This window comes from Nycticebus coucang, chromosome 16, assembly GCF_027406575.1.
Source record: "Nycticebus coucang isolate mNycCou1 chromosome 16, mNycCou1.pri, whole genome shotgun sequence".
Taxonomy (NCBI): Eukaryota; Metazoa; Chordata; class Mammalia; order Primates; family Lorisidae; genus Nycticebus; species Nycticebus coucang.
In genome coordinates this window covers 92,816,714-92,888,802 of record NC_069795.1, presented here as the reverse complement: position 1 = coordinate 92,888,802, position 72,089 = coordinate 92,816,714, and the positions used below count along the sequence as shown (strand labels likewise).

The 72,089-nt window shown below is 37.2% G+C and overlaps 1 long non-coding RNA gene and 1 pseudogene across 1 annotated transcript; one reads left to right on the top strand and one right to left on the bottom strand.

Moving 5' to 3' along the window:
- Positions 1 to 7,509: 7,509 nt before the first annotated feature.
- Positions 7,510 to 8,875, top strand: LOC128567702 (nuclear cap-binding protein subunit 2-like; annotated as a pseudogene).
- Positions 8,876 to 20,886: 12,011 nt separating this feature from the next.
- LOC128567705 (uncharacterized) lies at positions 20,887 to 58,560 on the bottom strand. Its single transcript, XR_008374915.1, has 4 exons — positions 58,438 to 58,560; positions 24,207 to 24,298; positions 22,964 to 23,119; positions 20,887 to 21,096 (listed from the first exon to the last, which is right to left on the bottom strand). It is a non-coding gene; the product is annotated as an uncharacterized LOC128567705 (long non-coding RNA).
- Positions 58,561 to 72,089: the final 13,529 nt, after the last annotated feature.

The following is a 72,089-nucleotide window of genomic DNA, read 5'->3' as shown; positions in this document are numbered from 1 at the left end:
TAGTCCCCAAAGACAAGAGAAGTATGAGGGGACAGGACACAACATTGAACTAAGAATCAGAACACCTGAGTTCTTTCCCAGTTTTGCTACTGATGTCGATATGATCTGCCTTTCCTTATCACGCCCCTGCTCCTTGATTTCTCATCTATGAAACTGAGACAGGAATGGGAACGGGGCCTGCCAGCCTCAGAGGATCGCCAGTGAGTTCATGCGCACGATCTAAATTGCTATGTTTTGTCTTCTATCTTTAGGGCTATTTTTAAGTTTTTGCCATAATCAAACCTTAAGTAAGAAAACTCTAAAAGTAAAAAAAGCATTGGTTGCTACTTTTAGCAACTTGTAACAGTTTTTATTCTGTTACTACATGAGAATAAATTTTAAAATAGGTTAATAATTTAAAAATAAATGTTAAAATGAATAAAATAAGTTTAAAGTAAGAAGAATACGCTTTTATTCTGCTACTATTTGAGCTAATAAATTTTAAAATATGTCCATGCTCAAAAGGGAGAGAACCTATGAAAGAAGGAGCACAAAAACACAAATGTAAAATTGTTTTTTTCTAGAAATGGGCTGAAATTTTTACTGTGAGAGGAGGAGAACAGGGAACACAATAGTTTCTTACCTTTGGACCCATGCAGAATTTATTGACTATTCTGGTCCTTTCCCCTCTAGTCACTACCTTTTTCATTGGACTACAGGGTATTTATTTTTGGAAAAGTAATGGAGTCTAGTCAATTAACTTCATTGATCTCCAAGAACTATTGAAACAATAAAACTTGCTGTGTAGTTATTTCTACATGCCAGAAGCCAATGGAAAAGGAGTTTGACATTCAGAACCTCATGAAGATGTTCTCCTCATCTTTGGCTATAGATCAAAATGATACTTTCAAGTAAGTAGTAATTTCTCATATTAGCCCATTGGTGACCTAAAAATTCAACCAGCCAGTGACTAAATTTGTTAGCATCAGGGATTTACCAATCAGGCTCTGGCTGTCTATACTATTGGTATTATTATGAATCTTTGGAAAATTAAATTCTTTCCTTTCCTTTTCTACTCTAAATTACTGAGTCATTGTTTTAGAAAATATTTTCATAAATTCTCACTTTTGGAGGACTCTGGGGGCATTTTTATATGAGTTCAGAGGAGCGTTCGATGGTTAACTAAGGACTAACCCATGGTTTATTTTTTCAGATTTTGAATTACAAAATTATTTAAATATTGTCTCTATAGTCAAAGTCCTACATTACTATGTAATGAAATTATAATACTTCTTAATAAAATTAGGAAGGTACATGCAAAAAAATATTTGTACACAAGGTGGTGATGTTAGCAATGAACTACTATGCTGTTATTCGGCTAAAAACCACAGTAAATAACAACCAAGTATTTTCCCTGAGTAATCCCCAAAGGGCACATTTGGTTGTTCATATAATGATAGCATACAAGGGCCCAGAGCCACATGGAAAACCTGTCAGCACATGTCATTTGAGTAGCAGGAAAACAAAAAAGGACAGATCAGAAAAAGGAAACTAACTCCTGATCGGTAAAGTTCCATTTACGAATATTAAGGATCCAAGAACTGTCTTTAATAATAAGTTTCTATCGACTCTTATTTGAATACATAAGTCCAAAAATTAAATCCTAACTGTACAATTGTCTTTGCAGCTCTAATAAAATATACACACTTTCTGGAAAGATTTCCTTCAGAAAGAGTTTGCTCCAACCCTCCCTTCCTTTCCAAATAGGTTTGCTGATCCCAATCCTGACTACTGCCTGGATCCACTGAGGGCAATGTCTTTTCCTCTATTCATGTTCCTGAGTGCAAGTTCAAATTTTTAGATTTATCTCAGTATACTTTATAACAATTAAAAAGTGAAGCTGGATGGGTGCTGTGGCACCTATAATCCTTGCACTCTGGGAGGTGGAGGCAGGAGGATCGCTGAAGGATGGGAATTCAAGACTAGGCTGAGCAAAGGGAGACTCCATCTCTATTAAAAACAGAAAAACTAGCCAGGCATTGTGGCAGGCATCTGTAGTCTTCACTACTCAGGAGGCTGAGGCAGAAGGATCGCTTGAGCCGGAAGTTTGAGGTTGCTGTGAGCTAGGCTGACACCACAGCACTCAACCCAAGGTGACAGAGTGAGACCCTGTCTCAAAAGAAAAAAAAGAGAGAGAGAAGAAGCTATGAATGTAACTCACAAACCTTATTTCTCCGGAAATATTGAATTTGTTAACCTTATTATTAATATTAAAATAGAATTTAACATATGCCAACACTAAACCGAGCCTTTATTTCTTGTGGATTTGGTACATTAATAATGACTTCTCAGTCATAAGCAATTAATTTTATTATATTTAGTCCCCCAAATTCATTTATTTATTAGAGTAAAATATATTTATTCTCAGAAAGTTTTTTTTAATTTTTGATCCTATGTCAGACCTTGACCAACATAATGATTTCCCTGTTCCACCCCATTTGGAAGATATCTGACACAATTTTTTATGTGTCTCTCATTCAATGACAAGAGATTAGTGATAGGGCTGAGTGCACTCTTTGGCCCTGCAACACAATTGATCACTGGTTATAGGAAGAGCAGTCTGTGCAATTTGAAAAACTGAGTTATTTTAGGATATAAAATGTTTATGGGAAGAGTGGACAGAGCTGATCAGTACTATGGATATTACAGATTTAGAAGGAGGGTGGAAAAAATTATTCTTCTGACTGATGGAAGTTGTGTGTGTAAACAGCTACATCCTTTACTCATTATATAGGAAGGAGACTAGAGAAAAAGTGCAAACACACTTTTCTTATAGGAGATATCTCATCACTCAGCTTGTGAGCAATGCTAGGAACAGAAATTCAAAAAGAGGGGAAGACCATCATCTTCTGCCACTGAGGAAAGGCGAAATGGGAAGATGCATTTTACAATGTAAAATGAAAAAACATCAACAAAGGATTGCATGGTTTGCAGCAGAAGAAAGGGGAAAGGTGAAAGGAGGGAAGCCATTTCTACTGTGAGTCATGCAAGGGGAAGCCTGGACTTCATCCTGGAGATTGCTTCAAGAAGTAGCACACTTAAAAAATGATAAGCAAAAGTAAACACAAACATTTTAATTATTTTATGTAACCTAAAATAGATAATAAAATCATCAGGCGAGTTCATATTTATGTTTTCCTCTTTTAAAACTGTAGAATAATTACAAGTAATCCACCAACCTCTTTCTCATCCCAGATAAGTAAGAGCTGGGGAGTATGTGGTGGCAGAAAACTTGCATTGGAAAGGGTATTAAAGTAAATGGTGGCATCAGCAGGAAGACAGAACTTGTTGGCTGCAAGGTAGAAAGCGTGTGTGTGTGAATCCAGAAAGTAGGCACATGTATTTTCAGTTTTAAGATTCTTCTCTCAAGATAAAAAGAAAATCAATTGTTGTTTGCAAGCTAGAAAGGGAAATATTCAAGATATTTCTGTTCTTGAATTATCTACAGATGAGTCAGAAACTGAAACCCAAAGAGAAGCAACGAATAACGACAACAGATGTTTGTGAACCTGCGCTCCTCTGGTCAGTGTTCCTACGTGTTGTTTTGCCTTGACGTGCTGTCAACTGCCTCTCACCTGGGAGTAGTGATATCTTATCAAAGCCCAAACAGTTCCTCCTCACAACAGACAGATAATAGAGCCTTTCAATTTATCATACTGGAAGTCTAAAAGAACCATGGGAACGATTGGTCAGGTGACAGCTTGATGGACACTTTGACAGCTCTTAAAGCATCATGGGAAATGGTTGTCACCTGATTTTCAGAGCAACTAGAGAGATAACCTTCAGAATGATGAGGAAAACAAAAATCTGAATATGTGTATAAGATCCAGTGGCTGCATTAGTGTTCACTGAAGTGATAATAGGGATGAATTTAGATGACTCCAAATATTATTATCAAACCTGAGAGGTTTTCCGAGTCCAAAGTGCCCATCATCTCTTCAGCTGTCTTTTACATTTTTATTCAGATGTCATTTGAGAAATATATACATTAATATAAGGCTTTGATTTTTTTTTTTTTTTTTGGATTTTTGGCCGGGGCTAGGTTTGAACCCGCCACCTCTGGCATATGGGACTGGCGCCCTACTCCTTGAGCCACAGGCGCCACCCATAAGGCTTTGATTTTAAGGAGGCACAAATGAACATTTTAAGTATTTAACTACATGCTAATTACATTAGCTGACCACTAATAATCTCCAGATTTCAGATTTGTTTTCCTTTTGACAAACACTTTGCATGCTGTGTCCTAAATAAAGTTTGCACATTGCAGTTTACCATAAAATCATAAAGATCAAATTTTATAGTCTGAGCTAACTCAGCCTCATGAATATCAGGGTAGTCTTAGTTTGAGAATCAAAATGAAAGAAACCAGTTTGAAGCTCTTTGGCCTGAAAACATTTGAATCTATACTTATTCACTCATTCATACAGCAATAAACATGAACTGAGCACTTACTAGACATTAGGGTCTCTGCAGAGTATTTAAAGAAGAGAAAGATAAAAGCCCAGCTTTCAACTTGTTCTCAGTCTGAAAGTAAGGAAATACAGTGTTTTAAATCATAGTTAGATAGCAAATGAAATCAAGAAATCACTCCAAATCACTGCCTTATAGTTGGTGAGAATTACACACAGTCGCTGACAAAGGTATCTCTTGAATATTTTTTCTTGTGTATTGTATATGCGGTTGACAATAATTTTATGGTCAGATCTGAAGAAATACTGTCTGAAAATCAGAATACCAAAGAAGAAAAACAAAAACTCAATGTTTATACATTTATTGACTGCCCCCTAAGTTTGAAGAACAATTTCAGAAACATTGAGGAGGTAAGAGACTTGAAATGAAGTTCCCAAAACTTAGTAGGACCCTAGACCTCACAAACCCTCTGTTCCTTACATATTTGAGCTACCTTTTTTCAGAGCAGACACACAAACACTTTTTATTTGTTAATGATACAAATAAATTTTACCTACACAAAACCAAAAATAATACAAGAATTTTTTTATACTCTTACTCCAAAATTCATCAGTTGTTGACAATCTGCCACATTTGTTTTTATCATACCTGTTCTCTTCCTCTCCCCATTTAGCTATCCATATGATATTTTTCTATAATTTTATTAGGGAGAAACAAGATTAGATTTGTGTCTTATTCATCTTTATATTCCTTCCCAAAGCCTAGCAACTGCTTTTTATAAGCATAATAAATATTTATGAATAAATGAATGATGAATAATATTCAACCTGAATCTAGTCTTTGATCTTCTATATTTGTGTTTATACATAAATATAAAATGTACTATATTATATTTCTAAACATGTAATATTTTATAGAACATTAATCCGCCTCCCAAACTATGTCTGATTAGTGTATCCAATAAAACAAGCAAATAACATAACAATTTTTTTTAAACACAGCAGAAATGTCAAGTGACTTGCCAAAGGGAGGAAAAGGTAAAAGTTTCAGATGATGTTGATTCTTTGTCTTTCTCTGGGACAAATAGATCAACTATAGATACTGGACAAAAAAGCGGGGATTTAAAACAGAAACTGTCTCTTTGGAAAATACTCTAGCACTGTTGTTAACATTGCTACCATTTGGCTGCCTGACACTTTTGAAATAACATTCTGATTTCACAAAACTTTTTTTAGTTGTTTAGAATTCATTCAGAAACAGAAAAGAATTAGGTTACCCTGATTGTGTTTTTTAGGGAAAGTCCCTCTTATAATTGTGTCCCACCCCTAAAAGGTGTGCCATACACTGTGACCCCCATCCCTTTCCCTGATTCCCTCTCCCTACTCCCTCATTCCCTTGTATTAGCTCAGCTACTGCCTTCATATCAGAATTGAGTACGTGGGATTCTTGCTTCTCCATCCATTCTTGTGGTACTTTACTAAAAAGAATGTGTTCCACCCTGAGCCAGGTTAATACAAAAGATGTAACATCTCCATCTTTTCTGTGGCTGAATAGTATTCCATGGTGTACATATACCACAGCTTGTTAATCCATTCCTGGGTTGGTAAGACACTTAGGCTGTTTCCACATTTTGGTGGTTGTAAATTGAGTCATAGCAGACAGTCTAGTGAAAATGTCCAACTGATAAAAGGATTATTTTTCTTCTGGGTAGATACCTAGTAATGGGATTGCAGGCTCAAATGGGAGGTCTAATTTGAGTTCTTTGAGGATTCTCCTTACTTCCTTCCAAAAAGGTTGTATTAGTTTGTAGTCCCACCAGCAGTGTGAAAGTGTTCTCTTCTCTTCACATCCATACCAGCATCTGCAGCTTTGAGACTTTGTGATGTGGGCCATTGTCACTGGAGTTAGGTGATATCTCAGGGCAGTTTTGATCTGCATTTCTCTGATGATAAGGGATGATGAACATTTTTTCATATGTTAGTTAGCCATTCATCTGTCTTCTTTACAGATGTTTCTATTCATGTCACTTGCCCAATGATATATGGAATTGTTTATTCCTATTTTGTTAATTTGAGTTCTCTGTAGCTCCTAGTTATCAAGCTTCTGTCTAATTCATAATATGCAAATATCTTTTCCCATTCTGAAGGTTGTCTATTTGCTTTGGTTGTTGTTTCCTTAGCTGTACAGAAGCTTTTCAATTTAAGTAAGACCCATTTGTTTATTTTTGTTGTTGTTGCCATTGCCACAGTAGTCTTCTTCAGAAAATCTTTCCCTAGGCCAATATCTTCAAGTGTTTTCCCCACACTTTCTTCGAGGATTTTTGTTGTTTCATGCCTTAGATTCAAATCTTTTGTCCATCTTGAATTAATTTTTGTAAGTGGTGAAAGATGTGGGTCAAGTTTCAGACTTTTGCATGTCTGAAAACTGGTTAGCCAGTTCTCTGAACACCATTTATTGAATAGGGATTCTTTTCGCCAGTGTATGTTCTTGTTTGGTTTCATCTCATGGTTTTCTGCTTCCATACAAAATGAAGAATTATTTTTTCCAAATCTTGAAAGTATGATGATGGTATTTTAATGGGAATTACATTGAACCTGTAGATTGCTTTGGGAAGTATAGACATTTTGACAATGTTGATTCTTCCCAGCCATAAGCATGGTATATCATAGTATATTCTTCCATTTGTTAATATCTTCGGCTATTTCTTTTCTTTAGGTTTTGTAATTTTCCTTGTAGAGGTCCTTCAACTCTTTTGTTAGGTATATTCCTAGGTATTTCTTTTTTTTTTTTTTTTGAAGCTACTATGAAGGGAATTGTGTCCTTGATTAGCTTCTCCTCTCGGCTGTTATTGGCATATAGAAATGCTACTTATTTGTGGACATTGATTTTATATCCTGAGATATGCTGTATTTTTTGACACTTCCAGGAGTCTTATAGTTGCATCTTTGGAATTCTCTAAGAATAAGATCAGGGGGGGTCGGGTGGCGAGAGGGGAAGGCCCTGGGCCAGAACACCGAGAAACGCTTTGCACTTGTGTCTTTGTGTCGCACCCCATTCTGCTTGTGTCCCCAAACGCCAAATGGGGCTCCAGTTCCTGCGGGGGAGGCAGCGAATGGATGCTGGAAGAATTTGTGCGTATCACTGAAGCCACTTTCTCTGGAGGAAAAGAAATCTGAGCCTTGCTTCCCGGTTCCCTTGCAGCCGCTCCCCGCACCGGGCCAATGCAGAGAGGTTTGAGCGGCAGTAATAGTGGTGACTACCATTTTCATGGGCTTTGCTTCAGCACAGTGATTGTGATGAGGGGAAGAGTGTCCTTTTCACTGCTATCGCATGCAGAGGGTGACAATGAAGAACAAGAAAAATTACTTAAGAAAAGCTGTACGTTGTATGTTGGAAATCTTTCCTTTTACACAACTGAAGAACAAATCTATGAACTCTTCAGCAAAAGCGGTGACATAAAGAAAATCATCATGGGTCTGGATAAAATGAAAAAAACAGCATGTGGATTCTGTTTTGTGGAATACTATTCACGAGCAGATGCAGAAAATGCCATGAGGTACATAAATGGAACTCGTCTGGATGATTAGATCATTCACACAGATAGAGACGCCGGCTTTAAGGAGGGCAGGCAGTACAGATGTGGGCGATCTGAGGGCCAGGTACGAGATGAGTATCGGCAAGACTATGATGCTGGAAGAGGCGGCTATGGAAAACTGGCACAAAACCAGTGAGTGGTGAGAGCTCTGAAAAACTCCTTTGGTTTGTTGAATTTGTTGAAGAACATTACCCAAGGTCTTCAAACCAGCTTAGTTTTACGAAGCTTTGAGCAGTATCTACTGAGCTGGAAGCAAGGACAGAATTCAAAAGAATGCCTTTAATTCTAGTATTAGAATACTGGCCATGTGTCAGGTTACCAGAATGATTTTCTGTGACCAGGTTGAAAACTGTGTTCCTTGGCAACAGATTTGATCTATAATGTTGATTAAAACACTATACTTCTTTTAGGAAGACTGGAGAAATTTAGAAATTTGTTTTACCATGTTTGAGTCTTAAATAGGTTCATGATCTATATTGGGGCCTGGAATTATTGTTTAAGTTTGAATGAGATCAAGTTTAATAAATGGAATTTTGCTATGTTGTATAGCTTTGCTCTAAATTAGGAATAATTAAGAGCAATAATAATAGAAATAATAATTATTAGAAATAATAATTTCACACTGAATTTGTTTTCTGTGAATTCTGATCTCTAAAGGAAAACTTAGTAGTCACGGAACCTTCCTAAATAGTTGGTGCAAAAGCTAGCCTTAGACAGTCCCAGAGACACCAAGCTTCCATGCTTTACATATCAGGAAAGTAGGTGCAGGGCTTGAAGAGTATTTACTAAATGCATTTTTTCAAAAAATGTAAATATTATGCCTAAAGCTAAAAATAAGTTTGTAATGTGGAGAACCTCAAATATTCTTAAGGTGGGGGGAGAAGACATTATCAATAGGAAATGGGATGAAATACCAGAGACACAAGTTACAACATTGCCTTGGCATGATGACAGTTGCTATCAGAGCCATCTGATTTATTCTTTTCACTTTCAGTGATCTTGGGAATGGAGTGGGTTTTAAAAAAGAGCTTAAAGACTGAGAGAATGCTTAACAAAACAATCAGAAGCTCCCTGCAGGAGATGTCTATTCTAGCCAATTCTTACACTGAAGTCTGTTTTCTTTCCAAATTGTGCTTACTGAGGTTCAAGCCTTGATAGTGAGCTGATAATCTCTATAGAAAGGGGAGTCTAGAGGATTTATTTTGCATTCACAAGGCAAGAGGTGATTTCTCTCTAATGTTGTGAGCTTATTGCTCATTTAAAAGTGTTAAGTCCAGTATAATTTTCCCTGATGTGGAAAAAAATGTGAGTTTTTTTTTTTTTTTTTTCATTTAGCAACAAAGTCTGAAGCACCTCAGTGTGAACACGTTTTGTGTTTGTAGGTTTTCTCACTGAATTCAAACTGGTCATCTGAATTGTTTTAAAGTGCTTAGAAAGAAATTATTTGTAAACATTTAATTTAATGACATATTGTTCATTTTTTAAACTTCTTTTTACACTGTAGTTTCAATGAATGTATTTTATATTCTTTTGTAGTAAATATAACTCAGATTTCTACAGGCCTGAAAACCACAAACAATGATTCTTCTTTGAATTGTGTCTTCTGTAACAGGTTTCAATAAAGTTGGACCAACTTAAAAAAAAAAAAAAAAAGAATAAGATCATATCATCCACAAAGAGCAAGAGTTTGACCTTCCCTGCCCCATTTACATGTTTATTTTCTTCTCTTGCCTTATTATATTGGTTAGAACTTCCAGCACTACGTCAGATAGTAGTGGTGATAGAGGACGGGTTGCCTGGTTCCAGTTCTAAGTGTAAATGCTTCAGTTTTACTCCATTCAGTATAATATTAGCTGCGGATTTGTTGTAGATGACTTCAATCAGATTAGGAAAGGTGCTAATAAAACACTTATAACCTTAAGTGTTCTAATTAGAAAAGGATGCTGAATTTTATCAAATGCTTTTTCTGCATCTATTGAGAGGATCCTTTGTTTTGGGGTGGGGGGGTTGTTTGTTTTTTGGGGGGTTTTTTTGCTTCTGTACATGGACTTGCGTATGTATGTTAAACCAGCCTTGCATCTCTGGGATGAAGCCTACTTGATTGTGATGAATGATTTCTTTAATGCGTAGCTGTAATCTATTGGCTAGGATTTTATTGAGAATTTTTGCATCTATATTCATAAGTGAAATTTGTCTGAAGTCCTCCTTTTTAGTTGGTTCTTTTCCTGGGGTGATGTTTGCTTCATAAAATGTGTTGGGGAAGATGCCTTCCTTCCAATTTTGTGGAATAATTTCTGCAGTATGGGCATAAGCCCTTCTTTGAAGGTTTGATAAAATTCTGGTGTGAAGCCATCTGTATAAGGGCATTATTTTTGTTGGAAGATTTTTTATTAATTCTTTATCGATTCTTCGAGCTCAGTTCTTGATCAAGAGTTCTATTTCTTCTTGGTTAAGTCTAGGAAGAGGGTGTGTTTCCAGATATTGATCCATTTCCTCCACATTGTCAAATTTCTGGGTATAGAGTTTCTTGTAGTACTCATAGATGACCTCTTGTATCTCTGTGGCATCTGTTGTTATTTCCCCTTTACCATTTCTGATTGAGGTTATTAGAGATTTTACTTTTATGTTTCTAGTTAATCTGGCCAAAGGTTTATCAATTTCATTTATTTTTTCAAAAAAACAATTTTTTTGGCTCAGCGCCTGTGGCTAAGGCGCCAGCCACATACACAAGAGGTGGTGGGTTTGAATCCAGCCCAGGCCTGCCAAACAACAATGACAACTATAACCAAAAAAAAAAAAAAATAGCCAAGCGTTATGGCAGGTGCCTGTAGTCCCAGCCACCTGGTAGGCTGAGGCAAGAGAATGGCTTAAGCCCAGGAGTTGGAGGTTGCTGTGAGCTGTGATCCCATGGCACTCTGCCCTGGGCAATAGCTTGAGGCTCTGTCTAAAAAAAATAAAAATAATTTTTTCTTTTATTAATTTCCTGAACAATTATTTTGTTTTTTATTTCATTCATCTCTGATTAATTTTGGTTATTTCTTTTCCCCTGCTGAGTTTGGGATAAGATTGTTCTTCTTTTTTTTTTTTTTTTTTTGGTTTTTGGCCGGGGCTGGGTTTGAACCCGCCACCTCCGGCATATGGGACCGGAGCCCTACCCCTTGAGCCACAGGCGCCGCCCAGATTGTTCTTCTTTTTCCAATTCCATAAGATGGTTCATGAGTTTGTTGATGCACTCTCTTTCTGTTTTTTGAATGTAGGCATCTAATGCAATAAATTTCCCTCTTAAGACTTTTTTTCCTGTATCTCACAGGTTTTGGTAGCTTGTATTTTCATTGTTGTTATGTTTGAGGAATTTAATGATTTCTCTTTTATCTCTTCATGAACTCAACTATCATTCAGCATAAGGTTGTTTAATTTCCAAGTCTTTGTGTAGGGGTGAACATTTTTGTTAGAGTTGAGTTCCACCTTTATTGCCTTATGGTCTGAAAAATACAAGGTATAATTCCTCTTCTTTTAATTTTGCTGAGGCTTGATTTGTATCTTAAGATGTGGTCAATTTTGGAGTATGTGGCATGGGCTGGTGAGAAAATAACGTATTTTCTTTGGCTTTGGTATGCTGTGTTCTGTATATGTCTATTAATCCCATTTTTTCTAGGGTCACATTTAAGTCCTTTGTATCATTGGTAGTTTCTGTTTAGAGGATCTGACTAGTTCTGTCAGAGGAGTTAAAGTCCTAGCTATTATTGTGTTATAGGATATCATATTGCTCAGACCCATCAAGGTCTGTTTTAAAAATTTGAGAGCATTTAAGTTGGGTGCATAAATATTTAAAATCAAAATATCTTCTTGTTGTATTGTTCTTTTGACCAGTATAAAGTGTCAATCTTTGTCTTTTTTAACTTTATTTGCTATAAATCTGCTTATATCTGAAAATAAGATTGCAACCCCTCCTTTCTTCTGATTTCCATTTGCTTAAAATACTGTCTTCCATCCCTTAACCCTGAGTCTTGATTTGTCCTTTAAGGGAGGGTGTATCCCCTTGAGACAGCATATGGGTAACTTTTATCCAGTCAGCCAGCCTGTGCTTTTTCAGTGCTGAATTCAGGCCATTGACGTTTATTAAGAGCATTGATAAGTGTGGTGTTCTAGTCATCTTATTTTGTGAAAGTTGATTGTGTAGTTTTATCCTTTGCACCATTGTGGAAGCTAAGTTTCGACCTTTAGTTTCTGGGTGTTTACTTTGCTCGTGGTCCATTGTGATGGTCAGTGTTGAGAATAGGCTTAAGTATTTCCTATAGAGCTGGTCTTGTTGTGGCAAATTTCCTCAGCATTTGTATATCCACAAATGATTTGATTTCTCTATAAATTTTTAAGTTTAGTTCAGCAGGATACAGAATTCTGGGCTGAAAATTGTTTTGTTTAAGAAGTTGAAAGTACATGACCATGCTCTTCTGGCTTGGAAAGTTTCAGTTGAAAAGTCTGCTGTCATCCTAATGAGTCTGCCTCTGTAGGTCAGTTGGCACTTATTCCTGACTGCTTGCAGAATTTTTCTTTCATCTTGACTTTGGACAGGTTCATTACAATGTGTCTTGGAGAAGCTCTGTTTGAGTTGAGATGACCTGGGGTTTGATATCCATCTGAAAGGGTATGTCAGGGTCTTTAGTAAAACTTGGTAAGTTTCATTTATGATAGTGTCTCATAGGGCTTCCATACCTTTGGGAAAATCTTCTTCCCCTTCAGGAATCCCTATTATTTGTATGTTTGAATGCTTCATGGAGTCTTATAGTTCTCTAAGTGACTATTCTGCTTTCTCCCTCTTCTTTTCTGCCTCTTTGACTAGGTGGGTTAATTTGAAAACTTTATCCTCTAGCTCTGAGGTCCTTTCTTCTCCCTGATCTAACCTACTTTTGATACTTTCTATTGCGTATTTACATTCCCCGATTTTCTCCTTCCTTTCCTTAAGCTCCACACATCCTTTCTATATTCTACATATCTCTTTTCTGACTTTTGTTCCTCATACATTCCTTTTATTGTCTTTATCATCCATATTTTAAATTCCCTTTCTGTCACATCCATTAATTCTTTATAGGTGGACTCTTCTGCAGTAGCTTCCTCATGGTCCCTTGGAGGAGTTGCTCTGTTTTGGTTTTTCATGTTGCTTAAATTTTTCTGTTGGTTCCTCCTCAAATGTTCTTTCTTCTTGTTCACCTCCTTATCCTCCTTTTTCTTTCTCACTTCCTCCTTTGCTTCAAATTACTTGTCTCAGAGCTTAGGTCTTGAAGTGGCCTCAGCCTAAGCAAAGCCAAACTCTTCCTTATGGCCAAAAAAAACAACTCATTGCTCTTGATTACAATATGTTGCAATATGTTTCTGGGACACCAGGTGGCACTGTGGTTTTGGGGGGAGACAGAGAGCACAGCCAGGAACCTCTTTGTTCCTTATTCCTAACTTAGTTGCCTTTGGTGATCTCGTGATTGTTGATTGTTTCTTCAGCATTCAGACCCTGCCAGGTTGGGATCTTAAAGCTCACAAGAATCCTTCAGGGGCAAGTCTCACAGTGTCCCCTGATTCCAGTTTCCATGGAGTGTGGGAGTCCCTCAGCCTGTCCCAAGAGGGGTGTTCTGATCCCAGCAGGTGAAAATTAAGACTGTCATGCTTTTGATCTCTGTTAAAACCTTCTCACAACCTTAATCTATGGCAAGTCCACTTCAACCAGCATTCAAATCTGGTTGCTGTATATTGTTCAAGTTCATACACTATTCCAAGTTTTCCACTCAACACACAGCTTTTCCCAATAACTGAAAACTCTGGAAAGGCTTCTTCCCATCCTGGGCCTCCATGGAGGACCAGCTGATCCCAATGAGTCATAATCACTTGCCTAATTCATCAGATTTTCACTGCTCTGGATTACACACTGAATACAGCTGACCACCTCTTTGCTGTGCTCTCCAAGCTACAACTCTGGGTAAGCTTCCCATGCCAGGTATGACTGGGTTCTCTCTTTTTCCCCAGTTGTTCTAGGACAACTCAGCTGAACAATCCTTCTGGTCTGCACCCACACCCTCAGCTTTCACAAATTTTGATGTTTGGGATTCATGTTCCAACATGATTTTTCAAAACTAATTGTGCCAAAGCCAAGCAAGAGAGGTCAATTGTATGCGCACCCTAAGTGTTTTCCAAGAAACTGAAAAAATCCAGTAAATACTTGAAATGACTATTAACAAAATATTGTACATGTAATTCTTCACAAGAAGACACATTATTGGGGAAAAATATGAACCTGAAGTTTGCAAATACAAAGCAAAATGCTTTTGAGCACCATTTGCACTGTTAAATACTTGGAGAGAGATAAAAATACATTGTGCTTATTTCAGATTGGGAGGGCAAGATGTGGGAGGAAGATTGATAATAACCAATACATGGACAAGGATAAGGTCAAAAAGGCTACAGAACAACTGAATTCAGAATCACTTCTGAGTCAGAGCTGTGGTTAAAAATGTTTTTCCTTTCCTTGCTGAAATAAACCCATGGAACATCAAGCCATAACAGGTCCCAGATGTAGCCCCTATTCACCTGATGTGAATTAAGTTTCATTGTTAACAACTAATGCATTCATTCAGGCCAAATAAATCAGACAAATACACGTATAAAGCCAATACCAAGTTTTGTAACATATTTCATAGTTAAGCCAAAATTTGTGGTCTGGAAACTTAGAATAAATAAATACTAGTGTCAAATTTTTAGTCATACTCAAATTTTCCCAGAAAGAAACTTTCAGACCAAAACTTCTGCAAAAAGAGAAAAGATTTATTAGTTAAATTATAAAACCACATGACCTTAAAAAATCATCAACTTTTTCATTATAGATTCCAATATATAAAGTCAGCTTGACTATTAAGCATCATTTTGAGAGGCATGAAAATCTTATTGGCTAATGTTTATAATTATGGACACTTTGAGCACTATGCTCACTTAGAGCATATAAATATTGGTGATTCTTTGGCTCAAGGCATGTATGTTCTGCTGTTTGGATTCTTCCCCTAAAGCAGTGTTTTTCAATCTTTTTTATCTCATGGCATACTTGAATCTATAGCTAAACTTCCATGGCACACTTAATTATGTTGATCAAAAAGAAGAGTAAAAAATATGTATGCTTGCTGTGCTTTGAACTTCTTATAAAAATAATATAATTAATGTTCTATACAATTTTTCGTAGTACACCTAAGGTCCTCTCCCAGCACACCAGTTGAAAAAATCACTCCCTAAGGTATAACAGGGTCTCTCATGTGAGAAACAAAGAGAATTTTGAGTCTGGGGACCCAAATTAGAGAACTAAAGTTTTTTATATTAGCTCCTTGTCCTGTCAAGGCATGTCCACTTTGCTTCAAGTGTGAAAAATTCTGGTTTTGGAGAGGGGTGGGGCCTTGGTGTGTGTCACATTTTATGGGGGCAAGACATGATTGCAAGAGGGACTTTACCTAACAATTGCAATAAGTGTAACCTGGCTTATTGTACCCTCAATGAATCCCCAAAAATAAAAAAATAAATAAATAAAAAATTCTGGTTTTATTTTTCTTTATTTTTCTGAGTAAATATCTCCAAATTTGGTAGATCTTGATATTCCAAACATAAAAATATTTTGTTAAGGTATCTCATTTTATATAAATGTTTCATCATTTAATTATTTTTACCATTAAAGAATATAGCTTGAACAGTTAGAAAATAGGTTTAAAGTTTCAAAATTCTCCGAACTCATCATATTCATTACCATTCTAGCAAACTAGAGGCTTTTCAAAGAATTGAATCAATAAGTATTTTTCTTTTTCTTTTTTTAAATTTTTTTGAGACAAAGCCTCAAGCTGGCACCCTGGGTAGAGTGCTGTGGCATCACAGCTCACAGCAACCTCCAACTCCTGGGCTTAAGCAATTCCCTTGCCTCAGCCTCCCATGTTGCTGGGACTACAGGTGCCCACTACAACACCCGGCTATTTTTTGGTCGTTGTTGTTTTTGTTGTTTGGCAGGCCCAGGCTAAGTTCAAACCCACCAGCTCTGGTATATGTGGTTGGCACCTTAGCTGCTTGAACTACAAGCGCCAAACCAGTATTTTTTTTTTTTTTTTTAAGAAAAAAAGGTGTATAATTTTCTTAATGCTAGAAAGTAAACATTAAAAACTTGTACCTAAGATTACCCTGTTGTTATGACTTTTACATTTCTTTACAGCTAAAAATGTTACTTTTGTTTTATTTCTCAATAAACATGTAAATTTAATTAGAGAAAAATAGAAGAACATTGTACTAATACTATCTTAAGCCTTTGCTATTAAATCATTCAAGGTGTTTATTTAAATTTATGAGACCATGTTTTGAATGCAAGAAGGAGATTCTAGCTTTTTATCAAACTACTTCTCAGAGTTCTGATTTGTAATTATTCAAAGATTTACGATAAAATTTCTCAACTATACATATAATGAAAAATCACGGGATTATCAAAACTAGCATCTTACATGGCTCAACTTTCACTTCTACCTAATTCATTCTCATAAATTATTCTTTTGAAAAATGTGAAAGGCAGAAAAATGAAGTTAGATTCTTAGAATCCAAGTGGTGTTAGTATCCGTATGAGCACATTTCACTAGGCTGTAACTATATGAAATGAAGAAAATTCCTCAACCAAAAGATTATATTGTCTACATTATATCAAATAAACAGTTTGACTTCTTGCACTGAATATGCTTAATTGGCAGTTGTTTTGGAAATTTACAGGTGCAGCCATAGTGTTTTAACAATCAAGCAATGCTTCCCATTATTTGTTCTATATGGAACTTTAACCTTACCATTTTCCTTCTAGCCTTAGAAATTTCAACAGAAATAAACAAAATGAACATCATTCCATTCCACCACTGCAATTTTCTTTATCTGCCATATTTGAAATTGTTCTCTCATTTTCTTCTCTCAGCAAAAGAAGTTTTAATTCTTTGTTATTTCTTTCTCCTCAGCTTCTTAGGAATGTTAAAGTTTTCCAAGACTCAGTTTCTTCATCTGTACAGTGAAAATAATTATACCTGGCTTTTAGACTTGTTATGAAGATTAAAGATTACTGCAGGTAACTGCATAGTAGATTCTATGACACAATCTGCTCTCAGTAAGAGCTAATTCCCTCCTATTTGATAAGTACTGGAATTATTATTGATTGACTTCTATTAAAAGCCAGATTACTCAATATCTTAAATTAACATCTTTCCGTCAATTCCACTGAGTCGTAAACCAATGTGTCAGCAGGTATTAATCTTTCTGCTGGATTGAGTCATTAAAAAGGACTAGCCCCCAAATAATTTTAAATCATAGACTGAACACTTCCAATGTTCAGAAAATACAATCCTTCCAAAGACAAAAAAAAAAAGAAGAAGATCCTTTGCCCATCTCACTAAAAATTATCAATACAAAATTTTCCGTTATTTTCCCTATAACTTCTTGAAGCAATAGCAGAAGAACAAGAAATGTGTATTATCCAACACATTTATATAGCTTTCTGAAAACATCAAAAGATATTCAAGATCTTATTCACATTTTGTTACTATGAAATCAAGGAAGGAGCTGTCCCCAGATGGTAACAGCACAACACTTACTCTGCACCAGGTATTGTGCTTAAGTAATTGACATGGATTGTCCCATTCAATTGTCATAACCCTATTGGAATATGTATTTTTTATTTTTATTTTATCTTATTTTACAACTTGGTCATAGATTGAGTAAGCATCATGGTCAAGGGTACATAGTCAGTGAGTGTTGGGGATGAAAATCAAAATCAAAGTGATGTACATGATACCTTTATGTTCATAATCTTTAAAGGAAAAGGTAAAAAAAAGAATGCTATACGAAATTTTGGTTAGACAAGATGAGTAAGTTTAAGTGATCCATCATACAACATAGAAACTTTAGTTAATAATAATATATTATATACTTAAAAATTGGTAAAGGAGTAGATTTTAAGTTTTCTCACCACAAACAAATGACAAGTATGGGAAGTGACACATACGTTAATTAGCCTGATTTAGCCACAATATATTCCACAATATATGTATATAACTGAACACCACATTATATGTGATGTACATGTATATACATTTTTGTTAATTAAAAATAAATTTAAAAACTAAATCTGAATAATTAAAGCATTTACTGAGAAAAGGTGTTCTCTTTTTTTGTGCTCAATAATTCCCAAATTTATTTATTTATTTTATTTTATTTTTTTATTGTTAAATCATAGCTGTGTACATTAGTGCAATCAAGGGGTACAATATGCTGGTTTCATATAAAATCTGAAATATTCTCATCAAACTGTTCAATGTAGCCTTCATGGCATTTTCTTAGTTATTGTACGTAGACATTTGTATTCTGCATTTAGTAAGTTTCCCCTGTACCCATTCTAAGATGCACCGTAGGTGTGGACCCACCCGTCCCCCCTAACCTCCCGCCTCCCTTCCCCTTCCTTGGCCCTTTCCCCATAGTCTTGTGCTATAGTTGGGTTATAGCCTTCATGTGAAAGCTATAAATTAGCTTCATAGTAGGGCTGAGTACATTGGATACTTTTTCTTCCATTCCTGAGATACTTTGCTAAGAAGAATATGTTCCAGCTCTATCCATGTAAACATGAAAGAGGTAAAGCCTCCATCTTTCTTTAAGCCTGCATAATATTCCATGGTATACATGTACCACAATTTACCTGTCCATTCATGGGTCAATTCCATGACTTAGCGATTATGAATTGGGCTGCAATAAACATTCTGGTACAGATGTCTTTGTTATATTGTGATTTTTGGTTTTATGGGTATATATACCTAGTAGAGGAAAGTCTTTACATTCTTCAAAATTATTGAACAATTCAAAGAGTTTTTGTCTATTTGGTGATATCTAACAATATTTAACATATTAGAAATGAAAACTGAGAAAATTTTAAAATATTTAACAATTAATTTTAAAATTACAATAAAGCCCCTTTCTATGTTAACATAACTAATATAGTTTTTTAAAAATAACTATAGTTATTTCATTTAAAAATGGCATTACTTACATTGTTTTTATACTAGAAGATTTATTTATTTATAGTTGTCTAAAGCCCATTTCACAATGTAACAAACAAGCCTCTGACATACATACACAGGGTGGACAAAAAGTTCATGTGCAACTTAAAATGGTTTAACATACAAAAGATGTAAAGTCTCCATCTTTTTTTTTATTGTTTGGGATTTATTGAGGGTACAAAGAATTAGGTAATACTAATTGCATTTGTTGGGTAAAGCCCATCTTATAATTGTGTCCCACCCCGAACAGGTGTGCCATATACTGGGACTTCCCCGTTCCCCTCTCCACTCTCCCCGATACCTCACCCCCCATCCCCCACCTTATAATAGCTCATCAACTGCCTTCATATTAGAATTGAATACATGGGATTCTTCTCCATTCTTGTGACGCTTTACTAAGAAGAATGTGTTCCACCTCGATCCAGGTTAATACAAAAGATGTCAAGTCTCCAGCTTTTTTAATGGTTGAATAGTATTCCATGGTATACAGATACCATAGCTTGTTAATCCATTCCTGGGTTGGTGGGCATTTAGATGGTTTCCACATTTTGGCGATTGTAAATTGAATTGCAATAAACGATCTAGTGCAAATTTCCTTCTGATAAAAGGATTTTTTTTTCTTTTGGGTAGATGCTTAGTAATGGGATTGCAGGATCAAATGGGAGGTCTAATTTGAGTTCTTTGAAGATTCTCCATACTTTCTTCAAAAAGGTTGTACTAGTTTGCAGTCCCACCAGCAGTGTAAAAGTGTTCCCTTCTCTCCACAACCACTCCAGCATCTGCAGCTTTGAGACTTTGTGATGTGGGGTATTTTCACTAAGGTTAGGTGATATCTCGGGGTGGAGGGAGGGTTGATTTGCATTTCTCTGACAATCAGGCACAATGGGCATTTTTTCATATGTTTGTTAGCCATTCATCTGTCTTCGTCAGAGAAGGTTCTGTTCATGTCTCTTGCCTAGAGGTAGATAGGACATCGCTTACATTTTTTCAAAACTTTTTAGTCAGTGGCTTAATAGAAGACACCCATATGCTCATTTCTGCTTTGCAATCCACCTATTGATGTGTTATTTTGAAGCATAGCAAAAAAATCTGGCCTCATACAAATGTGTAGTTGGAAAGAGAGAAGTGTTTAAATAGATGTTTAGGTAATTATGGCTATTACTTTTTGATACTATAAACCCAAACTTGGCAAACTTGGTTTTTTAAAGGTTAGTTTCAATATGGAATTTCAGACACTATCAATGAAATTTGTGTATATCGTTAAATTAAATTCCATTGCTTTATTGGCACTTTGAGTAGATCTTTTATACACCCATGATTTTGAAGTATCATGTGTTACTTATTTGGAAAATGTCAGCTAGCTTCAAATATTCCAAATGCTGATGCATTTATTATGTGATATTTAAAAATCAGACTATATTGCTACTAGTTTTATCGCAGTCTGCTTGCAACTCAAGTAATTGCACCATTGCTTTTCTTGAAATAGCTATCTTACTTTATATACAGAAGTGCTTTATGTGTATTTCCCTTTTGTTGCAGTTTAAATGTTTAAGTTATAGTATACTTACATAACTAAAAGAGGACAATGGGAATGTTCCTAACACAAAGAAACAACACAATGCTTGAGGTGATGGATACCTCAATTATCCTGATTTGATCAATACACTTTGTATGCCTGTGTCAAAACGTCACATGAACCTTCTAAATACATACAACTATTTTGTACCCATATGATTAAAAATAAAAATTTAAAATAAAAATAACATGTATTCAAGAGTCAAGATATAATAAATCAAGGGGTTTTACTGTTTTCTCAAGAACATTCTAAAGCAAAACTGTGTATTCATTAATTGAGTATAAGTGTGTGAAAGTAAAGAATACAATAACTACTAGTATAGTTGGTGCCACAGCCATAAGTCACCAGTGGTTTTGCCCATTGTTGCTGGTGTAGCATCAGTGCAAAATGCCAACCTAGAAAAAAGAGCAAGTTACATATTAGTATTCAAATAAAAATAAATCTGACTTTCAGACTCCCTGAAAGGGTTTCAGGGGTCTGTAGTGCATTCTTTCATAACCACTGATTTAGGGTTTTAAATCTTCCTGCCAATCTAATATTTCCTAGGTAATTCTAGAAGAGAATTTAAAATTTGATAGAAAGTTGCATGTAGAAAAATGTTTTTATTCCTTTGATTCTTTTGCTATACTGTAAAAGTTAAGTAAAACTTGGTCTTTTATGCTATAAAATTCTGTTCCTTTTTAATCACTTGTCTGGATCATTATGATCCCATGTCTATGCTTTCAATTTACTGTACTGCTTTCAAAGGGTTTTTGAGCAATACGTCAGGTACAGAGAATAAATAATTAAGATCTTCACAGTCTGTAAAATAGTTACTGTGTATAAACTGCTCAACAGGTAAAACCATTCAAGTCACCAGGGCATCCTTCAGTCATCGACCTCTACATTAATTTACTAATTTCCCTGTGCCTCCCAAAGTGAGAACTCTATATTCAGATCCATTGTTTGTATATCTTAATTATGAATATATTATGATGTAATTAAAGGTACACGGATTGTGCATATTAGTTTTCTTCCATAACTAATTCAAGAATGAAATAACATATGTGGTTTTGAAGTCAACTGTCACAGATAAATGATAGAAGCTGGCCCAAACGGAGCCTGAGGTGAATCCCTTTAGTCCTGGGCCATGGTTAACTATTTAATTCTGAAAATATCTCTCTAAAATAAATTTTGAAATTTATCTTAACTAATCCTTTAGGATGTAAAGGTTAAAGACTTAATCCTATGATTTTGTAAATCCCTGGGGTCTAACAAATTACAAGTTTGTTTTACTCCATTATCTGAATCAGTTCATAAATATTCTTCAACAAGAGGCGTTGGTGCTTAGCAAGGCACCTTGTGGTCTGTGAACCCTTTATTTAGACTTAGTTTAGTCACGATTTTCTTTGTTACTTTCTTTGTTTTTCTTGTTGTAATCTGATAGTAAGAGGTAATAGAGGACTTTCACTGAATTTTCTTACTTCTTATCATAACATTTTAAATGACTTTATTTTGAGTAAAAATAAAACTGAAATATTTATCACAGGAGTGGTGTAGGTGGGGTGGGGTAGAGTAAAGGGGGAATCTTCTCCTTGAGGTTTTTGGCAACACCTGCCATTTCCCCACTGAGACTCCCTGTGGCTGCCCAAGCGCCTCCCCGCCCTGGTATGCCAAACCCTCTCAGCCCTCTTTGTCCCCTGTAAATGCTTCTCATGCTTCCAGCGCCTCCTCAATCAAGTGTGCTGATCCAGGTGTCAGTTGTCTCCCTCTTGTGTATTTACCGTCCAGGGGCATTTCTTGTGTTTCTTCAGCATTTTCTCTAGCTCATTCCCATAGAGCTCACAGTTCTTAATACGCACCCAAAGAAATCATTATGATCAAATATAAACCATCAGAAAAAAGTTAAAGTTACTTCATTAGACAAATGCTTTTCACAAATGGTTCGCACATGTTATGATTGTCTAAATCAACACAAAATTAAATATAGAAACAATGGAAAAAATTTTTAAAGTTTCCTAAGGAAATAATAAATAGTTTTATCCTCTAAGCAAGCACTAAATCATTTTGTGCATTGGGTTGTCTTTTTTTTTTTTTTCCAAAAGACTGGCTATGGACTAACCAATATTCATAATAAAGAAGAAAAGAAACCATGTCTGCTTGGCTTTCTCAAAACACCCCGTGGAATAACGCAAGTCTGTCAGGTTTGGAGACAAAAGTGAAGTTGCAACTCAGCTCATTCTAGTTCTGTGTGTTTGAGATCCACAAAAAGTATGTACTCACATCAGAGCAAGAATTGAAAACGTATGTATCAAGGCAGGCGCCAGTGGCTCACGCCTATAATCCTAGCACTCTGGGAGGCCAAGGTGGGTGGATTGGATGGACTGCTTGAGCTCAGGAGTTTCAGACCAACCTAAGAGGAGCGAGACCCCATTTCCACTTAAAAAAAAAAAAAAAGAAAAGAAAAACTAGCCAGGTAAGGTGGAGTGCCTGTAGTCCTAGCTACTCAGGAGGCAAAGGCAGGAGATCACTCAAGTTTGAGGTTGCTATGAGCTATGACGCCAGGGAACTCTACCAAGGGTGACAGAGAGAGACTCTGTTCCTGCCCTCCTCCCAAAAATCCATATCTGTTGAAATTTGGACCTCAATAAGGTTGCCATAAGTAGGATCGCATAAGGCTGCCACACTTTCTCAACTGTTTGAAAATTAGATTTCAATTTTCTCAACTGTTTCAATTCTGTTTGAAAATTAGATTTCAAACAGAAATAAGAATTATAAATATTCGAAAAAGATACAGTTTCCGTTTTTGTAGATGTTATAATTAGAAACTTAGTCCAGAAAAATGAAATTCAATATACCTTAAATACAGAAAATCAGCAGCCCACCTGTATGCTAGCAACAACTAGGTGCAAAATGCAAGTTTTAAAGTGTCCTATTCGTGAAAGAAACAAAAAAGTATACTTTTAAATCTCTAAATAGTCCTTTAAAAAACTTCATAAGAAAAGTATATAATTTACATGAATAAAACTAAAAAATATCATTAAAAGATATATTTAACATCTCTAACAAATTTACAGATTCATTATATTCATGATTAGGGAAACTAAGCACTATTATATAAAGACACTAAATTTTGCCAATGAACATATACAGGTAATGTTATTACAATAAATATCTTACACAAATTGGGGATGGAGATGTTTAAATGCAATTTGAAAAAGAAATGTACTCAAGGTAAACTAAATGTGCAGGTTTTTTAAGCATACTTAAGCTATAATAATTAAAAGGAAAATGCTCAAATAATAAAGTATATATTATGAATACAAATTAACATAAGATCAATAATGTATAAAGTAATTAATCATTGAGGAAAGGAAAGGGTTATTCAGCAAATAGGCATAGAAAATAAGGATTTGGAAAGATTGTTAATTTAGGTAGTCTCTACATGGACAAATAAAATATATGAAGAAAAGCTACCATAGGAACTCTGAAACTTTGCAGAGATAAATTTCTAAACATTGCTTACCTGCGTGGAGTGGTCATTAGATTTTAACTCCACGTTGTTTTTGGCAAGGTATGCATCTCTGTCTTCTTCATACTAACACTGAGCACTTTGTTCTGTGAGGATGCAATACACTTTTTTGATAGCTAGTTAGTTGGTAGAATCATTCATTCATTCATTCAAATATTCATTATTGAAAAATATTTGACCATATTCACTTTTTAAAGGTACAGTTTTTTTCTAAAAGGTATTTTGACCCATCTTTTTATCTGTAATAAAGTTGTTATCTGTTTTGCTTGGGCCATATATTATTGTACAGGTAACAACAATTCAGAATAAAAACAATGTTGTGCCTTTAGCTTTCAAATCATAACATTATTTCCATGAATGGGGCAGTTAGATAACATAGGATTTAAGATAATGGAAACCCAAAGAACAGAGCTTTTCTTCATGCTGTAATTCAAACACACTAGTTTGAACTTCATTTTCCAGTGTATTGATTTTGGTCATGGATAATTTGTAACTAAGGGTTCTATACTGGAATTGGTCTCATTTCAAGATGAGAGTAAGATTTATATGAGAATAGCAAGATGATGGTCAAAATAATCTTTCAAAAGTCAGAGATAACCTTATCTTAAGAGAAAAATTCTGTCCAGTGACCACGTGTTCTAAAATAGGGGTCTTGCTCCTGATCACACTTTTCTATCAAGGATATTGTAAAAACATGGTAAAATAGAAGCTATTACTTGAGTTCAAAGAAAATTGAAGGTATTTTATTTAAATGTTGCTCTTTCTCCCAGTCTGGTATTTGTTGCTGATTTTTTTTACATGACATAATTTCATGGCATTTTGTACCTAAAAGAAATCTTAATATGATTTGTATTATTGACCTGAAAGTTCAGAGGCAGCATTAGTCAAATAGTGAGCAATGTCTGAGTAAAATTTATTATTTATGACAAAGCTATCCCCATCACTTCTAGATGTCAGTCAATTGTGCTAAAAGTGCCCTCTTGCACACTTTATAAATTGTGTTTATTTTTCATGTCTGTTTCCTGTTCTTTTAGAAAACTTAAGTCTATGTAACCATCATTTCTTTTCTATTTGAGTAAAAACTCTATTTCTTTCTACCTTTTTCTAGATGATTACATAAGATTCTTTCCATTTTCATGAACCTATGACTGTTTAGTAAAGCTGAATCTAATATAATTCCTTATGGATGCTCATGTAATACTTGGAATTTCCAGAAGTATTGGTGGAGAAAGAGCTGATGCTATGTACTACCTGCTGCTCTCATGCAATCTACTTTGCTGAGTACTTTAGAGCCTGTAGTTCACTATTAAAACTGGTCATTTTTTGAATAGATTGATGGACAGACAGATAAGGATTAATAGATGGATAAATGGATGGATGCATAATGGATGGATTGACAGGTGGATGGATGGGTGAATAGTGAGGAATGTGGGTATATTTGTACAATGTGATCTTTACATGATAAGGCTAAAGGGTTATTTTCTTTCCAACAACTTTGTATGATGGACATCATCTGTCTTGCTGAGTGCTTTCATAGGAGCCTGTCCAATATTCTTCTTTTTTTAAAATGTTATTTATTTTTAATTTTATTTATTTATGTATGTATGTATTTAATAGAGATAGGATCTTACTATGTTGCTCAGGCTGGTCTCAAACTCCTGGCCTCAAGCAACCCTCCTGCTTCAGTCTCCCGAAGTTCTGGGATTACAGGTATGAGCCACTATATCAGCTTGTACTTTTATAAATAGCTTACTGGAGTCCTCCATAACCATGTCAGAGTTTCAGCCAATTTAAATTATCACTCACAAAGATCTTTCCAGGCTTTAGTTATTTGCTTGGCTTCTGGTTCTTATATTTCTTCCCTTTGAAAGCAGCACTGAAGTGATCAAGTATTATTTAGTTTGGAAATTTTTTGTGAAATGAAATTTTTTTAAATGTGCCCATATTATAATTTGAAGATTATGCAAGGAATGAATAACCCTTTTAAAATAAATATTGATGGTTTACTTCTTTTGTGTAATCCAAAAAAAAAAAAAAAAATTAAAAGGAGCAAAGGGATGGTTTGCAGGAAAGGATTTATTTTTCTGTGCAAAAATTTCATACGCAATTAAAAAAGAATCTAGAATCAATAAGTAGCACCATGAATTATTAACATTCTTCTGACACACATTCCCTTACTAGGACAAAGTGTTTTACCTCTACTTTCATTCTGCAAAATGGGAACAATTCTAGCCACGTGGCATTAAGCCTTCTCAAAGTTGACACTATTGACCATTCTAAAGAATTGCAGAATTGGTCAGGATGTATAGGCTAATATGTGAATTAACTTTATATGGGTTACGATTTTCTTTTCTAAGATACAGGGCATCAAATAACCTTGGATCAGAGATATATAGGATGGCATTAGACACCAAAAGACAAAGTACTTATAAAGACAGCGCCATTTTCATAGTACTAAAGCATGTCTAAAAATAATCTCTAAATCCTGACAATCCACGTGGGCAGTATCTCCAGTTAAAAGTCTGCCTGGTGTGCATTTTGATATGGGAACTATAATTTACACATGAAATACATCCATTTGGTAATAATTTTAAAAGATAAAAAGCATCATGTAAGTATGAAAACTATGAGAGCTGGGCACAGTGATGCATGCTTGTAGTCCCAGCCCCTGGGAAAGCTGAAGTGAGAGGGTTGTGGAGCCCTGGAGTTTGAGGCCAATGGGTAGTGTTGTGAGATAATATCTCTAATACAAAAAACAAACAAAAAATACGTAACGAAAAAAGAATAGTTTGGGCTTTAAAGGATTGAGAGACCAAAACCTAGCTCAATACAAGATAGTTTAAAATATCTGCGCTATTCAGTAAGGAGCTTTCCTAAGAAAACTATGGAAGCAACAAGCTGGAAATACATGTTGATAATGATTGCACTCACTCAGAATTAGCAGGGTGCTGCGAATACAATGGCAACAACTGGTCTCCTCAATTCCATAAAGTCATGTGACGGGTCCATGAAAGGTTCTAATGAGTAGGTATTATAAAGAACATTTTGAAAGTTAAATTCACCAAATGCTTAAAATATTCCTTGTAAAGTAAATGGTTTATTCCTATTTCACAGATGAGAAACTGAGTCTCAAGAAAGCTAAATGACTTTGTTGAGCTTTATAGCCAGGATATACTGAAGATTTGTTCTTCTGGTTATGTTTGATATATTCCAGGAGCTGTAGAGAAATATAGAAATAGGTAAGACACTTTCCCTTTCATCAAATAATTTTCAACTTGGTATATATATATAAACATGTGTAAAAATGTAATTAAACTATGATTTTAAAAAGGGGGCGGGTGCAGTCGCTCATGCCTATAATCCCAGCACTTTGGGAAGCTGAGGTGGGAGGATCATAGAAGCCCAGGAATTTAAGACCAGCCTGGGTAATGTGGTGAGATTCCGTCCCTACAAAAAATTTCAAAACTCATCTGGGCTTGGTGGTATGTACCTATAGTCCCAGCTGCTTGGGAGGCTCAAGCCAGGGGATTGCTGGAGCCCAGGAATTTGGAACTATGATCATGCCAGTATGGGGGCAAGACATGATTGCAAGAGGGACTTTGCCTAACAATTGCAATCAGTGTAACTGGCTTATTGTACCCTCAATGAATCCCCAACAATAAAAAAAAAAAATACTATGATAAAGAAGAAAAGGAAGGAGAAATGCAAAAGTTGAAAGAATGGTTACTCTTCTCGGAGAGAGAGGGAGATATGGGAGAGAAGAAAATTTTACTTCTGAAGTAGAATGGGGGTGGCTTCTTATTTTCTAGTCTTTGCAACATATATAATAGATACATTATAAATATTCAACAATATAACATATTTTTATTTGCTATATATGCTTTTGTATGTATAAAATAGGGGACTTCGTGTGTTAATGTAATGTAATTACAAATAGATAAACTGTATGTGATTTATAAATACCCACTAGTGTATAAGTCAAGAACATAATTTACATATTAAACAGATGCAAAGCAGTTTTCATATCCATATATAACTGATGGGCTCAATGTCAAAATAAGCCATTTGATAACTGGCTAAAAACTAATAAATGCTTAGAGTCGATTAAATACTTTATCCTCAAACCACTTTAAGGGGTATTATATATTTGTGCCAGCTGTTAGTGCCACAAGAAAAGAATATGAGAAAATGATGTCTAATATAGTACTGTGATAACTTCCTTAATAATTCAAGATATTTATTAGCCACATCATAAATCCACATGCTCCTTACAGCACATATCACAGGGCCTAGCACAGTAGCTGTATAAATGTGGGCTTCACTCAAAATACCAACCATTAACTGAACACTCAAATGGTCTATCATTTGCATACGTAATTTTTCATCCTCACGTTCACCCAGAAAGGAAAGCGAGCTTTTCCCATTTCCAATGTGCAAAAACTATAGCTCAGAGAAATTCAATATTTTGCCCAAGGTCACAAAAGCAGCACGTGGCAAACGCAGTATTAGAATCCAGGTCTGTTCTATTCCAAAGCATTTTTCCCGCAACCATACAACCATCTAATGGCAGATAAAACTAATCCTCACGACTACCCTTTGAACTACATTCTATTGTCATCCTAAATTTACAGATAAGGAAACTGAGCCTGGAAGAGTTTACCAGCTCATCTGTAATCACACACTTGACTTGGGGAGATGATAAGTGAGGGAGACTGGACCAGACTCCGTGTCCTCAGACCTGAGTTGGTGGCAACTGCTGGGGCAGAATAGAAAGATGCTTCCCATACGGAAAGTTTTCTGAGGCCAACCTAAAACAGAAACCTCACTAAATGGCAGACCTCACTCTCTGGATTTGAGTGACAAGAACACTTCCCATCCTTTAGCTCTTTATGATTCTTTTGAGAGTCAAAAGAATCTCCCCATGTCTCCCAGAAGAACAAAATCCCCAGCGATATACACGTACACTTAACGCTTCAGGAGTTCAGTACCCATTACAGTGTGGTGAGACGAGAATCCCCCAAAAGCAATCTCCACTCATCTTACTCCTTATAAGCAGGCTTCTGACATCAAAGTTTATTGTTAAAAGCATCCTTAATATAAATATTACTGTCTATACTTTCACCAGAAAGAAGAATGTCAGGGAAATTTGTCATGATAGGTGTTTACCATAAGTTTGACATGCATTATTGTTAGATCATTCTACTCTCCCTCCATAATTTTTCTATGCAATTTATTTATGTGCATATTTAAATGGTGTGCCACTTAATTGAAATTATAGTGTGTTCAAGCCAGATTTGACACTGACTGGCAGTTGCTGTTAGGGAATACTTGGAATCTATGAACGGGTCATTTTCCGAACAGTGCAGATATAACTGTTCATCCAGCAGAATATGCTAGGAAACCAAATACCTGATGATGCCAATACAAGTACTTCATTCATCTCGGGCAGGATTACACCTTTTTCACCCTTACAGCCCATGACCTCAGAACCATGTACAACATAACAGATAATACCGTTAGCTTCTTCATCTTCTCAGAGACTCTGCCTACGAATCCAAGGGTCTTGAAAATAACTTTTTAAAAAGTGATCCAATCCTCAGAAGACATTTTAAAATGTAGATATTTAGTTTTCAGATCTAGTGGCATGGGCAGCGCCTGTGGCTCAAAGGAGTAGGGTGCTGGCCCCATATGCTGGAGGTGGTGGGTTCAAACACAGCCCTGACCAAAAACTGCAAAAGAAAAAAAGTAGATATTTATATAGTATATAAAAATAAATCAGTAGAAAAGTATAACCCATGTTTTAGTAACAGGATTTGAAGCCAGACTATTGCAGATAGAAGATCCTTGGTAAGGCAGTAGCCCAAGCATTCTCAAAGAACCAACAAAAACACCAAATAGCGTCAGATTTTATTTTTAAATTTAGGAAGGATAAAATTTTATAGAAAACACTGGATAATTTATCATCCCTTCCCTTCCTTTCATGCCTCCTACTCTGAATATCTGCTCTGTATCTTGAGCACATCATTGACCCCTCTGATTCAGTCTTCCCGTCTTCCCCTCTGTAAAACAAGATGATGATAATGCTCTTCTCTTTCCATTGTTGGGTGAATGAAATGAGGTAAAACAGAAGGGGCTCCATAGCTCACACCTGTAATTCTAGCACTCTAGGCTCTGCACCTGTAGCACAATGGTTATGGAGCTAGGCACATGCACCAAGCCTAGGGGGTTCAAGCCCAGCCCGGGCCAGCTAACCAACAGGGACAACTACAACAAGAAAAACATAGTCGGGCATTGTGGTGGGCACCTGTAGTCCCAGCTACTTGGGAGACTGAGGCAAGAGAATCACTTAAGCCCAAGAGTTTGAGGTTGCTGCGAGCTGTGATGCCACAGCACTCTACTGAGGGTGACATAGTGAAACTCTGTCTCAAAAAAAAAAAGTAAATAAAATAAAAATAAAAATAAAATAATTCAATGGGACTTAATTAAACTGAAAAGCTTCTGTACAGCTAAGGAGACAACAACCAAAGGAAATAGACAACCTACACAATGGGAAAGAATATTTGCATATTTTGAATCAGACAAAAACTTGATAACTAGGATCTATAGAGCACTCAAATTAATCCACATGAAAAAAGCCAACAATTCCATATATCAATGGGCAAGAGACATGAATAGAATCTTCTCTAAAGAAGACAGATGAATGGCTAACAAACATATGAAAAAATGTTCATCATCCCTATCAGAGAAATGCAAATCAAAACTACCCTGAGATACCATCTAACCCCAGTGAGAATGGCCCACATCACAAAATCTCAAAACTGCAGATGCTGGCATGGATGTGGAGAGAAGGGAACACTTTTACACTGCTGGTGGGACTACAAACTAGTACAACCCTTTTGGAAGGGAAGTATGGAGAAACCTCAGAGCACTCAAGCTAGACCTCCCATTTGATCCTGCAATCCCATTACTGGGCATCTACCCAGAAGGAAAAAAATCCTTTTATCATAAGAACACTTCTACTAGTCTGTTTATTGCAGCTCAATTTACAATCCCCCAAATGTGGAAACAGCCTAAATGCCCACCAACCCAGGAATGGATTAACACACTGTGGTATATGTATACCATGGAATACTATTCAGCCATTAAAAAGATGGAGACTTTACATCCTTCGTATTAACCTGGATGGAAGTGGAAGACATTATTCTTAGTAAAGCATCACAAGAATGGAGAAGCATATAACCCAGTTACAACCTAAGAATAGGGGGAAGGGGGAAAGGGAGGGGAGGGAGGGGGGAGGTGGGAAGAGGGAAGGGGATTGGTGGGATTACACCAGCAGTGCATCTTACAAGGGTATATGTGAAACTTGGTAAATGGTCTGTGAAGCTAGTGAATGATGTCCCATGATTATATCAATGTACACAGCTATGATTTAATAAAAAAAAAAAGAAAATATTAAAAAAAAAGAATGGAGAAGCATGAATCCTATGTACTCAATTTTGATATGAGGACAATTAATGACAAGGTCACAGTGGAGGTGGGGGAAGGGTAGAGAAAAGAGAGAAAGAAGGAGGGAGGGGTGGGGAAAGGAAGAGCAGAGAGAGGGAAGGAGGGAGGGGGGTGGGGTCTTGGTGTGTGCCACACGTTTTGGGGGCAAGACAGGATTGCAAGAGGGACTTTGCCTAACAAATGCAATCAGTGTAATCTGGTTTATCATACCTTCAATGAATCCCCAACAATAAAAAAATAATAATAATAATTCTAGCACTCTAGGAGGCCAAGGCTGGTGGATTGCCTGAGCTGAGGAGTTGAGACCAGCCATCTCTACTAAAACTAGAAAAACTAGCCAGGCATTGTGGTGGATGCCTCTAGTTCCAGCTCTTAAGAGGCTAAGCCAAGAAGATCACTTGAGCCCAAGATTTTGAGGTTGCTGTGAGCTGTGACATCACAGCTCTCTCACAGGGTGACAGAGTGAGACTGTCTCAAAAAAAAAAAAAGTGAGGTAGAACAGTTAAAGTGCACATATCAGTGCATGTGGTAAGTGCTATATTTTAGTTAACATGATTATTATTTATAATTATAGTTTCAGTGTTATTCCATGATTGAGTTATAGATCATGTGTTATAGTAGCTTTTAAAAAATAAATTATAAACAGGTGAGATAATTCATGTATACCCAAAGATCACTTTAGTGATAATATAATATAAAAAGAGCCCCTTCCAAAATGTCCTTCACTTTTCTGCAGACTAGATTACTTGACTAGTGTATTCTGCAAAGAAACTTTAACCCTAAATCAAATGTTCCTATGATGCAAAGTACTTCATTACAGGACACATCTGAACACCCTGCTGTGTTAAGATTTATTTTCCCACGTGGCTTTTGTTTGCCAATTAGAAATCAAGTAAATTGGCTCGGCACCTGTGTAAGGTACCAGCCACATACACCAGAGCTGGCAGGTTCAAATCCAGCCCAGGATAAAATTTATTTTGGTGGGCACCTGTAGTCCCAGCTACTTGGGAGACAGAGGCAGGAGACTCGCTTGAACCCAGGAGTAGGAGATTGCTGTGATCTGTGATGTCACAGCACTCTACCGAGGGTGACAGCTTAAGGCTCTGTCTCAAAAAAAAAAAGTAATCAAGTAAATAATTAAGTAATCAGTATATTGGACCTATTTGGGGTGTGAAAAGGAGAAAAAGAACTAACATTTGTTGAATATCTTCTAAGTGCCAGGAAGTTTGGTAGGTCCTTTAGATGTGGTCATTATCTTATTTAATCCCCATAACTATCATCTGAGATATTATCACTGTTTTACAGATGAAAAAATTATTTCTCAGAGAGTTCTCTGATAGGATTAGCAGCTAAGACGGAGTGGATCAGAGTCTCAAGCTGATTGTCTGTGTACCGTGTTTATTTTGAGTAATTACTTTTGACCGACTCTCTTACACAGTACCTATAACACTGTGTATTTCCCAAAATTACCCTGATAATCATCTTTAGAACATGACATCATAATCATATGGTAAAAGCCAACAAAATTTTCTTACTTGCTGCCTTGAATTCGAAGGATGTTTCTGTGTAATCTTGGGGAATCCTGGCAACATTTCTACAGAGCAAGGGTTCCTAAGTAGCAGCTGTAGAAAACCGTCCATCAACATTTCATTGGATAGTCTCGTATTTTTGCATTATTGCCAGTGTTTTGCACACCCCAGAGCTGTGGAATACACTGTAAGAAACGCCGTGAGCTGCCAGTCCGTGCCCTGCAGGGGGAGTTATGAAATGGAGTCCTGTAAATGTTGTTTGTTTCTTTTCAGCGCAAACTGTATAAGTTACTTCAACTGAATTGGGGGTGCGGTGTGGGGGAAGGGGTGTGGGAAGCTAACAGAGAGCTCTGCACCCCTACTGAGGCTGAATGAGTCCTCTGTATGACAAGCTACTTAATGCAAAAGTCTGGAACTTTGTGTTTTGAGATACTGGTTTTACATGGTTCCTGTGGTTTTTTTGAACTCTAATGTTCATTATCTTCTTTCCTAAGTTAAAGCCAGACTCTGTGAACTATTTTCTCCCTATAACCAGAAGATAGTCTGCAGGTGACGTGCCAGGTGTTTTATTCTGCTCAAGTTTTTCTCCTGAGATAGGTGAAGGAGGGGAACTCAGGAGATGGAAGGAACTAGACTGACTGGGAAAACATCACAGTGATAACAAAAAAAGCTTGATCTTTTAAGACACTGAGGTTTAGTCGCATCTCTTCTTTCTAATCATGTGACTTGTGCACGATTACTTCTCAGAGACTCCACTTGCTCATCTCTAAAATGGGGGACATAATATTGTAACAAATACCACGAGGTGGTATTTCTCGTGGCTCTGAGGCTGGAAAGTTAAAGATCAAAGCACCTGCAGGTTCGGTGTTTGGTGAAGGCCTTGGTGAAGGCCCATTCCTACTTCAAAGGTGGTACCATCATATTTTGTCGTCATATGGTGAGAAGAGGCCTGCAGTTCTTATCAAAGGTCACTAATCTCATTTATGAGGGCGCTGGCTCGTGACCCAATCACCTCCCAAAAGGCCCTGCCTCCAATAGCATGACTTTGGGAATTAGATTTTAATGCATGAATTGGGGGAGACACAAACTTTGGGAACACAGCACCTGATATACTATTTTTTAAGTTCAGTTTAATATGAGGGTATATGCAATTAGGTTACATAGTCTGCATTTGTAAGGTGAAGTCCAAGTTGTGGTTGAGTCCATCACCCAGAAAGTGTGTAGAATACCGATGCATAGTTCCCCCGGGTGGGAACTTGACAATCTTTCTACCCGCTTCTCTTCTTCCTAAATTTGACTTTTTCTGTCATGTGAGCATGTAGTTGTTTGTCTACTGTTTCAAATTAGTATTGAGTACATGTGATTTTTCCATTCCTGTGATACTTTACCTAGAAGAATGTTCTCAAATCCATCCAGGTTATTACAAGAGATACAAAAGCTCCATCTTCTTATGGCTGAATAGTATTCCATGAAATACATATACTGCAATTTATTAATCCATTTATGAGTTGCAAGACTTTGGGGTTGTTTCTGCAGCTTTGCAATTGTGAACTGGGCTGCTATAAACATTCGAGGGCAAACATCCTTATGGTAAAATGACTTTTTTTCTTTTGGGAAGATACCTGGTAATGGGATTGCAGGATTAAATGGAAGGTCCACTTTTAGTTCTTTGAGGAATCTCCACACTTCTTTCCATATAGGCTGTACTAACTAGCAGTCCCACCAACAGTGCAGGAGTGTTCCCTTCACACCCATGCCATCATCTGATGCTTCGGGACCTTGTGATCTGGGCCATTCTCACTGAGGTTAGGTGATATCTCAAAGTAGTTTTGATTTGCATTTCTCTGATAATTACAGATGAGCATTTTTCATGTGTTTGTTGGCCCTTTGTCCTCATGAGAAAAGATTCTGTTCATGTCTCTTGTTTTTAATGAAGTTGTTTGTTTTTGTTGTTGTTGATTTGCTTGACTTCTCCATAGATTCTGGTTATTAATCATTTGTCACTGATACACATTTTTAAGTTAGGAAATCTGCTAGAGCCATTTTCTAACTATCTGTGGTATTTCCTATTGTTCATGCCAAAGTCTATTTTTTATAGCACTTTTAATTTCCAATTAGGAAAGTAATTCATGTTTTCTCATTCAATAATCTTTAGAAAATACAGAAAACAATAAAAAAAGAAAAGAAAAGAAATGCACCTATCAATTGAACCCAGGGATTTGGCAAGTTTGTAACCACCAGGTCAACCACCTGTTTTTTATAAATGAAATTTTTTGGAGCATAGCCACACCCCTTTGTTGACTACCATCCATGCTACACTCACACCATAGTAGCAGCTGTGTAGTTGTAATAGAGACTATGTGGCCCACAAAGACTGAAATATTTACTACCTGGCCCTTTACAGAGGAAGTTTGCTGCGCCATGTTCTAACCCCCTGAAATAATCTATCAAGTTATCAGTACACTCTTCAAAGGTATTCTGAACATATTTTTAAAGAGTCAAGATTGTACTATTAACACAGTTATATATTTTGCTTATTAAATTTACCTCAGTATCGGCATTTTTGCATATAATTACATTCATTATGAAAGATAGCCAGAGGTCAACATTTTTAACTGTTGTACACTATTCAACCTTACAAAAATATTATCATCTATTTAAATAATTTATTAATTTTCTGACATTCAGACTTTCCAAATTTTCACTTATAAATGATGCCATAGTGAATATTTTTGTGTATAATTGTTTGTATTTTTATCATTTCTTTAAGCTAGATTCCTTAAAGTGAAATAAAAGAATCAAAGGATATCAACATTTTCAAGTCTTCTGATAAGAATACCGAGGTGCTTCCAAAAAAAAAAAAAAAAGAATACCAAGGTTTTTTTTTTTTTTTGTAGAGACAGAGTCTCACTTTATGGCCCTCGGTAGAGTGCTGTGACCTCACACAGCTCACAGCAACCTCCAACTCCTGGGCTTAAGCGATTCTCTTGCCTCAGCCTCCCAAGTAGCTGGGACTACAGGCGCCTGCCACAACGCCCGGCTATTTTTTTGTTGCAGTTTGGCCAGGGCCGGGTTTGAACCCGCCACCCTCGGTATATGGGGCCGGCGCCTTACCGACTGAGCCACAGGCGCCGCCCCCCAAGGTTTTGTTTTTGAGACAGGGTCTCATCCTGTTGCCAGGCAGGGGGTACAGTGGTGTAATCGTAGTTCTCTGTCAACATCCAAGTTCTAGGCTCAAGTGATCTTCTCCTAGCCTCCTGAGCAACTGGAATTATGAGTGTACAGCACTACATCTGACTAATTTTTTAATTGTTTTCTTGTAGAGATTGGGTCTCACTTTGTTGCCCAGGCTCATACTGAAGTTTTAAAACACAGTTTTCAAAAAATTCTAAGCCTCTGCAAGGTTATTTGGGTAAACTACAATAGTGGAGATGGCTTTGGCTGTCTTAAAAAATTACTATTTTTTCATATTTTAAATGCAAATGAGGTATTTAAATAAAATAAAAAATCATTTAAAAATTAAAATGTATTTTGGATAGAGCATTGTTCTTAGTGATTTACATATATTAACTCATTTAATCCTTATAACAATCCTTTGGGATAGGTCCTGTTATTCCCATTTTAGCAGTGAAGTGAGGATTAAAACTTAGTATGACTCCAGAGTTCTTACATTGAACAGCTGTGCTTAACTACTTGAGTATTCCTGTGTGTTGTTTCTTTCTTTTCATATTCATTCTGAGGTTCTAGCACTATCAAGGACTGTGTCCTGTGTTAAGTTTGTAAAAAATGTATGATCCTAAAGTTTCTATGGGATGGGCATGGTGGCTCATGCCTGTAATCCTAGCACTCTGGGAAGCCTAGGAGGGTGGATCATCTGATCTCAGGAGTTCGAGATCAGACTTAGCAAGAGCTAGACACCATCTCTAATAAAAATAGAAAAACTAACTAGGCACTGGGGTGAGTACCTGTAGTCCCAGCTACTCAGGAGGCTAAGGCAAGAGGATTGCTTGAGACCAAGAGTTTGAGGTTGCTGTGAGCTATGACATCACAGCACTCTACCCAGGGCAGAGAGTGAGACTCTGTCATAAATAAATAAATAGAGAGAGAGAGAGAGAGAGATAGATAAAGTTTCTATGACTTCAAAAAAGTTAAAACTCTTTTATTTCAAAGACTACATCCTGTTGGTGGGAGAAGTTAAATTCACACTGGACATTTCTTTTACCATCTTCTCAACTTTCTTACAGTGCTTGTTTTCCTCATTCTCTGACTTCTCAGTACTTCGTCTTGTCAATATTTATCTCCGAAGTTTAAAGTTTACATACTGTGCTTTTACTGAAAAAAATAGCCTAGTATGATTCCTAATTATTACTACTGCCATGAAAATAGAAGCAAGCAGAGACAGCTTCCAGAAGCACAAGTAGAATTTTGTCTCCTAATTTTAAAAAAGACACATGCAGACACAACTTTGGTTTAATGTTATAATTACTTCTCTCAGATTTCTAGCTATTTTTAATTCAAAGATAATGTTCCCAAGAGATTCTCCAATTACTTTTCCAAGGGACAACTTCTACCTCTTAATTGTTTTAATTAAGAAACCTATTAACATTAATTAAAATTGGCATCAATTTTTTCCAGAATTACATACTACTGACTACTGAATATAAAATCTTAATCAAAATATTGAAAAAGCTGGAATCCGGCCGGGCTTGGTGGCTCACTCCTATGATCCTAGTACCCTGGGAGGCCAAGGCAGGTGGATTACTTGAGCTGAGGAGTTTGACACCAGCCTGAGTAAGAGGAGACCCTATCTTTACTAAAAATAGAAAGACTAGCAGGCATTGGGGCAGGTGTCTATACCCCCAGCTACTTGGGAGGCTGAGGGATGCCATCACTTGAGCCCTGGAGTTAGAGGTTGTGGTGAGTTATGACACCATGGCACTCTACCCAGAGGAACAGAATGAGACTCTGTAAAAAAAAAAAAAAAAAGAAAGAAAGAAGGAAAGAAAAAACTGGAATCCAACTTGTTTTAATTGTCTAATATGCTTCAAGGGGGGAAATAATAAAAACAGTAAAGTGAAGAAAAACAAGGTGACTTTTATCCACTTGTTAAAAAAAACAAGGTGACTTTTTACGAGTCTATAAGACCATTTGATTGAATGTTTCAAAAAGTGATGATGATGCCAGTTTATTTTTCATTCTACTAAGAAATACCATTTGTTTTCATTAGAAATGTCCTGATATGAGAAAAGCAATTTGGTTATTGCAAGTCCCTGCCACCTTGGCACATAGATGAAATGTGGCCACAGTCTAAGGAAGAAGCCACAGCTCAGGTTCAAGCCAAGAAAGGTGAAGGAAAGAGAGGCAGGTGGTTTGGCTGTTTCACTAAGTACTGAAGCTTTCACATGGACTACCTTGGTTTTTTGTTTGTTTGTTTTGCTTTTTTGTTTTTGTTTTTTTTACAGAAAACAACCAGATAGAAATTTGTTACTATTAATCTAATTGTTGGATGATAAAATCAAATTTAAAGGGATTAACTAAAGTGCGTAAAGCCGTGTAAAACCCTCTCTTCTCAGCCATTGTCTCTCTCTTTGATGCATACGCTATGTTATGCCATGTGGTTTATGTCCAAATTCCATCCCTGTTACTTTGAGGAGGGAGGTAGTTATTTGAGCTGGCTTTTGAAGTAGGAGTAGGTAATAACCACAGCAACAACAATAACTAACTGAGTAACAACCACCACCACAACAATAACTAATTGAAAATTAGAGTTTATTGTGTGCCAGGCTAAGTGTTTCAGATACGTTATCTAATTTTCCCCCTAACAACTGAATGAAGAAGTTATTATTGTTATTCTCTTTTATGTATGAGAAAACTAAGTCATCCAATGTTTAATCTTGGAGCTACACAGTTACTAAATGGAAGAGTTGTTATTCAAACCTAGGTCTAATTCCAGAACTCAGACTGTTAATTATTACTTAGAAAGTACACGCACACCATGAACACAGTCACAGAGGTATGACCCTAAGCATATAGAAATATACAGCTTCCTAAAGTAAAAGAAAAACTAGAAGACAGAGGGACTGAGGGGAGATATTGTAAAACATGTCGAATCATAATAGAGCCAGATATTTAACTTCTTAAGACTCCGATTTATTTCACTTTATACTGGAGCCTCAGCATCATTCTGTTTTGTCTCTAGCATTTCATCTGTCATTGAATGTCACCAAACTGGGAATTTTGGGGTGTTGAAAAATTATTAGGAAGATAGGAAAGCTCACACAATTATTGATCATTTGAAATATTCTGATCAATACCTCATTGGGAAAGGGCTGGCAAATTTCATTTACAAGAAGTAAATTATGAAATTCAGACTATATCTAGAATACAACATAGGCAGTTCATAAATGTTTTAAAAAGTGTGAAAAATAGGGTGGCGCCTGTGGCTCAGTGAGTAGGGTGCCAGCCCCATATACCGAGGGTGGTGGGTTCAAACTTGGCCCTGGCCAAACTGCAATAAAAAAATAGCCGGACATTGTGGTGGGCGCCTGTAGTCCCAGCTACTGGAGAGGCTGAGGCAAGACAATCGCCTAAGCCCAAGAGCTGGAGGTTGCTGTGAGCTGTGATGCTGAGGGCGACAAAGTGAGACTGTCTCTAAAAAAAAAAGTGTGAAAAATAACTGAATAGTCATATTTAAATATTATGCCTTGATAAAATTATTGGTCTTCCAAGAATAAATTAAAAGTGTTTTGAAAAGAACAGTATTTTCTTTTCTTTTCTTTTTTTGTTTTTTTTTTGGTCACCCTTGGTAGAGTGCCAAAGCATCACAGCTCACAGCAACATCAAACTCTGGGGCTCAGGCAATTCTCTTGCCTTAGCCTCCCAAGTAGATGCCCATCACAAAGCCTGGCTATTTTGTAGAGATGGCGTCTCACTCTTGCTCAGGCTGGTCTCGAAACTAGGAGCTTAGGCAATCCACCAGCCTTGGTCTCCCAGAGAAGAACAGTATTTTCTTAAGGGTTAATGCTTATGTGTTTAAATTAGAAGATTTTTCTAACATATTTTTGGTAATAAATTTTATAAAAATCACTACTAGTGCTATTTTGCCTGGCATTGTTTTTATGCCACACCTTTCCACTTCTTTCCACTTGATTTGATGTACCAAAGCTGATCTAAGTACTTTCTTCTGTAATGGATATATTATATATTTTATCTATAACACATCTTTCTTGTTGCATACAGAGACAATACTGGACTTGGGTTGGTTTGGAAAGTTTTCATGGCTTTACACTTACTCTTCAAAGATCATAGATGCATATTTTTGGATTTTTCTCTGGATGTAATGGTATCATTACATAATATACATATTATGTAATATACATACAATGTATATAATATAATGGTATCACCTAGCGACTTAAAAAATTTTGACTTTATGCATACACATTCATATTTGGATGTGGAATTTCCATCTTTTCCTGGGTTAGAAATATGCAGTACGGTACTCTCTCAAGAGTCTGGGCAGCAGCCGAGAGCCCCAGCTCCCAGTCAGACATGCGACCAGCAGAGTCCACATACAAGAGATACTCTACAGCGTACCATGTGTGGATAATTTTGCACAGCTGTAGACTAATGTGATTGTTCCGAGCACATTTAGGGTGGGCTAAAGCTAAGATAGTGTGTACTAAAAGCATTTTTGATGTATGAAACTTTTAACTTGCAACGGGTCTATCAGGCTATATCCCCCTCATAAGCATGTCACTCCCCTGCACATGCAACACGCATCATTCAGTAACAGATGTCGATCACGGATACAATTGTATTTCCATAATCACATTTATAATTTTATTTTGGAGTCCTTATAATACCTCTAGGGATCCCTAGTTCCCTCAGAACACTCTGGAAATCATTGCTGTACAATGTAGATAGTCATGACAAGTTAAGAGGTGTAAAGAGATCTGCGTTTTAGAATGATGTTTCCTGGCTGAGCACGGCAGCTCACACCTCTAATCCTAGTACTACTCTGTGAGGGAGGCAGGTGGATCGCCTGAGCTCAGGAGTTTAAGACCAGCCTGAGCAAGAGCAAGACACCCATTTCTACTAAAAAATAGGAAAACTAGCCTGGTATGGTGGCAGGCATCTGTAGTCCCAGCTACTGAGGAGGCTGAGGCAAGAGGATCTCTTGAGCCCCAGGGTTTGAGGTTGCTGTGAGCTGTGACAACATGACACTCTACCCAGGGCAACAAAGTGAGACTCTGTCTCAAAAAAGAAAAAAAAGAAAGAAAATTAGAATGACATTTCTTGTCATGAAATGGAGGATGGGTTAAAGAGCGGAAGTATTAGAACCAAAAAGATTTTCAAAGAGCTATATTGTGGGACAAAATGGAGGATAAACTTTGGGATATGAATTAGAAAAGACACAATACTTGAAAAATAAATATTTTTAATTTATGTTTATTTTTTAATTTATTTTTATTTACTTTTTAATAAAAATAAATATTTTTAATTTTTAAAAATAACTTTTTAAAAAATTCAACACTAGTTATCAGGATCCGATGAATTAGAAGACATCAGATCATTGATGGCTTCTTGCTTTGGAGACCACAGTAATTAATGGTGACGTGTTAAAGAAAGATGAGCGTGCTGAAGACAGAGCAGAATGTTGGGTCTGGTTTACGATGAAGTGGCCGAAGAGTTTGATTTTACACATAGTGAAGCTAAGGTACTAAATACAGATCTAGATTTCAGAGAAAGATCAGGTCTGACTATCAATCTGATAACCAAATTGATAAAGCCACCGAAGTGGGGCCAGGAGAAAGTGGGGGCTGAAAAGAGAGCAGGGGAAGAGCAAACACCCCTGGGGACCCTGACTTGTTATGGAGCATGCGGAGAAAGAGCCAGAAAAGTCAGGAAAGCTGAGGGAAGCAGAAACAAGGCAGCATTACAGAAGGACGCAAAAGCGAGGCTGACAGAAGAGGTGCCAGTGCAGAGAAATGCACTTTCTCGTTCCGGTGCTTTCCTCTTGTGGATCCCTAGCCAGCCCTGCCTTCTGCCATCACTATCCAGAACAATAATAATAAGGCTTAGTAAATAATTTTACTCCCGGGGTCTTGGTGTGTGACACACCTCTTGGGGGCAAGACACAATTGTGAGAGAGACTTTACCTAACAAACGCAATCAGTGTAACCTGGTTTCTTGTACCCTCAAAAAATCCCCAACAATAAAAAAAAATCATTTAATAATAAAATATTTTTAAAGTGAAAAAAATAATAATTTTACTCCTGTTCACAAAGAAGTTTGATGCCCTCAGGCTTACCTACTTCTTACCCATCACCTTTACCTTCACCCAGCATCCTCCCACTTGAGCCCTTCCTTCTCTCCTCTCGTTTTCCACTCCTGAGGGAATTGAGTTCCTTCCCTTTTTCTGCTTCTGACTGTTGTCACGGTCGCTTCTCTTGCTCACCAGCCAGCACATGCAGTCTCCTGAAGGCTTCTTCCTTTAGTTCTTAAAACATGTATACTTCTCTCTTCCTTGCCATAGCTTCTTCCTAATTGACTGATTGGACTTTGAAGATCTTAGTAGCAATCCACAGAAAAGTTTTTGAAAAACCAGAACTTTGAGCTCAGTGCCTGTAGCTCAGCAGCTAGGGCACCAGCCACATACACGGGAGCTGGTGGGTTCAAATCCGGCCAAACTACAACTACAACCAAAAAATAGCCGGGCTTTGTGGTGGACACCTGTAGTCCCAGCTACTTGAGAGGCTGAGGCAAGAGAATCACTTGAGCCCAAGAGTTTGAGGTTGCTGTGAGCTGTGAAGACACAACACTCTACGGAGGGCGACATAGTGAGACTCTGTCTCAAAAATTAAACAAAAAAAAAACACAACAGAACATTGGGAACCTGAAAGACTGAGGAGGCCATCTGAGTCAGAAAAATATGTATGAAGAAAAATAAAGCAGAATACTATACAAAAGAATTTTTAACTCCAGACACCAGACTGGTTGTGTGGTAAAGAAACAGATAGAAAATTCTCTCTTCCTTTCCCTCCCTCGTATGTATCATAAATGGACTCCTCAGAATCGTGAACTGAGGACTAATCTGATCCGCAACATCGGGTCAGTTTTGAGTAACATCAAGCAAAGGGTTTTAAAGCCACACCGAACTGGGCTTCAGCCCCAGCCCCACCATCTACTGTCCAGGCAGCCCTGAGCTTAACTTAGTTCAGTTAAGCTAAGTCCAACATTATTATTTGTAGAATGGCAATGACAATATCTCCCTCATAAGGTTATCCTGAAAACAAAATGAAATAATTTACGTAAAGTACTTATTGCAGTCCTTCAACTACCAAATGTTCCATAAATGGCTGTTACCACTGCTCAACTAGGTTACAGATAAATAGGCGTATTTTGGACTAACCTAAAAATGCAGTTATGCTTCTTTGGGATAGTTCCATCTTCCACATGATAGGTTTTGAGATAGTCTTCATTATGCAAATATTTAAAAACTTACATTAAAATTTTAATTTGCTTTTCAAAAGAACTGCTTGAGCTTTCCAACTGCCAAGTCTGTATTTAGCTTTTCAGGCACCACCTTATTCTCACAACTAATATTAACTCCTCCCTGAAATGAGAGTTCTTTAGGAGCGAGGACTATATCTTCATTGAATAATAATATAGTTGAGCATCTATCTGCCAATAGCTGGACTTAAAAAGATACAAGACACGAAGGCCAAGTGCCCATCGACCCATGAATGGATTAATAAATTGTGGTATATGTGTACCATGAAATGTTCTGCAGCCTTAAAAAAAAGATGGAGACTTTACCTCTTTTATGTTTACATGGATGGAGCTGGAACATATCCTACTTAGTAAAGTATCTCAAGAACGGAAGAAAAATATCCAATGCACCCAGTACTATTATGAAACCAATTTTCAATCACTCACACTATCATATGAAGTGATCACAACTATGGCCCAAGATGAAGAAGGGATTGGGGGGGATGGGAGCAGAAGAAGGAGATCAGATCGAGGGAGGGTGAATGGTGGGATCACACCTATGGTGCACAATGCAAGGGCACATGTCGGATCTATTAGTATAGAGTATAAATGTCTTACACAATAACTAAATGAGATGAGGTATATATTAACCACAGTGATGTAAGCGTTCCTAGTTCTATATGAAATCAGCACATTGTACCGCATAAATGCATTAATGTATACATGATCTATGTGTTTATGGTTTAATAAAAAAAATAAAAAAAAAAGATACAAGACACATATGAAACAATTCCTGTCCTTAACTTCTACCTGGGGAAAATCATATGCTACAACAATCCAAGGCAATAAACAGCATAATAAAGATGTGCGCCAACTATGGAGAGGAAGTTTTATGACGGGGGTTATGTTGAAACTGAGCCAAATGTGTGTCAAAGTCAATAATAAATGAAAAAGATATGAAGAAATAGATCTTTGTGAACTACTATAGGGAAAGATTCCTAAGTCGACTGCGGCTTATTTGTGTCATGGTGTGCATCTAGGCGAGTATGCAATAGCAAGCAATCCTTCTAATAAAGAGTAAGCCAGCTGATGGAAAATTAGGGAAATAGGCTGGAGGTCAGAGAGTGTCTAAGCAGGGAAGTTTAGACTTCATGCAAAAAATTAAAAAAATAAGTAAATAAAAATAAAAAAGCATTACAAATTCTAGAACCAAATTATATGTAATACGATGAAAGCAGAGTTGGAAGAAGGTTATTCCAGAAATGAAGTTGTGGAAGCTAAAGATAACAGACAAGAGTATCTTGAATCAATTTCATTAATACAGTGTGACCTATGGTAGGTCTAGATAGACAGATAGATAGATATAAAGATGATATTTCATAAATGTCATCTGGGATATTTGAATAATAATATCACTGACAAATATAACAAAGGTGACATGGAAGATTGTGAATTTTTTAAGTTAAAAACACACATTTGGTACCATGTCTATGCCAAGTATCAAGTGAAATATATAATGCGTCATGCTTATGTATCTATAGTATTTATATTACATTTTATCCGGTAGCTATTTTCTACTATATGCCTTGTTTTCCCAAATAAATTATCTACTTCTGCTGAGCAGAATCTCATCTCATATTCTCATGCATTCTATAGAGCCTACCATGATGAACATAAAGTTCATGTTTAATGAAAATTTATTATTTGATTAAATAATTGAGGCCAGAAATATGAGAAAATTAGCCCATCGTAGATGGAGTCAGGTGAATAAGAGTAGAATACGCTTTCTTTGATTGCTATGTAACTTCTTCCCGATAACACTGATGGCGTGGAAAAAGTTCAACAGTGCCAAGTCACTTCCAGATAATAAAACTACAGTTTATCTTTTGATGTTCAGTAGAACAAACTTTATGAATTGGAAACATTAAGAAAAACTAGTGAGAAATCATGTTTCACTACTTGGGAGTGTGGGGATTTTTTTTTTTTCACTTTAAAAATATGATCTTTAAGTGGGGAAGGTGTAAAAGGATAAAAGAACCAGTCAGTCCAGCCTTTCATAGAAGCATATTTACTTCAGCAGAAAAAAAAATGACTTTGTGCAAGGAGAGAAATAATGTTTGAATATCTTTCCTTGCCAAGGCTCAGGGTTAGATTTGGGAGTAGAATGTGAAGCTCTTGTTCATCCACATATAATGGATGAATGTGACACCTGCCTAACAGCATTTGTTTGAGAGCAGTTAGAAAGAGCAGGGAGTCTTTGCAGTGCTAAGGAAGAAAAGAAGTTAAAGAATTTAAGGATGTTTTCTTTTCAATAAGATCATCTAGTCAAAATAAGTTGGCGACTGCATGTTCAGAATCTAGGTTGCTACTCCAGTGTTCAGGAATGATGAAGGGAGGAAGGAAAATCTCAAGGTCACCGGGAGTAGCCTTGGGAGTATTCCTATAAGGCTTATCTATGCTCACACGCCTAATTTTTTTCCAAGTGCAAAGAATGGCCACTTGCTTGAGACAGGCCCAGTGCCATCCTTTATTCAAGTTCCTTTATATTCCTCTTTTTAAAGAAGCTGTCAAGTTCTTTTTTCGCAGCTGACAGGAAAGGCCAAATCTGTGGTACAGGAAAGGAGGCGCAGAAAAGAAACTTTTTTGTGTTGATGTTTTACTAAGTGAGCTAAGGAGAATTTTAGAATCATGTAATTTACTCTGGAGGCATTTACTGTACATAGCTATAGTGATGGTAATTTCTTTCATTGTTGAAGTGAAAAGATAACCATCAATCAGTTGTCAATTGGTCAATTGCAGAAGCGATGAAAAGAAACTGGTAGGAACAATCACTTCTGTGGCTACCTAGACCATTTGGAGGCTTAAGAAAAGTCTGGGAACTGGATTGCATTTTTAAAAGGGATTGGACCAGATTTTCAAAAAGGTTAGTAGTAGGCATAACTTGTTCCTCAAGAATGGCTGTGCAGTTATGCATAATTAGGAAATGCATTTAAGAAATGAACAATTTTTAAGACGAAGTTAAAAAGTGACAACTGTTTATCAAGGTAGATATTAGGTATGTAAGCCCCCAAATCCTTGGATTTCAATGTGTCCTTAATGGAGGAATAAATACAGATTACTAATAATCCAACACATGTATTTTAAAACAAATTAATGAAAATTACTTTGAACTCATGCCTTAGTTCCCATCTTGGGCACTTTGAAATAAATAACTTTCCAACTATTTATCATGAGGAGTATAAAGTCCAAGTTAATTTTAAATATTGTTTTTAAGCAAACCCCTGCAAATAATTTAATTTTTGAAATCTTATGGAAGCTCACAGAAAGGTTAAGATAAGGAAAAGTTTAAAAATCATTAACTTGCATAAAAGGCAAATGGCTCTTTGGGACTTAATGCTGTAAAAAAGATTTCAATTTAATTTATCCTTTTTTTCTAAGAATGGCAATGTTATTGATTTATTCTGAGAGAGTTCCCCACACACGCAGTCACTTTCTTTTTTTTTTTTTACTGTGGTAGATAATAAAAAGGATTACAGGCCCCCAGAAGGATAAGATATCATCAGTTTGTAATCCAGCCCGTGGTTTCCTAGACACCGTATTGTCTATTCTGCTCCGCTATGTGAAAAATGTTGAATATCAACAATGGGTTTCAGTGCTGTATTGTTGAGTTTTGTATGAACTAATCTAGCTTCACTAAAAAAAAAAAAAAAAAAGAAAAAAAAGAAAGAAAGAAAGAAAAGAAAGAAAGAAGAAAAAAAGAAAAAAAAAAAAAGAACCACAGCTTTGGACAAAAGTCTACAGCCAGTGCATTTGAAACTCCCCTTGCACAGGGGCTGACTGTAGCCGAGGAAAGACATTTTTCTCATTTGCTCTTCCCTTTCATACCTCAGCTGGTCCCTATCCTCAGGTGTAGACCACCTACTATAATTTCTCCCAATTTTGATACTCTGATGAGAAAAGTCCCAGGACTTACCAGCTGGGATAGGCCTCACAAGACAGCTCTGTTCAGTATTTGGAAGGTAAGCTATTTGCACAACTTCTCTCCTGTAGTGTGCTGGCCTAGCTCTAAAACTTTGCAGCATATCACTTATTTTTAACTTTCACTTTTTTTCTCTCTTCTTCTTTTTGGAGAAAGGAAGCCTGACAGGTTTCTTCGGGAAAGTGGCCACCCATGGAATGAATGAAATGTTCTCTTTCTATTCCAGTAAGTAATTGACTTGTAACTAAAAATTGAACTGGCTGCTATGTCAACTGCAATGTGAGCGGCTGCTGGCACAGGTGTTGCTTACTGTTTAGCCTGGAAAGAAAGGGGGCTTATAGTGATTAAATTTCAAGTCAATTGACCTCAACATGATAGTAGGTAATTCTCACTTGCCTACTGAATGGCCTGGGTTCTCATTTTGACTCTGGTTCTGGCACCTGTGTTTTTAAGGTCTGGTGTAGCTATAGCTAGGGTTGTTCTTTTGGTTAGAAATAAAGTGGGTGGAGAACAGTTCTCAGTTAATAACAAACAACAGTCAGCGGACTGAGTCTTTAATCCAGTACTCAGTGGGGTTTATATTTTTTAATGCATATATAATTCTAAGTTCATGTAAATTATTATTCAAACTTTTATTTTAAAAGGTGTGGAGCCATGGACAATAATTTTATTAGCTTCTAGGGTACACAGTAAGTGTAAACTAGTGAATTATAAATAAGCAAAGAGTGTGAGAATTTTGATGTTAAGTGCTTTACAAGGCTTAACTTATAATTATGTAACATCATAGGCTAAATATGCCTTGCACTTTAATGATTTTTGAGCCCTAGGAATAAACAGCAGCATTGTTTTTCCTATTTTCTGTAAATAGAACAAACATCTATTGAACTTTGGCAAGATGACCCTATAAGTTTTGCAGGCAAACCCAATATCTACTTCCCAAAAGCAAAATAAAAAGCAATGACATTGAAAATTACCATTTACACTCAAAACTATTCTCCATTCGCCTTATTTGTAAAGGGGTTGCATGCTAAGAATTGATCTGCTAGATGAGAGCAGCCACAGATGGTTGTTTTTCTCTTTCTGACTTCCTTTTTAACCTGGGAATTAGAAGAACTTGCTGATGACACTCTGCTTAACCTGCTCTTAGTGCCAGGCTGTGACCATCTCTCTGTGAAGCCATTTCTGACCCTCTGCTTGCAGTGGTGAACCTGAATTTTTCCCCTTCCTTGCCCATCACTGTCATTCAATTATAGGATTGAACTGAACCAGAAAATCTGGTACAGTCTGGTAATTAGTACAAAGGGTTTCCAGTCTAGTGTAAAGACAGAGATGCAAGAGCCCCAGCAGTCACAGAAATCGTTTTGATTGGCCGTGGACATTGCCTTTTAGTGCTGCCTGGTGACTTCCTAAAGACACTGCCTCCTACCCTCAAGTACATTATGGGCCTTTTTTAAAGTCGCCCGTGTGTGTCTGTGTGTGTGTATGTGTGTTTCTTTTTTTAGAATGAACTTCTCCCATTTTTACTCTGTCATTTTTGCCTATCAAACAGACACATTTTGACTTGCCCAACAAAGAACCAAGTTATCAACACTCACAGAAACTGACATTTTTAATTCAGGCTCTATTATGTCTTTGAATTATGACAGTGACGTACAAAGACATTTTAAGTGTTTTTTCATTATTTTTTTAATTCAGCATTGGGATGTTTATCTTTCTTTAGTATTCATATTTCCCTTTCTACCTTTATTCTCAGTAGTATATAATTAGCATTATCAAAACCATCAGCTATTATCCTTTCTGACTTTTGGCCTTTGTTTCTTTAAATATGTCTCATGCTAGCATTCTCTAAAATAAGAAAAAAAGTCCATAAGAGATTTTAATGAAATATTTTAGAGTTATTAAAGCAATGAAACATTTTAAAATGTGAATCCTTTTTAAACATTAACATTACATGACTAGCCAAGTAATTGGTCCTATCATAAAACAATAGCAAGAAAATACATTTTAGTTTCAAAATTACTTTGTAAATCAAACTTGCATTTGATGGTAAGTGCAATTATATGGTATATATTTCATCATACATTTTTAACCACTACTTTGGAGTTCTTGGCTTATTATTAAAGCTATTTTTAGATAAATTGTATTTTTTTTTCCAGAAGCAAACATCCTCTTTGATTCTAAATTATAATGACTCCTGAGTCATATAGCAGATACAATGAAAGGGTTTGGTAACTTGTCTGTGTAAAAATGCCTACCCCGAAAGATAGGCACTTCTATCTTATTTTCTTAAATTTGCTTTGAAGGACAAATTTAATGTCTGACACCCTGTACAAAATTGCAAAAGCAGCAGTGCCCAAACTAAAAGAAGCAAAAGAAAGGACAAGGTTTTTCATCTCCAAGAACACTATCTTTAGAGCAATCTGCATCATGATTTTGGTAGTGATGCATGTGTGTTGTGAGTCTTCTAAAGAACCCTTTATTTACCCACATCTTTAATGTACCTTTAAATATCTGCTGTATTCTGTGCACAATCTTAACAAAAGTAGTTACATTACCCTGTCTGGTACCGATTTTTACATGTCTGACTTTGCTATTAAATTTCAAGAAGGTTAATAGTGCTTTTGTAACCCTGCCATGAGTAATGCATTTTCCCAGTAAACATGTCATAATTTTACAGGCTATGCAAGAAGCAGTATTTCTGTTGAAATAGTTTTGCACTTACTTTCCATTGTGTATTAACCATTATATAGTATAATGCTTTAAAAAGAATATGCATATTTATGTAATTAACACTTTTTGTTTTTAGCAAAACCTTGCCTACTAAAAATTAAGAGGGTCTCAGAAAACTGCATAAATGGGCAACTTTTTAGGAATAATGTTTACATTCAATTTTAACTTGCCTTCAAATGTTTATGTTGAAAGGTGTCCATAAAATGACTGAGGGAAGGCTACATTCTGGTAATATATTTCTTATTTTATTTTTTAATCTAAAATATGTATTGAAATTCAAAAGGTGCTTGCCACATGTCATAGGGCAGTGTTCTGTATTAATAACTGAATGCTGTGTGAAATTACAGGGGTTCATAGGTTTTAGTGTGGACACAAAGATTCTTCTCTATTTCAGTCTTGTTCTTAGAAGCAAGAGTGAGATACAGAAAGAACCCTAAACATTATCTAGACTTGTGGTTTTCGAACTGTGTCCTCTGAGTTCTTCGTTCCTTAGGACCATGGGGGAAGGGAGGCCCCCTTAAGACCAGAGTACCTCCATTGCTGTCTGCTGGTCTGTGGTATATTGAAGTTTCATGGGAGATTTACTTGTGAAAATCCATTGCTGAAGGAGAAGAAAAGGGGAAAAATTACCAGTCGAGACCATCTTAGAGAAAAGGAAAACAGGGTTTACCCAAAGTTGCGCACTGAGTCAGTGACAGTGTCAAATTTGTAACTCAGTTTCTTGTCTCTTAGTCCCAGACTCACTCTGCTAAACTACAGTATAGACTTTTCCCACACTGTCATGGGTCTTTATATGCAGGGATCCTAAACCATATGACTAAAGCACACCTAGGAGATCTAACGCCTTATGTACAAAGTCAGAATACTTACTGAGGCTATCGTATCTACATGGTAAATGCAATTGAGTAATATACTGTGAACTAAAATCAACACTTTATTTTGTAATACCATTATTCTGAATGCATTCTTAGAGTCATTAGGTGAGACATTGATTCCTTTTATTTCTTAGTAAGTAGTATTTTGGAGGGTTTTTACAATAAATTTTTAAATTGTGGTTAAAAAAATAAAATTTACCAGCTTATCTGTTTTTCAAGAGATAAGATTTATCTAAAAGGACAAATTAGATAAAATAGATTTATCTATTAATGGTTCAGGAGAGTTAACTTAAGGGCATCTTTCATAGGGGAAACAAATTAATTAGCACTTAAACCTGAAAAAAAACAAAATGAAAGGAAATAAAACTGAATTAAGATACTGCTTTTCCCAGAAAATGTTTTATGGAATACTATTCTCATAAAAGGATAACATGGTCAAATAATTTCTGTCCTTCTCTAGAAAATTCACATGAAAATTACTACTTAAAAAACTCTTGAGAAATAAAAGATCTCTCTGAACTTTTTGTAATACGGGGTATCCCTAAAGTCTGTGTGTAATTAGTCTACTTTAAATTGCACACAAACTTTACGGACACTTATGTAGAATAACCCAAACTATTTTTCTATAGGTTCTCCCTACCTTTTTTTGCAAAGTATCTATTGTTATTCTTCAAAGGTAATATTTTGTTGAACACACTTCGGGAAATTCTCCTGTAATCAAACCTTTACAAATAAAAAAAAAAATAAAAAAAAACCTGTAAAGTAATGTTTTATGTTATTTATGTTAACTGGCTGTGTCTGTACCAATCCTTTATCTTGTGGATAGTAAATCCTATTAGTTCAATCACTCCATAAATATTTAGGCCTGGTGCTTAGTGTTGGGAATATAGTAATGAGTGAATCAGTCAGAAGCCCTGACAGTCCAGGGAGGAAGTCACTGCACATGCACTAGCATGCAAGTTGGGAGGGAGGGAGGGAGGGAAATGAGGGAGAGAGGAAAGGAAGGAAGAAAAAAGGAGGAAGGGATACAGGGAACATAAGCAATATTATCTAGCTGTTTGTTTTGCTTTTACTAATTCTAAAATGAAAGAAGATAGGAAGAAAGGCAGATTTCCAATCCTTAAGTTTACAATCGGAGTTTGAATAGCGATAACCCATAATATTTCCTTGAGATCTACTTGTTCATCAGCCATTTCTCTAGCAACCCAAAGATGGGCTTCTATCGTTTAGATGGGAGGAAGATAAGAAAGAAAGGAGAGAGAAGGGGGAGGAAGGGAAGAAAAGAAAAAATGCATTATCTTGTCTCTCTTCCTCCTGCGCCTCCTGAGCTATTAGAGTTCCCTTCCACATAGTAGGACTCCTTTCAAGGGCCAGGGGAAGACCTGGTTTGTTCCAGAGTCTGCATGTTTTGTTATTTTTCTGATCAGAGAGTATCTCTCAATCAGACCCAACTCTTAGTGGAAACCATGGGTCCTGCCTCTGTCAGGACATATTTTCTCTGACCACCTGTCCAAGCTTCTCTCTCAGGGTCTGACCTTCACACTGGGGAATCTGTGTCTTCCTGAGAGGAACGTGTCTCTTACGCAAAGGAAAAGATAGGCCCGTGGGCGTAGTGTGGTTCTCCATCTTTCCTGCCCTTAGAACACATACACTAAAATAGAAAGCATGACCTTGAAAGTTTGAAGAAGAGCCTCATCTTGTTGTTGGACAGTTCTTTCTTGTATAGAAGTGAGTGACCTGAGTGCTAACCCTGTATGTACCACTTGAAAATAAAGTAGTGGCTCACACCTGTAATCCTAACACTGTGGGAGACTGAAGAGGGTGGATTATCTGAGCTTGAGTTTGAGACCAGCCTGAGCCAGAGCGAGATCTTATCTCTAAAAAAAAAAAAAAATGGCAAGGCGTTGTGGTGGACACCTGTAGTCGCAGCTCCTTGGGAGGCTGAGGCAAGAGAATCGCTTCAGCTCAAGAGTTTGCAGTTGCTGTGAGCTGTGACAGCACAGCACTCTACCAAGGGTGACAAAATAAGACTCTGTCTCAAAAAAAGGAAAATAAATATAGGCCAGGTGTATGACCTTTGATCACAGAGATTAGGGAAGCAGGAAAGACTGCAAAATTTAAAAGAAGGAGGACCTCATGCCAATGACAGTTTCTTAGCTGCATTTGCCATCGTGGACGGTCACAGGTGGCTTCTGTCAATCAGTCCTGAGCTGACTCTTCTGGGAAATTAAAACTTTGTGTTGCTCGTTCCCTCTTGCTGCCCCCAGCATTTCCTTCAGTGGAGAACAATGTGAGATAAGATCATTGTCAGAATACTGGGAAGAAAAGGACTTAGAAAAAAATTTAGGGTTTTCAAGTTCACATTAAGAACTGTGTTGGTGTGTTTCTCCCTTTAGCTAGCTGGGAATCAATTTTCTAATTTGTTCTCCTCTCTGTCATTTGTCTACTGATACATGCTAGGCTATTCAGTATTTGTCTCTTTTTATTCCTTTTAATTAACTTTTTAAAATCAATTATGATTATTTGTATGGATCCTTACTTTCTCTTCTCATCAAAATCATTTGCCTTATTTTTTATTTACACACTACTACCCACTGCTGTGAATTAACAATAACAAAAAATCTGCACTCTTCCCTTCCACCTCTTGAACTGGAGAAACAGTTAGCTAATAAGAGGCTAAATGAGCCTGAGCGTATAGAGAAGCTAGAATCCTTAAATTATTTAAATTGAAAAATGGCTGGTTTTACAATCAGAAAAACTCAAGTGGACTGTAAGCCCCGACTTGATTGTCCCCCCTTATCTGGATGATCTTGTAATGACAGCTGGAGTTATCTGCCATCAGTGTCAACTGTCCACAAAAGCTTCTACTCTCTCTGCTCAACTCTTCAGAATCCCTGGGGAGCTGGAGCTGTTTCAGGGGAGAGGGCCCTAGAGGATTGGAAACTTTATTAAAATGCAAAGCTGTCTCTGGTGACATAAAAGCTCAGTCAAAAGTAATGGATCTAAAATCACAGATCCAGAAATTATCTGCTGAATGGAAAAACCGAGATTTCATGTACTGTAGGCTAGGGTCAGTGTAAAATAAAAAGCACTGTAAAATAAATGGCAGTGTAAAATAAGGAGTAAGAGATGGAGGGAAAAGGAAATACAGTGTTTCAACATCAGTAGCTCAACAAATCCCACAGGCGTCAGACTCACCCTTACAGAATGCTGTCTCAGGAAATGGCCCAGTGAAATGTGTTATGGAAGTCAGGATTGATTGTCTGCTTTGCAAGGTTAGGAAAGCACCCCCGAACAGTACTGATTTTCTCTTCATAAGTAATTCATTCTTAGACTGTCACCCGTTACTTTTCTGAAACTCGTTACTAACAGTATTGGTACTAATAGTAAATTGGTAGTACAAGGAATCCATCACGTGTTGACTTGAAGTCTGAATGTGGACTTCCAGTTCACTTGCCATGTGAAAATGAAGAATCTAATCCACAAACTGTATGTCGTAAGTGTTTTTGCTCAATTTGATCCATTGTACTACAGAAGAAGAGGATAAGATTTTAACTCATCCAACTCTGGGGACTCCACATACAAATGTTGAAATAAAACTTGAGGGACTAAAGTAAGTAATTTGGGGTCTTTTAAAATAATTTTTGTTTTAAACAAAGAAAATTAGTGAAAGAATTAAATACAGCATCCAGGTGATTTTAATTTGAGTATATTAAGTTCTTCATAAATCCCTCTTTGTTTTGCATTCAAAATTTCTTACTGGAGAAAAAAATTTCTAAGCATAAAGGGTCATAAGTAATATTCAAAAATAACTCGGTGCTGTTAAAAAACAAGGTAGCGTGTTTCCTTATGCACTTTACTGCTTTGCAAACATTTCTCAGGGAAATTTATTAACATCATCAGCAGCACCCTGGCAGTGACCTACAATAGTCGTCTATTAAATGCATACCAAATTTCACCCTACAGGCCTCATCTTCAAGCCTCACTTTTTCTTCTTAGAAACTCTGAAAAAAAAATCAGTTTTAGGCTATATTACCTAACTGGTAATTTAACTTTTCATGCCACTAGGAAGTTGAGTCAGCAAATGAAGAAGCAAAATGAATTATCCTTTTCTTCATCTTCAGCAGAAGATGTTAAAATTACTGGTCAGATCACAAGTGCCCCACATATCAGGAGCACTCTCCTCCCCCACCAACATCTAATACTTCTGGCCTGATTTTTTTCTAAAAATGTTGTATTAACGCTGGACAAATTTATAAACTGATTTTTATTGATGAGAAAAGATTAACAGAATTACTTAAGACTATTTTTCCACTTCCAGTTCACAGATAAGTTAAGGTGGGACTTTGGAAACAAGCTTCCTTCTCCAATATGAGAAAACAAGATTCACTCTCTGTCCCCAAAAAAGAGACCTGGCACCAGAATATAGAGAGGCGTCTTTGTCCAGTTCCCCGTCCACCCCCCATTAGTATGCACTGCGGCAAACTTGAGGCCCAGTAAGGAACTTCTGGGCTTGGGAGGTTGGTTTTTTGCAAAACCTCAAGCTTTGTCTTCACAGGGACATTCATGTCAAATAGCCATCCCCCACAGTGATGGTAACTCTACCAGGTTCTCTCATTCAAGACAGTGTATTGGGTTGTGAGTGAAAGCACCACCTTGAATTTGCTGCAATTAATTCTTGAATATGTTGTCTGCAAACTTTAGAGCTTTATTGTTATTTCACATTTTTTGCAATGGATCTCAATCACAGCTGATCATGGCACACCAGTCTCATGAAACTGAAGTTGAAACATATCCATTCAGTGAAACTGGCAACCAAACTGGCACAACTACTAAAGAGTAAGAGATCTTTAGGTGCCTGGAGCTAATCCGAGGCCCAAGAGGATGCTGACCAGCCACTGGCTGTGAGGACTGTCTCAGCAAACAGCACAAGCATGGCATGCTGCCCTTCTCATCACTAGCTGGTGGCGTCCCACACCGGACTGGCTCGACAGCCCCATGTTTATGAGGCAGGGAGGGTAGAGTATGTTTACACTGAATTAGGATTAAAATAATTATAAGACACAAAAATACTAACAACATGAAATTAAGTTTATGTGCCATGACTAAATATTCTGTTTTTACTAATTGTACTATTGGTGAACTTGAACTTTACATTGAAAACATTTTTTGAACTTTTTAGTGTTTAAAATGCAATGATTTTTCTGGGAGCTTTTAAAAAACCTCAATGCTGAGACTACACCCCAAAAAAGTTCAATTAGAATTTCCAGGGGTGGGACCCAAGCTTCAGTATCTTATAAAGCTCTGTGGGTGATTGCAAAGTCCAGCCAAGACTGAGAACCGCTAATCTAAGGAAGGAAAAGTTTACGAGGTAAGGGAATCAGTACAGGAAGATATTAGGAGATTGTAGTCATGCAGTTATAATTGGTGCTATTTCGGTTTGTCAATCTGATATTCTAAGAGCTTCTAACAGCCATTAGAGATGGGTCTAAGACAGCCGTCACTCCCTGCTTCTGTGTATTTACCCTGTGGAGACTTGTAATCCTGGGAACCAAGGACAAAAGAAAGCTGTGACTTCTCTATAACTGCAGGATTCTAGCTCTTCAGGGCAAACTTAGTCCCATAGAGCTCTTAAGAAGGCTCGAAGCTGACTTAGTAAAACTTCTCTTTAACCCTCTCTCTTTACAGGCAGGTAGAAGTAAAGAGCTCTAGGCCTGCTACAACTTTTCAAAGAATAGACAGATTCAGACAAGAGCTTACAAAGAGTGTAGGCCAGGTATGGTGGCTCATGCCTGTAATCCTAGCTCCCTATGGGAAGCCAAGGCAGGTGCATTGCTTGAGGTCAGAAATTCAAGACCAGCCTGAGCAAGAACAAGGACCCATCTCTACTAAAAATAGAAAAATTAGCCAGGGATGGTGGCATACACCTGAAGTTCCAACTACTCAACAGGCTGAGGCAGAAGGATCATTTGAGCCCAGGTGTCTGAAGTTTCTGCGTACTGAGCTGAGGCTATGGCACTCTAGCCAAGGTGACAGAGCAAGACTGTGTCTCAAAAAAAAAAAAAAAAAAATTAGAGTGTCTATTGTAAGGTGCTAACTTAATCTTTACTACAACTTTATGAGGCAGGTATCAGATGTGCCCATTTTACAGATGAAGATATTGAGAAACAGTAACATTAAGTAGCTGCCCAAGGTCATACAGCTAATGTAGGGCTAAGTCCAGACTTTTTACTCTAAGGCAGATGGAAAATTGACCAAGGGTCACCCTAGCTATTCAGGGACAGCTGTCTTTGTCAAAAGAATCTTCCATTCTTTAGATAGAGAATCAAATTAGTATGCTAATTGTGTTCTTTGCTAGTATGTGTAAGCAAGCATTATACTCACAGACACAGAAAAGAACCTTAGTGTTCAGATATCAGTATGGCATTTGTCCTCTTTTGAAACATCACCACTAGTTCTCATGACCAATTAGAGACTATTAGAGTTTCTTTGATTAAAAAAGAAAACTAGCAATAGCTAAGAGAACCCAGCATATGCATCTGAGCTCCAGCTTACATGGAACCTTTGAGAACATGGTATGATTCCTTATAACATTCCTGATAATGGCAATCCTCTTGAATTAGTGGTGATAGAAAAGAAAAAGGAAAAGAAAACATTTTGTATGTCCTCCCTGTAAAGACCTGGAGTGTGATAGTGTAACTGGGATTTGGTCTCAACCCCAAACAGCTACAGCCATCTGTTTCATATTTTGTAAACTTTTTCTCAACCAGAAATTGCTAGTTAGCTAAGAAAGCAGCCCAAGGTAGAAGTAACCTTCAACCAATCTGAAGAAAGCAGTTTGTCTTTTATTTACTCATCAAGCATTTGCTTTGTGCTTGTTCACTTGCTATTCTTCAGCTCTTCTATCTGTACCCCTGCCTCACGGGCACTCCATTGCCCTCTTCCTCTCATGCCCCCACAATCTGATTCCCTGTTCCTCTGTCCTCTGGATCAAAATCTACTTTCGGATAGCTCATTCCTAGGACAGTAAATGTGACATTTGATAACAGCTAAAATAAACAGATATGATTTCCAGGTCAATATGCATTATCACAAGGGCCAAATCCTTTTACCTGAAAAGGTGAAGCTCTTGTGGAGGGATGACAGGCAGGGGTTTCCTGGAGACAGATCCTTCTCTGGTCTTGCCTCTGAGGCTCAGCCCACTGCTCTCCTGAGCCCGGGTCTGTGCCTTTTCATGTTTTTATCCCAACTCTTGGCACAGTGACTAGCCCAGTTGGAACTCAATAATGAAGGATAAAAACAAGCTGAAGGGGTGGCGCCTGTGGCTCAGTGAGTAGGGCACCAGCCCCATATGCCGAGGGTGGTGGGTTCAAACCCAGCCCGGCCAAACTGCAACAAAAAAAATAGCCGGGCGTTGTGGCGGGTGCCTGTAGTCCCAGCTGCTCGGGAGGCTGAGGCAAGAGAATCGTGTGAGCCCAAGAGTTAGAGGTTGCTGTGAGCCGCGTGACGCCACGGCACTCTACCCGAGGGCGGTACAGTGAGACTCTGTCTCTACAAAAAAAAAAAAAAAAAGTTGCAATAATAAAGATGCCCTGACTCAGATGAATAAGAAGATGTTGGACTCCTTTTGAACCCAACTGGTATAAGGAGATCAGCTAAGACATGAGAGCAGAGAACATAGTCTGGTCATTTGACTTCTCGAAGCTAGGGTCAGATTTGAGAAATGTCCAGGGCTTCCAATTAGTTTTTAATGTGACATCTGGTTTTGCTTAGTAGCTCTGCTTTATTTCAATTTGTTGTATTTGAGTTTCACCAATTTGGGATTAAAAAGTAAATGAAACATTTAAAATATGTTTATTAAGCACCTACTATATGGTAGCAATGCAGTTAGGCATTGTAGGTACTGACGCATGGTCCTGGGTTCCTGCCCTCTGGAAGCTAATATTCTACTTAAAAGAACTGATATGAAACCATTAATTACATAATTCAGTATTTAACTGAGTCATATTAAGTGCTACAAAGGAAAAGTGAAAGGAAGTGAGAAAGCATATAACAGAGTAACAAGATGTCATATAGAAGATCAGACGACGCTTCTCAGAAAAAATGCATACTTTTTTGGAGCTGGTACTTGAAAGATGAGTGGGAGTTGTCTAGGCAAAAAATGTATAAAAGCAGTGGACATCTCTAATAAACACGTTAGCATTCAATATACAAGAGCTTATCCTCAGATCAATCAATCTTCTTGCTAAGAATTTTCTTGGTTCCTTTTTCTTGATGTTGTTCACGTAAGAAACATTTTGAGATCATTGTGACAAGCTAGCTATTCAATGCTTTAAATTCAGATAAAAGAAAAAAACATTGGCACAGAGAAAGAAATCATTTCCATGGATGTCAGCGTCGCTGTGAGGCACATACAAGTATATCGTGATCTCACCCTTTGCTGTTTCTCTGTGCTCTCACCTAGGCTGTTAGCAGGAATGCCCATTTGACAGACCCCTCAGGACACACACTCTAGCCTAGCAGCTTTCAGATTCCGACATGGTAACAGACAAAATTTTCTATTTGGCTCTGTCCAGAGACCTTGAGTGAAAGAAAAGGAGTTAGGAGAAAGGAAATGAGTCTGGGAACCAAAGGCAGCAGAGAGAGGCTGGTCTATGTGAGTGATACTTTAGCCGCCCCCGCCTCACCCTTTTTTGCATGGAGCCAGTACCTTGCAAGTTCACCAACAGACACTCCCCAGCTCAGCATGCATGCTATTAATATTTCATGCATCACCTTCCCTTGGCCCCTTCTCCGGCTAATTAAATTCTTGTTCCTAAAAACTCAGTTCTGGCATCTATCCTCTTACCCACTGCCCCAGTCTGATTTAGATTCAACCTCCTTTGTGCTCTCTTTACTTGCCACACTTTTATATCTTATCATGCCTATATTATAATGATAGATTTAATTATGTAACTCATCTTCTTCTAGAGGGAAGAAGTTCCTTAAGGGCAAGGCTCATGTTTTAATCATTTTTGTATCCCTTGTCCCTAGCAGAGTACTTAAAAAAGAATCCACTGAATGAATTAATATTCATGTCTAATTGTTACTTTTCCTTTCTTAGCCTCTAAAGAGACGCAAAAACTTAGATTTTATTTATGCAGTAAACAAGGTTGGTTTTGCATGTAGGAAACTTTTGAACAATCCCAGTCTGAAAGTCTTCATTTATAGGTAAGCCTATCGTAGTTACCTTAACTAGGCTACTGATTTATAGTCTTTCTTTGAAAACTAAACTGACAAGTATTCGTGATCCCACTGACTAATACATCTGCCAATAACAAGATTGGTTTTGATGTATGTTTAGCACTGATGGGATATAACCATATGCTTAAGTCTGACCTTCTAGTCGGTGCACTTAGAATAATGTCCATGTTCCACATTAGAAAGGGCATAATTTCCAAACTAGAGGAAAGGAAGGAATATACTATACCTAGCAGAGTAATTATCAACTAGTAAGTCTGTAAGTATCTAATGAGAAAAGGAAAAGATATATAAAGGAATAATTGAACACATGGATAAATACAGTACAATCCATGGGAATCATCAAGCTATAAGTTAGAAAAAGGCTTTATCATTGAAAAAAATACAAAACCATCAGCCGTAAAAAATAAAAGCTTGGAAGACCTTATTTTTCCAATCAATGAGGAATCAGATATCATTCTAAAAGTTGATTAAAAACAGAAGAATGTGCTTTAAAAATACTAACCTGGAGGAGGCAAAAGTCTGGGATATGAGGAGAAAGTGTTATAAATTTCAGAAAAATCTGAGGAAGTTAGAGATGAGTCCCCTCCTTCCATCTCTGCTTCAACATAGGCATGAGAGCTGCCTCTTCTCTGACACACCTCTGTGACCTCCCATAACCCCTAGCTGGTTGCCCGTCCACTGCACCACCAGTGAAGCTTGCCGGGCCCCTCCTTTGCACTTACTTCAGTACCTTTTATTAGTAGTCTTGGCCCCTTCATCTGTCCTTCCTCTAGAATGAGAACTTCAGAAGAAGGGCTGTGTCTCACTCATCTTTTATCTTCTGCTCTCCTCTCTCTTCGTCCTCTCCCTTTCCCATTCCTAACCCAGTCTGGTTGGCCAAAAGTAAGAATTCAGAAAAATGTATGTTGGATGAAAGGAAAGGAAGAAGAAGAAAAAAAGAGGAAGGAAGTTTATTTCTAAAGAAAAGACCACTGGTCTCCTTTCATGGAAATATTTTCTCTTTCTAACATCAAGGAGCAGCCTTTTTTCACCCCAGGTGTCGGGGTCTGTGCCCTTGAACACCTTCCTTTGGCAAAGAGCCCACATTCCACCTCCAACCAGCTGAGTCATGTCAGTTTCTTTGTGGTTCATTCATGCTTTTTCCCTTTATTGACACATTAACATTTCATGGTGAGTGGGTCCTGTTCAGCTGGCAGCCCCTGGCAGCCCCCAACACCTCTAAGCTGTCCTCACTTCACTAGTTCCTAATTGCCTGCCTCTCTTGGAGCTGGTCCTCATCGTTGGCATCTGGTGGCAGGGGAGTGGTTTGTCTGCTGTCGGTACACCTCGCTTTCGGAGCAAACTCTGTCAGAGGTTCTCTTCTCCGACATATTCTTTTTGAAAGCATTCTGTTCTCTCTTTTTTTATTTATTTTTTTGGAGACAGAGTCTCAAGCTCTTACCCTGGGTAGAGTACTGTGGCATCATAGCTGACAGCAACCTCCAACTCTTGAGCTCAAGTGATCCTCTTGGCTTTGTTTTTCTATTTTTAGGAGAGACGAGGTCTCACTTTTTTTACTCAGGCTGGTCTCCAACTCATGAGCTCAAGCAATCCACCCACCTCGGCCTCCCAGAGTGCTGGGGTTACGGGCGTGAGCCACTGTATCCAGCCACTCAGTTCATTTTTAAGAAAAAGAGAAATGTGGACAACAAAAGAACTGGATAGATTTAAAAGCTGCTTAATTTGGTATCTTCATTGTTTTAAACAAATCCTTCATTGTTTATTTTTTCTCCAGTATCTGTACATCCTTGATTTCCAGGCCATCTGCAGGGAGTTTCTTGTTTGATCTTGGTTTGTAGGTCACTCATTTGTACCCTAACCTCAAAAATAACAATAATCCATGAGCAAATGTAGTAATTAAAAACTAGCCTCTCTAAAGCAGGGCATGTGAGGGTTGCTGTTTACTGGCTTCCAAAAGGAAATTGCACACATAGAAATGAGTTGTTACAAGGTTAGCATTTAGGATTTACGTTGGTGCTGTGGGCCCTTAGTAGGTGCTCAGTAACTCCCTGCTGGCATACGGATTAGTTTTAGTAGCTCCTCTTATTTCCAAAAGGACAGCATTTTCTAGACTTTAATGATCCACATTGAAACATACGTTTTCTTAAGGCTGTGAAAATAGAATAATTCATATTGCGAGGTTATTTATTACCAGCCAGACCCTCATCTTGCTCTACGGGGCTCTGATAATCACCTATTTCAGAAGCCATTAGCCTTCTGTGTGTTGTAAAGCACTCTTCACCGTACCACGTCTGTGCCTTTGTATTCTGAAGGGAGGAATGGTGTGTACTGAAGTAACAGACCTCTGTTGACCAAGTGAGAACGTCTTTGATGCACAACTAGCACATTAAACTGCTTTTATTTGATAGTGTTGAAATTAAACAGTGTGTGGAATCCCTGCCCAGGTATGGGAGCACGTAAAACCTTTGAGAACATGTACATTAATTCAAATATTACTGAAACACAGACGTGTCAGGAAAATACACATTGCAAGAATGTAATAACTTAAGGCTTAGGCACTTACAGGAGGACTGCAAGAGTTGGATTTAATTTATTGATTTTAGAACCACTGTTTTTTTTTTTTTTAAAGGCGAAATACTGCTTTTACTGTTTTTAGATAATAATGGCTGTTGTTGCAAATTATAAAATTTAATTAGCTATATAAATGCCAGAGGAACAAATAGTGTGCTATTGTCTTGATATCTTTCCAGAAATTAGTCTTTTAAAATAAATTTGCCATATTAATCATCTAAAAATATTTTTGATCACTGAATTAATAGTTTGCAGCCTGTTTTCAGGTACTCATTGCCATAGGTGATTGCTTCTTAATTACTACATGGGCTGTTTCTATTCACTCATATTAATTCATGTTTTCTGGCACAGTCCCAAAAGGCAGCTTGGCCTATATCTTCTAATTACTTCTATAATTGAATTTGCCCACTTTTTCTAACCTATTTTTTAAACTGACTGTGTTTGTTCATGGTTTATTGTGTCTTTTTTGTGTCAGTTCTCTGCAAGCAGAATGTACATTGATTCTTTCCTCGTTTCTCATTAATTTTCAAGAGCTTTGCTGCATGTCTGTTTTTTCAGTCTGTCAGACCTATTTCTAGGCCCCCCCTGCCAAAAAAAAAGACTCTTATTATTAAAGGTTAGGTAAAATAGACTGAAGTTAATTAATTCATTAGTAACTCTGAGCCAATTACTGAAGCCTTCTCTTATTTATATACTTGTTAACAAGACAGAAATGAGAAAGGCCAATTACAGGCACACGTCCTTCAGAAGTTCAGCAAACCCAGAGCTTGTACATGGGTTGACACCCCTCTAAAAAATTCAGTTTATGTATCAGATGCATGAAATTGCTTTTTAAAGAAAGCATTCTGCTCCATTCTATCCATTAGCAAACCTAAAAGATTTTTTCCCCCATCTAGATATTTTTAACATATTGAATATTACTAATTCTCCAAAAATCTTCCCAAAGAGTATTGCTTGGCTTTAGAGAAATTGCAAAAATATAAGAAGTTTTGCATATTTTCTGATTTTCATTATTCTCTTCTTGTCTAGGCTATGAAGTTTTAATTCTTTTTTTTATTAAATCATAGCTATGTATATTAATGCAATTGTGGGGTACAATGTGCTGGCTTTGTATACAATTTGAAATACTTTTAATTCTTAAAATGATCCAGTTGACTAGCAAAGATATCATATAACTCGGGCGGCGCCTGTGGCTCAGTGAGCGGGGCGCCAGCCCCATATACTGAGGGTGGCGGGTTCAAACCCAGCCCCAGCCAAACTGCAACAAAAAAATAGCCGGGCATTGTGGCAGGTGCCTGTGGTCCCAGCTACACGGGAGGCTGAGGCAGGAGAATCGCCTAAGCCCAGGAGTTGGAGGTTGCTGTGAGCCGTGTGACGCCACGGCACTCTACCGAGGGCGATAAAGTGAGACTCTGTCTCTACAAAAAAAAAAAAAAAAGATATCATATAACTCTTTAAGGTGCATTCTACTTGATTCTGATTGAATACAGCAGAGCTTTGAAACATGTGGAAACGAAGCTTTTTCCATATTTTTTCTGGTAACTAACATAAAAAATGTTAACAGTTTCTTCCAACAGATTGCCTGCATAATTCATGCTCTGTCACTCCCCCTTCCTTGCCTCAGAGATATTTTGTTAATTTCACAGAGGTTAGGAAGGAAGGTGACAGACAGTTGAGGGTGTTTTTACATCTTCATTCCTTTGTGTAAGCAAGAGGCCAACAAATCAACGAGAGTCAATTGATACTAATGTTTCAATAAATTGCCTGGTGATTTGAATTAAAAGCAGTTTGAATTATGTATGTTTTGTAACTTTTTAAATATGGGATGGACATGGGTTGCCATAGTTAAGTGTTGCCAAAATACATCACGGTTACTGCTGCCTAACTCTTTAGTTTTTCCTCAGTCCCAGGTACATGAAAATTTTATCAAATATTTTATATCATAATAATTATAATCACAGTACTATAGACTACGAAAAAATTCTCAGTAGATGGGTTAGTCCTGGTCTTTGATTCTTGGGAGAATAAAGTAAAAAAGCCTAAGAATGTGTGTTCTACCTATTCCAGGGAGCTTTCTTAATTCCTCTCACATCAAAGTGAATGCTTTCTCACCTCCAAATTTCTAAGTTCTCTTATTTATAACTAGTTTGTAAAAATTTCTACTTTCATGGGCAGGGGAAAGGAAGAGCATAGAGAGGGAAGGAGGGAGGGGGGTGCGGTCTTGGTATGTGACACACCTTTTGGGGGCAAGACACAATTATAAGAGGGACTTTACCTGTCAAATGCCATCTGTGTAACCTGGTTTCTTATACCTCAATGAATCCCCAACAATAAAAAAAAATTAAAAAAATTTTTCTACCTTCTACTGTGCATTATAATAACTTGTGTGTTTTCTTCTGCTAATTATTATGCCGAATTATTAGGGCAATAACTTTGTTTTATGCTCTTTAGAGTTCTGGAACTTTAGAACCATTTCTGGCAAATAGAAACCCCTCAATTAATATATGTCAAAAGAATTAGGGCTGAGCATCCTAATCGCTTTAACTTATTCAGTGTCCAACCTCCCTCGCTGCCTTGGCTAACTAAAGGATCTCTTGCTTGAATCTAGCTAATGTGTTTTCATTTTCTGTAGTAACTGCAGTACATTGGTAACACATGTCCCACTATTAATTCACTAGGTAAGCTTTTCCTCTTCTAGCTTAAACATTTATACTAAACTTTTTTCTCAAGTGAGCTTCCTTTTATTCCTTTCGTTACTAAATAATTTGTTGTTGTTGTTGTTGTTGTTTAGCAGGCCTGGCCAGGTTTGAACCTGCCGTGGCAGTACACAGGGCCGGTGCTCTAAACACTGTGCTACAGGCGCCCAGCTAGATAATTTTTTTAAATAGTTTTACCAACCTCAGGTCTGTTGCTTTGGGCCAAGAACACACAGGTCCCATTACTCTTCCCACTTCCGTGTGTAGTGCAGTCTCTGTATTCTCAGAAACACCTAGGCAAATCAGAAATTAGACTTCCTAAACCTCTTTGCTCCTTAGGGCTTTTACCCCTTACTTCCTCGTGCCCCTGCTTTAGTGAGACTGGCTTTTCTAATTTACTTGTGTTGTCCCTGCCTTCCTTTCTTTTTACTTTTTCTTTCTTCTTTATATCTTCCTTTTTCTTTTTCTTTTTTTTTTTTTTTGCTTTCTTTCTCTCTTTTTTATTTCCTTCTTTTTTCTTTTTTTATAGCTTAGTTATTTGTAACTATTTCTAGTTATTTAAGGGATTTCTAGCCATGTCTCTTAATAGCACTGCTTCCTGTTTATAATGATTTCTCTCAATACAACTCTTTTACAAATACCATCTCATCCAGAGAGGTTGAGTGAGTTGCCTAAAGCTACACAGCTATGTTACAATGTCTGTTCTTAAATTCTTTTTGTTTGCTTGTTTGTTTGGGTTTTTTGAAACACAGTATCACTCTGTTGCCCAGGCTACAATGCCATGGCATCAGCCTAGTGCATAGCAAACCCAAACTCCTGGGTGAAGTGATTCTCTTGCATCAACCTCCCGAGTACCTGGGACTACAGGACTATAGGATGCCCAGCTAATTTTTCTATTTTCAGTAGAGACAGAGTCTTGCTCTTGCTCAGGCTGGTCTCGAACTCCCAAGCTCAAGTGATCCCATAGTGCTAGGATTACAGGTGTGAGTCACTGCCCCTGGCCCACTTTCTAAATTCTTATCTTATTTGTTGTCTCCCTGTGAGAACAAAATCCAGAGGGTGCCTTTTCTTCGTTAAGCTTTATCTTTTGTGTGAAGAATCTACCTAATGTATTCCCCAGACAGCTGGATTTGTTGCCAGCTGACGGATTTTTCCAGTATTACACAGGTCCTCCTGAGGAAGAAAATGCTGCCTAATGTGGTGCTTCTCAAACTTTACCTTGTGCGCAGAGCCCCCCCGAAAATGCAGGTTCCGATTCCACAGTTGTGCACTTCTCAGGAGCTCCCAGGTGACCTGGGGGCCCGTGCCGCCTGTCAGCAGACCCAGTGCAGGGAGCGGGGCTTTCAAGCTGGAGATACTTGATTCAAGTCCTAGCTCTTCTGTTTACTATGAACTCGGGCAAGCCCCTCCTGACCTAGCCTCTCTCAGCCTTAGTGTTTCCGTCCTTGAAATGAGGATAATAATGTGAACCCTGCTCACTGAAAGCCAATCTAGCATGTGGGAATTGACTTTAGCTGAGCTGGCCGGCCGGCTTCCACTCTGCACTACCACCTGACTAATCTTCCTACAGCCTTCCTCCGCTCCGAACTTTCCAGTGGGCCTCATCCTGGTGAAATACTTACAAACTCTTCCTTGTGAGCCTCAGACCTCCAGCGTGACAGCCACAAGTTCTCTTTCTAGTTTGATGTCTTCCTACTTCCTTCTTAGACCTTACATGAAACTAACACACAGGCTTCCCCGTCCTCTTTCGGATTCTCCTTTGTCCCACCCAACCCTTCCTCACATCTTTAGAAGTCCTACCCCTCCATGAAGTCCCTTCTGTCACCAAGCTCCAGCTGTAATCATTTTTCTCCCTAACGACCCTCTCTCTCTCCCCAAAATTCCCACACTCGTCTAGATAGAGTTCTCTGATATTTGAAGCCTTATAACAATCTGTTTGCATCTCAAGATGATTCCTTTTATGTTCTACTTGTATTGGTAATTGTCTCATCTCCTACTATTGTCGAAGTTCCAGGATGATGGGGGATCCTGGTAGGGATTAGGGGCTATTCTGTTAGCATGGAGGGGAGAACACAGCCTGCACCCCATAGAGCTCAGTGTGGTCCTCAGTCTACCACTTGCCAACCCGGTTGCCTTGAGCAAGTCTCCCAACCCATCTGAACAGACTTTTCTCACCTTAAAGTGGGTGCCCACAATACCTAAGTTGCAGTTACTGGGAAGAAATTTTGTGTAGGAAATATATCACACGGTATTCAGCACTTTGGAAGGGCTCATGTCAGTGAAATTAAATGGATTAGAACTGACTGTTTAATCCTGTCACAACTCAGGCATTCATTCTAGTTGTGTTAACAACTGGACCCAATCCCAGACTTCCAATTTGGGTGAGCATTTTAACATTTTCTTTTCTGATTATGTTTATGGCAGTGTTAAGTCTTATCAGAATATTCCATATTCAGTCCTCTTGAAATCAAAGCACATTTGATGATCTAGCTCCAACGAGTATAAAGTGATAATGAAAAGTAACATAGTTGGTTAAAAAAAATGGCATGTGGTTTATATTATAGTTAAACCTGGATTTGAATCCAAATTGCCATTCTCTAGTGTTTTCTTAACCTCTCCAAAGTATGGTAATCTCGGAAGTTGGATTTGGGATGATTTTTTACTCTTCTGGATTTTTAAAAGTAATCAGAGAAAAATATAAAATAGAAAAATATTTATGGAAACAAACAACATTATTTCTATAGCCCCAAAACACTAATAATATTGTTATGGGTGAAGGGGATAAGTCTTAACACTCCAAATAATTCTACGTTTATAAGTCGAACTTATATATATGTATTTATCCTTAAGAATTTAATGTTTTGTTTACTTAAGTGATTGCTAAGCACAGTACTTTTTTTTTTTTTTTCTTTCTTTTTTTTTTTTTATTGTTGGGGATTCATTGAGGGTACAATAAGTCAGTTACACTGATTGCAATTGTTAGGTAAAGTCCCTCTTGCAATCATGTCTTGCCCCCATAAAGTGTGACACACACTAAGGCCCCACCCTCCTCCCTCCATCCCTCTTTCTGCTTCCCCCCCCCATAAACTTAATTGTCATTAATTGTCCTCATATCAAGATTGAGTACATAGGATTCATGCTTCTCCATTCTTGTGATGCTTTACTAAGAATAATGTCTTCCACTTCCATCCAGGTTAATACAAAGGATGTAAAGTCTCCATTTTTTTTAATAGCTGAATAGTATTCCATGGTATACATATACCACAGCTTGTTAATCCATTCCTGGGTTGGTGGGCATTTAGGCTGTTTCCACATTTTGGCAATGGTAAATTGAGCTGCCATAAACAGTACTTTTTAAAAAAAATTCTTATCAACTAACTTTTTAAATAACCATATTTAATAAACTATATCACTATTTAGTCTTGGAGGAACAAAACTAAATTTTTTTAAAACTAGAAGTTAAATGTTGCCAGTGTAACCAAAGTTAACTCAATGGCTGGACGCAGTGCAGGAGATGAATCCAAGCTGCATCTAAACTCCGGGCAATCAGAGCTGTAGTCACAGCAACACTCAGTGTGTCGCTTTGTTGATGTGGGTAGAGAGGGTTTTAAAAGAAAAATGGAAAATGGGACAAACCTTGTTTTAATCAGGCAGTAGATGGAAAGAAAATTAAATGCCTATATTAAAACCTATTCTCTCCGACTACCAATAACATTTTTTCCTTAGCCTCAAGAGACCATCATAAAACAATGGCTCATAGTCCTTGTAGAACAGGAACTCAAATTGTATACTGTGCACATATAGTTCTACACAAGAGGAAGGCAATGTTTAAAGCTGCTGTCGCCTCCTGGAAAAAAAAAAGAAACTGGAATTTGGAGTTGAGTATGTATGCATTTTCTGTTTTCCTGTCTTGTGGGTCTTCATTGCTAAAAATATTTTTATGAAATCACTCTGTGCAATTCTTTAAGCTTCGTGTGGTCTTGTTTGCTTGTTCTCAAATCTCAAACCACGACATACTTATGAAACATCTTGAGTTATTAAACGTAGAAGAAACTGTGTTTTGTTTGTGAGCTAAACAGCAGGCCAAACAATGTCTTCAGAAACAAAGATCTGATTTTGTATGAAGAAAGAGTGGGGGGTTTTATTAGAAGCTAGAATGAGAAATGATTTCAGGACAAAGAGACAGAAACCATCACCTGAAAGTTGTACTGTTGAAGCTGTCTACATAGATGAAAATGAAGTAGAGATTGGTTTCTTTGTCTAGCCCTGTTTGGCCAGTGTAAACCATCTTATTAGATGAACAAATCTTGAAGAGTCACCTTAAGATTTAAGTCATAGTCTGCCATATACTGATGATCAATTTAACAACAACAAGGAGATATTTTATTTCACTTTATGCATTATAAACACAGATTGAAACACTCTATAAAAAGATTAATAGCATGGGCTCAATTTAGACCCACCTCGATGTGAGCTGTGGGTCTATCACTTACTAACCATGTGATATTGGGCAATTTAACTTTATAAAGTCTGTTTCTTCATCTGTAATATGGGAATTGTTTCCTATTTCATCATAGTTAAGATGCATTTTTTTGAATTTTATTATAATATTTCTGATATTATAATGCATCTTCCAACTGAAAGATGTCTTAGTTTAATTGGAAACATTTTTTGTTTTCTAGTACATAAACTGATGTACAATGTATAACCAATGGCATCTGAGATTCAACAAAACAATTGACATGTACCTCAAAGAAGTTTTTTTTAGTTATAAACAAAAATGATGTAAAACTTTATGCCCTGTGAAACCTAGTCTCCAGAAGACTGTCAGTAAATAATCCCCATTACTATTGTAAAGTATAATTTTTGTAAAATCTGGCATTTTTCTGTCTTGTTAGTCATAATTTATGTTTCCCAACATTAGAAGTTAATTGATTTGCAAATTCCTCGTGTTGGAACTGTCTGCCAGCTTTAGTTGTTCATCAAATGTCCTCTAATTTCTTTGGCAGCAAGATATTGACCCTAAGGATTTAAATATAAAAAATGGTCAAAATAAGCATTTTGTGAAAGTCCACACTGATTTGTCAGATTGAGTTGTCTGTAGGCAAAAAAAAAAAAAAAAAAGAGCAAGTCGTGAGCAATGCTTCAGCAGTGTCTGGGCCAATGCAAGCACCCCAGAAGTGCTGTTGGGAACCAGCAGTCTGCCAAGAGTGGTTACAGAGCGTAGGCTGTGGGACCCAACCCATAGATTGGGTTCCAATCTTGGCTTTTCCCCTTACAAGCTGGCAGGGGAAAAGCCAGCTGGACAAATTCCTTAACCTCTCTGTGCCTCCACTTTCTCATAGAGTTATTGTGAGAATTAAATCATCTCATATACTTAAAGCACTTGTACATAACAAGTGTTATGTAAATTCACTCTTATTAGAGGAAATACACCCTGGTTGTGTTTGAGTTCCTTAAAATGGTCTGTTTTCTGACAGTGAAAAAGAATATCCCAATAAAATTACTTTCCGAGCAGGTGAGTATGATAATTCTGGTTGTGAGAGGCATATATTAAATGTAAAATCTGTAGTGCCTTTGAGATATCTGTGAGCATGAGACAGATGATCAAGCTGGTTTATCTGGCAGTAAACATGTGACTGAAACAAAAATATCAGAGAAATCTGAGGTTGCTCCCAACAACCTCTGGCATGTCTGTGTTGCCTGGTTATGGAGTAAAATTCAGTTAATATAGGTCAACCTGACCCCAAGAAAGGGTCATTATGATCTGTACTTTTAGAAGGGCCACCTTCTGGCAAATGTTCCCTTGTAAGGCATATTGTTCTAATTCTTCTTAAGGCTGTAAACATGTCTACTGTGCTAGTAACTATGCCAAATAAGCATGTAAGTTGGATGTGCCTTTTAACTTATTGATCACACCTTTTACATATACAGAATCAACTCCAAGATGTAATAAAGCTTACCTATAGTTAATCATTATTTTTTGAGTGGTAATTATGTGGTAATTCACCCGAACAATTGCAATCAGTATTATTTTTTCATAACCAAAGCACATTTTTAGCTTTTCTTTCCTCTCTTTGTTCACATTTTATTCACTCTCTGGTGTCAATCATCACTGTCAATATCAAGAAACTACAGCACAGTGTGTGGAAACATTCAAACAACTTGGCTCCAAAGCCCAATTCTGTCATTCAACTACACCCAAATATCTGGTAAGATTTTTGCTTGCTCGTGTCAAAAGGGCTGAATGGTCC